The 72,089-nt window shown below is 35.8% G+C and overlaps 2 protein-coding genes and 1 non-coding gene across 4 annotated transcripts; 1 reads left to right on the forward strand and 2 right to left on the reverse strand.

Moving 5' to 3' along the window:
- The first annotated feature begins 17,496 nt into the window (after positions 1–17,496).
- On the forward strand, positions 17,497–45,176 carry LOC140136327 (uncharacterized). 2 transcript variants are annotated; one of them, XM_072158053.1, is made up of 6 exons: positions 17,497–18,560; positions 18,963–19,105; positions 29,193–29,281; positions 33,351–33,497; positions 35,895–36,051; positions 44,279–45,176. In XM_072158053.1, the coding sequence occupies exons 1-4, from the start codon at positions 18,233–18,235 to the stop codon at positions 33,418–33,420; spliced, it is 630 nt and encodes a 209-aa protein (XP_072014154.1). In that variant the 5' UTR covers positions 17,497–18,232; the 3' UTR covers positions 33,421–33,497; positions 35,895–36,051; positions 44,279–45,176. The 2 variants fall into 2 exon arrangements, with proteins under 2 accessions (XP_072014154.1, XP_072014155.1); XM_072158054.1 differs by lacking the exons at positions 29,193–29,281; positions 33,351–33,497; positions 35,895–36,051; positions 44,279–45,176 and adding an exon at positions 19,313–19,771 and having other exon boundaries at positions 17,505–18,560.
- On the reverse strand, positions 20,474–23,088 carry LOC140136326 (uncharacterized). Its single transcript, XM_072158052.1, is given in 3 exon segments — positions 20,474–22,119; positions 22,122–22,167; positions 22,841–23,088. Coding segments are annotated over 3 exon segments (1,557 nt in total). The 5' UTR covers positions 22,903–23,088; the 3' UTR covers positions 20,474–20,670.
- Positions 41,914–41,987, reverse strand: Trnat-cgu (transfer RNA threonine (anticodon CGU)). Its single transcript has one exon. It is a non-coding gene; the product is annotated as a tRNA-Thr (tRNA).
- Positions 45,177–72,089: the final 26,913 nt, after the last annotated feature.

Genomic DNA, 72,089 nt, shown 5'->3' on the forward strand with positions numbered 1-72,089 from the left:
TCCAAAACACATAAAAAAATGTATAGAGCCCAATACGTAACAAAAAAAATTAGACCCACTCGAATTGTTTTCTTTCCTCGATAAATATTAACCGGAGGTCAAGTCATTTCCATATATGCGAAAAAATCCGGATAAAAGAGCTTTTCCGACAGTGTAACCTCCAAAACACATAAAAAATGTATAGAGCCCAATACGTAACAAAAAATTAGACCCACTCGAATTGTTTTCTTTCCTCGATAAATATTAACCGGAGGTCAAGTCATTTCCATATATGCGAAAAAATCCGGATAAAAGAGCTTTACCGACAGTGTAACCTCCAAAACACATAAAAAATGTATAGAGCCCAATACGTAACAAAAAATTAGACCCACTCGAATTGTTTTCTTTCCTCGATAAATATTAACCGGAGGTCAAGTCATTTCCATATATGCGAAAAAATCCGGATAAAAGAGCTTTTCCGACAGTGTAACCTCCAAAACACATAAAAAATGTAAAGAGCCCAATACGTAACAAAAAAATAGACCCACTCGAATTTTTTTCCTTGTTCGATAAATATTAACTGGAGGTCAGGTCATGTCCATATATGCGAAAAAATCCGGATAAAAGAGCGTTACCGACCGTGTAACGCATAAAGAATGTATAGAGCCCAAAACGTAACAAAAAATTAGACCCACTCGAATTTTGTTCTTTCTTCGATAAATATTAAATGGAGGTCACGTCATGTCCATATATGCGAAAAAATCCGGATAAAAGAGCTTTTCCGACAATGTAACCTCCAAAACGCATAAAAAATGTAAAGAGCCCAATACGTAACAAAAAATTAGACACACTCGAATTTTTTTCTTTCTTCGATAAATATTAACTGGAGGTCAGCTCATGTCCATATATGCGAAAAATCCGGATAAAAGAGCTTTACCGACCGTGTAACGCATAAAGAATGTATACAGCCCAATACGTAACAAAAAATTAGACCCACTCGAATTTTGTTCTTTCTTCGATAAATATTAAATGGAGGTCAGGTCATGTCCATATATGCGAAAAAATCCGGATAAAAGAGCTTTACCGAACGTGTAACCTCCAAAACACATAAAAAATGTATAGAGCCCAATACGTAACAAAAAATTAGACCCACTCGAATTGTTTTCTTTCCTCGATAAATATTAACCGGAGGTCAAGTCATTTCCATATATGCGAAAAAATCCGGATAAAAGAGCTTTACCGACAGTGTAACCTCCAAAACACATAAAAAATGTATAGAGCCCAATACGTAACAAAAAATTAGACCCACTCGAATTGTTTTCTTTCCTCGATAAATATTAACCGGAGGTCAAGTCATTTCCATATATGCGAAAAAATCCGGATAAAAGAGCTTTTCCGACAGTGTAACCTCCAAAACACATAAAAAATGTAAAGAGCCCAATACGTAACAAAAAATTAGATCCACTCGAATTGTTTTCTTTCTTCGATAAATATTAGCCGGAAGTCAAGTCATTTCCATATATGCGAAAAAATCCGGATAAAAGAGCTTTTCCGACAGTGTAACCTCCAAAACACATAAAAAATGTAAAGAGCCCAATACGTAACAAAAAATTAGACCCACTCGATTTTTTTTCTTTGTTCGATAAATATTAACTGGAGGTCAGGTCATGTCCATATATGCGAAAAAATCCGGATAAAAGAGCTTTACCGACAGTGTAACGCATAAAGAATGTATACAGCCCAATACGTAACAAAAAATTAGACCCACTCGAATTTTGTTCTTTCTTCGATAAATATTAAATGGAGGTCAGGTCATGTCCATATATGCGAAAAAATCCGGATAAAAGAGCTTTTCCGACAGTGTAACCTCCAAAACACATAAAAAAATGTATAGAGCCCAATACGTAACAAAAAATTAGACCCACTCGAATTGTTTTCTTTCCTCGATAAATATTAACCGGAGGTCAAGTCATTTCCATATATGCGAAAAAATCCGGATAAAAGAGCTTTACCGACAGTGTAACCTCCAAAACACATAAAAAATGTATAGAGCCCAATACGTAACAAAAATTAGACCCACTCGAATTGTTTTCTTTCCTCGATAAATATTAACCGGAGGTCAAGTCATTTCCATATATGCGAAAAATCCGGATAAAAGAGCTTTACCGACAGTGTAACCTCCAAAACACATAAAAATGTATAGAGCCCAATACGTAACAAAAAATTAGACCCACTCAAATTGTTTTCTTTCCTCGATAAATATTAACCGGAGGTCAAGTCATTTCCGTATATGCGAAAAAATCCGGATAAAAGAGCTTTTCCGACAGTGTAACCTCCAAAACACATAAAAAATGTAAAGAGCCCAATACGTAACAAAAAAATAGACCCACTCGAATTTTTTTCCTTGTTCGATAAATATTAACTGGAGGTCAGGTCATGTCCATATATGCGAAAAAATCCGGATAAAAGAGCTTTACCGACCGTGTAACGCATAAAGAATGTATAGAGCCCAAAACGTAACAAAAATTAGACCCACTCGAATTTTGTTCTTTCTTCGATAAATATTAAATGGAGGTCAGGTCATGTCCATATATGCGAAAAAATCCGGATAAAAGAGCTTTTCCGACAATGTAACCTCCAAAACGCATAAAAATGTAAAGAGCCCAATACGTAACAAAAAATTAGACCCACTCGAATTTTTTTCTTTCTTCGATAAATATTAACTGGAGGTCAGCTCATGTCCATATATGCGAAAAAATCCGGATAAAAGAGCTTTACCGACCGTGTAACGCATAAAGAATGTATACAGCCCAATACGTGACAAAAAATTAGACCCACTCGAATTTTGTTCTTTCTTCGATAAATATTAAATGGAGGTCAGGTCATGTCCATATATGCGAAAAAATCCGGATAAAAGAGCTTTACCGACAGTGTAACCTCCAAAACACATAAAAAATGTATAGAGCCCAATACGTAACAAAAAATTAGACCCACTCGAATTGTTTTCTTTCCTCGATAAATATTAACCGGAGGTCAAGTCATTTCCATATATGCGAAAAAATCCGGATAAAAGAGCTTTTCCGACAGTGTAACCTCCAAAACACATAAAAAATGTAAAGAGCCCAATACGTAACAAAAAATTAGACCCACTCGATTTTTTTTCTTTGTTCGATAAATATTAACTGGAGGTCAGGTCATGTCCATATATGCGAAAAATCCGGATAAAAGAGCTTTACCGACCGTGTAACGCATAAAGAATGTATACAGCCCAATACGTAACAAAAAATTAGACCCACTCGAATTTTGTTCTTTCTTCGATAAATATTAAATGGAGGTCAGGTCATGTCCATATATGCGAAAAAATCCGGATAAAAGAGCTTTACCGACAGTGTAACCTCCAAAACACATAAAAAATGTATAGAGCCCAATACGTAACAAAAAATTAGACCCACTCGAATTGTTTTCTTTCCTCGATAAATATTAACCGGAGGTCAATTCATTTCCATATATGCGAAAAAATCCGGATAAAAGAGCTTTTCCGACAGTGTAACCTCCAAAACGCATAAAAAAATGTAAAGCGCCCAATACGTAACAACAAATTAGACCCACTCGAATTTTTTTTCTTTCTTCGATAAATATTAACTGGAGGTCAGCTCATGTCCATATATGCGAAAAAATCCGGATAAAAGAGCTTTACCGACAGTGTAACCTCCAAAACACATAAAAAATGTATAGAGCCCAATACGTAACAAAAAATTAGACCCACTCGAATTTTTGTCTTTCTTCGATAAATATTAACTGGAGGTCAGCTCATGTCCATATATGCGAAAAAATCCGGATAAAAGAGCTTTTCCGACAGTGTAACCTCCAAAACACATAAAAAATGTATAGAGTCCAATACGTAACAAAAAATTAGACCCACTCGAATTGTTTTCTTTCCTCGATAAATATTAACCGGAGGTCAAGTCATTTCCATATATGCGAAAAAATCCGGATAAAAGAGCTTTACCGACAGTGTAACCTCCAAAACACATAAAAAATGTATAGAGCCCAATACGTAACAAAAAATTAGACCCACTCAAATTGTTTTCTTTCTTCGATAAATATTAACCGGAGGTCAAGTCATTTCCGTATATGCGAAAAAATCCGGATAAAAGAGCTTTTCCGACAGTGTAACCTCCAAAACACATAAAAAATGTAAAGAGCCCAATACGTAACAAAAAAATAGACCCACTCGAATTTTTTTCCTTGTTCGATAAATATTAACTGGAGGTCAGGTCATGTCCATATATGCGAAAAAATCCGGATAAAAGAGCTTTACCGACCGTGTAACGCATAAAGAATGTATAGAGCCCAAAACGTAACAAAAAATTAGACCCACTCGAATTTTGTTCTTTCTTCGATAAATATTAAATGGAGGTCAGGTCATGTCCATATATGCGAAAAAATCCGGATAAAAGAGCTTTTCCGACAATGTAACCTCCAAAACGCATAAAAAATGTAAAGAGCCCAATACGTAACAAAAAATTAGACCCACTCGAATTTTTTTCTTTCTTCGATAAATATTAACTGGAGGTCAGCTCATGTCCATATATGCGAAAAATCCGGATAAAAGAGCTTTACCGACCGTGTAACGCATAAAGAATGTATACAGCCCAATACGTAACAAAAAAATTAGACCCACTCGAATTTTGTTCTTTCTTCGATAAATATTAAATGGAGGTCAGGTCATGTCCATATATGCGAAAAAAATCCGGATAAAAGAGCTTTACCGACAGTGTAACCTCCAAAACACATAAAAAATGTAAAGAGCCCAATACGTAACAAAAAATTAGACCCACTCGAATTGTTTTTCTTTCTTCGATAAAAATTAACGGGAGGTCAGCTCATGTCCATAAATGCGAAAAAATCCGGATAAAAGAGCTTTTCCGACAGTGTAACCTCCAAAACACATAAAAAATGTAAAGAGCCCAATACGTAACAAAAAATTAGACCCACTCGATTTTTTTTCTTTGTTCGATAAATATTAACTGGAGGTCAGGTCATGTCCATATATGCGAAAAATCCGGATAAAAGAGCTTTACCGACCGTGTAACGCATAAAGAATGTATACAGCCCAATACGTAACAAAAAATTAGACCCACTCGAATTTTGTTCTTTCTTCGATAAATATTAAATGGAGGTCAGGTCATGTCCATATATGCGAAAAAAATCCGGATAAAAGAGCTTTACCGACAGTGTAACCTCCAAAACACATAAAAAATGTATAGAGCCCAATACGTAACAAAAAATTAGACCCACTCGAATTGTTTTCTTTCCTCGATAAATATTAACCGGAGGTCAAGTCATTTCCATATATGCGAAAAAAATCCGGATAAAAGAGCTTTACCGACAGTGTAACCTCCAAAACGCATAAAAAATGTAAAGCGCCCAATACGTAACAAAAAATTAGACCCACTCGAATTTTTTTCTTTCTTCGATAAATATTAACTGGAGGTCAGCTCATGTCCATATATGCGAAAAAATCCGGATAAAAGAGCTTTACCGACAGTGTAACCTCCAAAACACATAAAAATGTATAGAGCCCAATACGTAACAAAAAATTAGACCCACTCGAATTTTTGTCTTTCTTCGATAAATATTAACTGGAGGTCAGCTCATGTCCATATATGCGAAAAAATCCGGATAAAAGAGCTTTACCGACAGTGTAACCTCCAAAACACATAAAAAATGTATAGAGTCCAATACGTAACAAAAAATTAGACCCACTCGAATTTTTTTCTTTCTTCGATAAATATTAACCGGAGGTCAAATCATGTCCATATATGCGTAAAAATCCGGATAAAAGAGGTTTTCCGACAGTGTAACCTCCAAAACGCATAAAAAATGCAAAGAGCCCAATACGTAACAAAAAATTAGACCCACTCGAATTTTTTTCTTTGTTCGATAAATATTAACTGGAGGTCAGGTCATGTCCATATATGCGAAAAATCCTAATAAAAGAGCTTTACCGACCGTGTAACGCATAAAGAATGTATAGAGCCCAATACGTAACAAAAAATTAGACCCACTCGATTTTTTTTCTTTGTTCGATAAATATTAACTGGAGGTCAGGTCATGTCCATATATGCGAAAAATTCGGATAAAAGAGCTTTACCGACCGTGTAACGCATAAAGAATGTATAGAGCCCAATACGTAACAAAAAATTAGACCCACTCGAATTTTTTTTCTTTCTTCGATAAATATTAAATGGAGGTCAGGTCATGTCCATATATGCGAAAAAATCCGGATAAAAGAGCTTTTCCGACAGTGTAACCTCCAAAACGCATAAAAAATGTAAAGAGCCCAATACGTAACAAAAAATTAGACCCACTCGAATTGTTTTCTTTCTTCGATAAATATTAACCGGAGGTAAGTCATTTCCATATATGCGAAAAAATCCGGATAAAAGAGCTTTTCCGACAGTGTAACCTCCAAAACGCATAAAAAATGTATAGAGCCCAATACGTAACAAAAAAAAATCCAGCCGAAAAACACTGACAAATATTTTGTTCTAAAAATACTCAAAATGACTCTAGAAAGAGTCACACATGACTCAAAATGAGTTACTGGGTCAATATAAAGTAATTCTATAACAAAACACGCACTAATAACCATAATTTGCTTTAAAAATAACCAGAGCCCAATACGTAACAAGAAAAATTCTATGTCTAAAGAAAAACACTGTCAATTTTTTTTCTAGAAGACTCAAAATGACTCAAAATGAGTTACTGAGTCAATATAAAGTAATTCTATAACAAAAACTTGCACCTAATAACCATAATCAGCTTTGTTCTAGAATTATTCAAAATGACTCAAAATGAGTTACCGGGTCAATATAAAGTAAGTTTATAGCAAACAAAAAATGCAACTAATCACCACAATAACCAGAGACCAATACGTAACAAAAAAAGTCTAGAGAAAAAACACTGTAAAAAATAATTTTCTAGAAAGACTCAAAATGACTCAAAAGGATTTACTGAGTCAATATAAAGTAATTCTATAACAAAAACATGCACCTAAAACCCATAATTTGCTTTAAAAATAACCAGAGCCCAATACGTAACAAAAAATTCTAAGTCTAGAGAAAAACACTGTCAAAATGTTTTTTCTAGAAAGACTCAAAATGACTCAAAAGGATTTACTGAGTCAATATAAAGTAATTCTATAACAAAAACATGCACCTAAAACCCATAATTTGCTTTAAAAATAACCAGAGCCCAATACGTAACAAAAAATTCTAAGTCTAGAGAAAAAACACTGTCAAAATTTTTTTTCTAGAAAGAATCAAAATGACTCAAAAGGATTTACTGAGTCAATATAAAGTAATTCTATAACAAAAACATGCATTTAATCATGATAATGTCCTTTCAAAATAACCAGAGGCCAATACGTAACAAATAAATTTCAAGTCTAGAGATAAAACACTGTCAAATATTTTGTTCTAGAAAGACTCAAAATGAGTTACTGGGTCAATATAAAGTACTTCTATAAAAACACATGCACATACTATCCATAATTTGCTTGAAAAACAACCGGAGCCCAATACGTAACAAAAAATGTATAGAGCCCAATACGTAACAAAAACCACTACAGAGGGAGGGAGTATGAATAAAGTAATTTTAATCAAATTTTAGTTTTGTTACGTATTGGGCGGGATGAATTATTTTTGCCACTTTTTGTTCTAGGTAGAAGAGGTTGAGCCCAATACGTATCAAATTGATACGTACTGGGATTTTGTTACGTATTGGGCTCTTACAAGCGTCCGTTGTGACACAAACAAAAATAATGAAACGTGTTGTCTTTTCCGTTGTGTTGTGATTCCCCATGCTACGTCTCTTTAAGCGAAGGGGACACCCATAAGCTGCTAAAAAAAGAGCATTTAGCTGAAATGATTTACTCAATTTTTGCTGTCACATGCTTATTAATCCATTCAATTTGCATTTAGGTTATCCTTACTTTTACTTTGATATTTAACGCAAATGCTAATCTCAAAACAACAACAAAAAATCGTATTCCTTTGTTTCTTATTGTTTTAAGATTCTAAGATTACTTGTAAATGTTAATGCTTATCGTAAAAGTCACTTTGCTTTGAGATGCATTTCTGAAGTAAATACTGACTGAGGATAATGCAGAAGTGCTCCAATTTGACCTCAATCATTTCTACTCCAAATACACAGGGAATACAAGTTGCTAGAAATTGTATATAGATCGATTATACCACTTCAAAAATCAATAGTGGTTTAACCATTATCATTGTAAAATATATGGAAAATTTACGCAAGCAGCAGATCAAGATGACGTCAAGCCGCGACATTGGCTATGTAAATTCCTTTGCAAAATACTATCTAAATCCATGTTAGTGACAGGTTATAACGTAATAACTTTGGATTTGAATACTGGACATGTGTCATCAAGGAGTGAGATATCGCGATATCGATGCATAAGAGTTCACTTACAAGAGCAAACAAATAATTTAGTTTTTTAGCCTTGAAATCATCATTCCTCGGATGCAGATTAAGCGACCACAATATTTCTCCATGCACAACGATCTTTGGCAAGTGCGGCAGTTTGAATCATCATACCCTATTGTACATTGAATGTAGGTTACATAAGAGGTGCGTGAACTTCGCGGTCTTCTTTTGCTATGTAAGAAGCATATCTTCTAGCAGGCTCCTCCTTTGGAAGACGAGGGGAGTCCCCAGGAATCTCAGTTGGTGATTCCTTACGCAGTGGATAAGAACGTTGTTCATGGCCTATATGCTGGCATTTGAGATAACTGAAATAGTTACAAGCAAACCTTTCTTTACGAGATAATCAAAATTATTTAATCTAACCGAAGTTCAGGTAAAAGTACAGGGACTCCAAAGGCAATGATCATAAATCATGATATGAACCGTCTTTCCTTCAAGATAACGAGAAACTGATAACAATAGGGCCCTAAGTGAGTATTAAAATTGTTTGTTTTAAACAATAAATTGTGCTACTATTGGCGATTTGAATGTTGATTTGAATGTGAACACTGATAATGTAAGAAAAATATATTGCTGGCAAATAAACTTGAAATGGAAAAATATTATATACGACCGATAGTATTTTAAAAAAAAAGGCAATTTAGTGAAAGTACCTGTTTATTAGCATTCAAAAGATTCACAGGATAGGCACAGGGCTTTGCTGAAAACGGTTAGTTTTTGAAGTTAAACTTAGAAATATTGCTATTTTTCCAAGTTTCTATCATGGATGGCAAATCTGGTAGGCGGTTTATAATGATTTGTTCTTTCGTTGTCACCAAGGCTTATGGCAAATCCCCACATCTTCCTTACAAAGAATTGAGCCCGCATGAGTTCAGTTACTCAGAATATGATTTGTAATTATTGAAGCCCCCTGTGATCTTACAAGCGCTCTTTTGTATTCTTTCCAACTCATATGTTTGCTTTTTAGACGTTCCTGTTAAAGCAGGGTTTGATATTATTCTATTCGACTCATTTAAGCAAAGCTAACATCAAATAATTCGAGAGAGGGGAAAGAGGGTCCTTTCTGACACAAACAAATGATGCAAAATAATGAAACTTGTAGCTTTAAGTTGTTGTGATTGCTGGTGCGTCATCTCCTTGAGCTCTCTGTCTTTGAATTAATGCTAGCTTCATCTCAAGTTTTCAACTACCAAATAGCTCCAAATGAACTACTATTAAACCTACCCAGCGTCTTCAGCAGAGTCTAACATATTAGTTTACTCATGGCAGCATTGAGTTGGCAAACTTATCATACCATAATGGCATCTTGTAGACTCCTCCCATGATTGAACGTGATTACTTAAATGTCACAACAGTCTGAGGAAGGAAGAACTCGGAGGATTTCAATTGGTACATGGGACTTGGTGTATCTAGAAAACTACAAGTATAAGCAAATGAAAGATTGAAAGAGTTTTTGTTAATCCATTCACCGAAGATATCAATATACAAAATTATACAAATATCAGCATTTACTTTACAATTTACAAATACATTCAAATGAGTACAAACATCCCTAGTTTGTTTTGGAGGATAAACAGTGACTAGGGAATGATGTGCCGTGTGCAATATATCAATCTTGCTTTGACGCCTGCAGTGTTGTTATATTTTACAGTAAGGTTTTCATTTACAGTAAATGAAATGTCATAGGTTTTCCTTTGAATCGAAAATATAAGCGAGTTGCTTATCAGAAACAAGCCGCTTTGTAAATTAATTGTCTCTGGAGTTTTACCAGACAGGACTGATATCGAGATGCTTTGAAAATAAAATGATGCGTTATGGGTATTCAGACACATCGTCGTGACAGAGGAGGGTGAGTCGCCTTGTTCATAAAAGACATCTTTATCTGTGATTCTATTACCCCCACGACCCATTATTCAAAATCGCGCACTGTGATTTGTTGAAACGCGTCACGTGACAGACCATTAATTAGCGATAAAGTGTCAAGGGCAACGAACTTTATGTTCTTCTATCATCACAGCGCACAGCAGAGCGCACAGCACACCTGCTTATGTAGGGGAGAATGGAATGTCAGGGGTGTGTTATTGTATGTGCATACCTGCTTATAGGGGAGAATGGAATGTTAGGTTGTGTTATTGGAATGTGCATACGCTTTGGCTACGCGTATGCGCTCCACCTTGAGGTAAACAACTTGAAAAAAAAAAAAAAAAAAATTGATATTTTCTCTTTAAATCACACTATTTTGTGGTAATAGAATAGAAATAAAGGGTGCAGCATTATCCTTTACACGCAAATAATGTGTCCTCGGCAGTAAAACGTTTAAATAATGGGTTCGGCTGCGCCTCACCCATTATTTACGTTTTACTGCCTCGGACACATTATTTTCGTGTAAAGGATCATGCATTACCCTTTATTTCTTAATTATACGTGCTGATCTGGAAATAGCTGATTATGAAAGACTGTCTGTGGATTGAAATCGATACTGTTCGAGGGTCTGGTCTTCGGGGAGTTGTTTACCGCCTACCCAATGTTGTCTTCTCATACTAAGATTATTATTACTAATTGGCGATTTGAATGTTGATTTGAATATGAACTCTGCATAATGTAAACTCTCATAATGTGAATACATATTGAACTATTTTGATTAGTACACTAGACATGCGAGAGGTAATACATGTATTACCAGGGGAACTCTCATGGAACATGTTTATGTCACATAATCATTTTCATCTAACCCATATTTACAAAATATATAAATCAAATTGACAAAGGCGCAAAGTGCTTCCTGAAACACTCTTCTTGTGTAAATATTTTGGCCTCTGGTTGATATGTCGAAACTAATGAATAAATTAACACACAATTTTAATATTTGAGTTGCGCTAATAATTACTAAAATGCTTTTTAGGCAATAGAAACACTATTTAGTATTCACAGCGTCTGTATGGGATATACTACATGCTGTCTTACCACCTTAAGGTGACCCTCGCGTCGCCTTATTTTGTTACGTATTTATAATACCGAGGGATTATAACAAAATGTATAGATTTTTGTTAAATAATTGTTCGTAAATCACCTTTTTTATGAATTATGCCAAAATATAAGATACTGAGAAATTTTGTTTTCGGATCAACACCTACGGGCATGTTCTTGTAATTATGTATAATCAGTCTTTGTTATTTCTTGCTAACTTTACTATTATATTATTATAAATGAATATTGTGTCTTACAACACAGAGGAAAACAAAACAAGAGCCGAAGTGCAGATAAGCTTTCATCGAAATTGGCTTTTAATCTTTAAAAGCACACAATATTGTAGTCAATGAAGTTGAAAACATATTACTCACATATCCATTGGGATATTCTATTGCCATGAACGAAAGTGCAGGTGCGCGAGTGATGAGTCTGCCAATACAGTGTGAAATACATACTCCAAAATAGTCTTCAGAAAGCGACATCATTCTCATGTGAGATGATCTTTTACACCCACATTATATAGCTCACCGCTCACGCATCTTCCAACTCTTTTTTAACTTAGTGTCAGGAAATATTTATTCATACAAACAGATCTAATACAGACAGAAAATAATTTCATCTATCTTTTGTAAAATATCCACCTAATTTAGAAATGTATGGTTAATATGTTGATAATATCATGATTGATACTTGAGATCTTTTAAAAATATGTAATAAAAATTGCACTTGCAACATATTTACTCATACCTTAATTCAGTTTTTGAGTACACAGAGACAAGGGACGGTTTTGCCATGAATACATCATGATAATGGAGACACAGGTAGAGTACACAGAGACAAGTGACGGTTTTGCCATGAATACATCATGATAATGGAGACATTGATAGAGTACACAGAGACAGATGACGGTTTTGCCATGAATACATCATGATAATGGAGACACGGATGGAGTACATAGAGACAGGTGATGGTTTTGCCATGAATACATCATGATAATGGAGACACAGATAGAGTACACAGAGACAAGTGACGGTTTTGCCATGAATACATCATGAAAATGGAGACACAGATAGAGTATACAGAGACAGATGACGGTTTTGCCATGAATACATCATGATAATGAAGACACAGATAGAGTACACAGAGACAGTTGACGGTTATGTCATGAATACATCATGATAATGAAGACACAGATAGAGTACACAGATACGGTTATACCATGAATACATCATGATAATGAAGACACAGATAGAGTACACAGATACAAGTGACGGTTTTTCCATGAATACATCATGATAATGGAGACACAGATAGAGTATACAGAGACAGTTGACGGTTATGCCATGAATATATCATGAAAATGGAGACACAGATAGAGTACACAGAGACAAGTGACGGTTTTGCCATGAATACATCATGATAATGGAGACACAGGTAGACTACACAGAGACAAGTGACGGTTATGCCATGAATACATCATGATAATGGAGACACAGATAGAGTATACAGAGACAGTTGACGGTTATGCCATGAATATATCTTGAAAATGGAGACACAGATAGAGTACACAGAGACAGATGACGGTTTTGCCATGAATACATCATGCTAATGGAGACATAGGTAGAGTACACAGAGACAAGTGACGGTTTTGCCATGAATACATCATGATAATGGAGACACAGGTAGACTACACAGAGACAAGTGACGGTTATGCCATGAATACATCATGATAATGGAGACACAGATAGAGTACACAGAGACAGATGACGGTTTTGCCATGAATACATCATGATAATGGAGACACAGGCAGAGTACACAGAGACAAGTGACGGTTTTGCCATGAATACATCATGATAATGGAGACACAGATAGAGTGAGTATACAGAGACAGGTGACGGTTTTGCCATGAATACATCATGATAATGGAGACACAGATAGAGTATACAGAGACAGGTGACGGTTATGCCATGAATACATCATGATAATGGAAATCACATTTACTTAATCACAGATGTCACAGATGTTTTTGTCGAGTCAGATTAGTTGCCTTAGTCAAATTAAGTATTTGTACCATAAACTTATTCTGTCGCCAAAAGGTGCTGGATTCACTATACTTCAAGAATATTTTTCCAATCCCTTCCCCCAATATCAAAAAGAAATCTAAGCCACTGAATATGTTTGACAACATCTGCGAGGAAATGAAGGACATCAGTATTTCAATTAAATCATATACTAATCATAATCCATTTTGAAATATATTATAGATCGTATCAAGTATTGTTATGGAGACGTAAGAGTACATCAAAACACATTATTAGATAGCATAACATTCGTCGGATCAGAATAATGCTCATCCCCATCATGCAACATTGTGTATGACGTCATAGGCCTGGTTTGGCCCGGGGGTTGGCGTGTTTGATCAAGGCTTGTTCTACAGTTTATCGGTGTTTTCCGTGTGTTGCCCTTTGCCAAGGTTAAACATCGGTAATAAGATGTAAACTGACTAAACTCCTGATTAATCCAACTTGGCATGTGCTACTCTAGAGGTTAATTGCCGGGTTAATGGTTTTGTATTTAATGTTTCCTCACACACCATGCACACGTACATCAAAGAATCAAAAATATTTCTTTTCAAACTGTACAAAATACTAGGCTGTTTGTTTAAGAGATCTGATACCAACGTTTGCACAGTAGTTTTTGTGAGACATGAGAGCACATCAGACACATCTAATTGCATTCTGAATACCAGGAATGTCCTGATAATATCAAATAATTTGGATTTTTGAAATTCGCGATATAATACAAATTTTATAGCAAATTATTAAAAATTTCTATTTCTGACATTAAACAGTCCTCAAAGTAAACTTTATCAATCTAATGATATGTACTTATAGTGCATGTAGCTCGGAGGAAAAGCCGTCCATAATTTGAAAAATTTGACTGTTTGTCCAAAAAACCCTAAATATTTTATTAAGTTAATCTTGTTTTCCACATCACTAGATATTACCCAGGAATCACAACCATAGAGTATACTGTCATACAGGTTGTGTGGAACAACTTGACTTTTGTTTCGATGATGGATATTTATGGACTTCTCCAAGTGCATCTCTGTCTGTTATCTCTCTAGTATCTCTTTATATACTTGCATTTACGCAAGATCCACCTTTGCTATTAACTTTAGATTCAAAATAAGACATCAACTTTAATGGGATGATCTTGAAAACGTTGTGATATTCGAATGACAACTAAATTTGAGACACCATGTAGTTGTCATTCGAATAGTGTAATGTCACTAATCTGAATTGAGAGAAATAACATTTCTCGGCCTTAAAAAGTCATTCCCTTCGTAAATACTCGTTTATTATTCTAACAATATAACTTGAACTCGAAAACACTCGAACTTCTTGGAGCCTCTCCACATCCCACACTGATATTGAACTGTTAATCCACCGGACTTCTTTTACCAGTGGGCAAGATTGCCGAGCGGTCTAAGGCGCTGAGCCGTCGGCCGGGATAATACGATCTGCGTGGGTTCGAGCCTTGGGCTTGCCTTTGGTGAGAATTCATTAACCTATCCCAAAATGTTCCTATAAGGTCGGAAATCCTGCAATTATGTTCAGTTACTGCGAGGTTAGTGTATCAGAGATATTTTCTCTGAAAGTGTGAAGCAGTCTCTGCTTCGAAGCAGTATAAAATAATTATAATTGTAGAATTCCTTCTCGCCCCCATAAACTACATAGCACATGCAGATATATGTAGTGTATGAACGGGTTCGTGGTTCGGAAAATCACGTAAAGCGGGTGGACCCATGTACAGGAAGAGTCAAATCCTGTGCACGTTAAGTGTCAGAGCTATTCGAAAAGAGAAGGGGGACCATCCCCGGTTCTGTATCTGTATAATCACCTCCTCTAAGTTCCAGAGGACTTCCAGTTTAGCTCAAATGAGCTGCTATAGGAAGTACTAGAAAGGAAAGGAAAGGAAAGGACCAGTTCCATGCGGATCATATTATTTAGTACTTGTGGGTCTAGACATTATTTATTTCTGAACTACGTTTTCCAATTATATTCCTTCACGAATGACAGAGATTCTAATAGCTATATAGAAGTTCTTGCTTTTGAATAAAAAGGTATTTAATATGAGGTGCTTTTATTCTTGTTTGTCAACCACATAAACACCAACCTAACCAAGACCCGAAGAAATAGTACGCATTCTACATTTCTCGCGGCCGTATATAGTAATTTTGATCATAGTTTTAATATTAGAACTGAAGATTCCCGGTTGGGTATCGGGAGTATAAAGGTTTTGTCGGCAGACTCAAAATATCTAAATTTTCAGACCCTATTATAGAAATTTTCTTCTGGAATTCAACATTATTATTCAAATGCGCAATTGAAGCATAATATTATGCCAATCATTGCAAGGGCTTCACTCGGATTTGTGTAACCTGCATGTTTTTGTCAATATCAGTTGAGGACGTATTTACTACCCATTACGAAATAACTCTAATATGTCGTTAGGAAGAGACCAATAATACTTAAGTTAATTCTGCTCCTTTAACGTTTTCACAAAATCCTTTGAAATCTATTATAGGTGATATATAGGGTTTATTAAGTAGGCAAAAATCTATTTTACCTTGACAATCTATGCATTGAACAACCACAACATGTGGTGACTTTTACGCGGGTAAAGCGCTATCGCCTGGTGCAAAATAATCATTAAATTGAGCGGTTGTCTGCTATAAGTAGACAGCGGCCAGCCTACCTCGACTACCCTCCAAGTGAGAACGTGCTTTCATTTCCGTTTCACATTTGAGTTACATTGAATAAGTTTTTAGGAAATGTCTACTCTAAAGCGTTTTTTGCCTTCTCTCTTGGTTATTCACGTTTTCTGGATAGCTGGGGATAAATGTAACGAGTCAAATGATCTTAGGCCACAAAATAAAGCTATGAATCTAATTAGAAAGATGCATTTAATAGAGCACTGCAAAGCTGAATTAGATGTGCCTTTCTAAGTTTTTAGCTTTTGGACAAGTCTAGAGTTTTCTCGATTTTTAGATATAGTTAAAGAATTTAGCAAATACGCTCATATCAGTCAAGTTTGTTTTATTTTGTTTGTTTGTTTTATTTCTTCTTTAAACTGGGACACTCAATCAGTTGAAAACACAATTAATCATCTGTTCTTCCTTGAGGCCCAAGTACAACTGAGAGCATTATATCGTCACTCTGCTACGATAATTGCCTAAGTCAGTTTTTGTAATTTTGAGACAAAGTACAAAATATGGTTTAAGCATGCATCAGTTACGTAATCACCCTAATTATTTCTGATTTATTCCCTTTAATTTTCTCATTATCATTTGATCATGTGCAAAGAGTGGTGACTAAATATGTTTAAATGCATGCTTGAACCATATTTTGTACTTCGTTCTCAAAATTACAAAAAATGACTTTGGTAATCATCGTAGCGGGCTGACGATATTCGATTGGTAGTTTACAAATTACATAATATATAAACACATTATACAGCTATAACGGGATACTAATGTATTTTAGTCCATTAGTGTAACATAGATCTGATTATGATATGCAATAATGCATATCGACATTATCGCTGAAAAACGTTCTACCTTATCATAAATTATGTTTTCTTAATAACATAATAATGGTTCCTTATTGTTGTTGGTGACATCAAAATCTGATCTGATCGAAAGTTCATGTATTTGAAAAGCATTATGCATAGGAAATTAAGCAATCAAAATAATAATATTATCATAGCAGAATGGTTTACTTTCAATGTTCAAAATATACAGAAAAACATGTCAGTGTCAATAACACTCCTACTTCTTTAATAACGAAATCTCATGCTTTATTATTGAAAATATTGGAAAAGAATGTAGATACATGAAGGAAACATATGCATGTAACAAGATAATAAAAAGTTTGCAGAATGGTGTCAATATTCCAAGATACGAAAAACCGGTTATAATAAATGTTGATAAAAATGATATTTTTTTTATAGATATCAAAATCTAATCTTAAAACAAATTCATCAGGTTTGGTATTGAACGAATTAAGAGAGTTTTTCTTTTGTCAAAACCAGTTTGAAGAAAACTTACTAGTTTTTCTTGCTGACAGTTTCGTCAGTGAGCCACTGACTTTATCAAAGCTTGGTGTTGTTGTGATGATCCAACAGCTGATGACTGGCGGGAAGTTATTTCACTTCCGGTAGCGATGTTAGTCTTGCTAGCAGTCTTCAGAAGAGGATCATACACGTGACTTAGGTTGTAGACATGACTAGTAAGTTTTCATCAAACTGGTTTTGACAAGAGAAAAACTCTCTTAATTCGTTCAATACCAAACCTGATGAATTTGTTTCAAGATCTGAGAAGTAAATATGGACAGAAAACTGTGACTTTAGTGCGAGATCTAGAAAGAGTAGAACAGAAAATCGCCCGTCATCGTAATCACTTACGGTACTCTCTAAAATGCAAAGATCTTGAACTCTCTCCCCCTAGTCTTATGATAAAATGCCCGATTAACACCAAAAAGGCTCGTGATATTATAGCTAAGGCTCGTAAAGAACTTCTTCGTGAAAGAATAAGAATCATAAACAATAAACTGTGTAATCTCAATAAGGTTTATCGCCGATAGCCCGAGAAGCCCAATTTCCGCAAGAGGGCGTTTACGCGCAAAGCACGATGGGAAGGAATTGGGACCAAACAACCAACGCGGAAGTTGTGTACAATTTGTTTGCATGTTACTAAGCATTGAAAATGGCTGCTCACGATGTTCGTCATTTTATGTCACTGAAAATAACCGAATTAAAGAAATTTTTAAGAGAAAGAGATGTTCCAGTTTGTAATGAAAACCATGCTGAACTTGCAGAAAGAGCCTTCTGGGCCGAAAAGCTTGGCTTGAAAGTGAAAGCTTCAGATGAAGAGGCGGAGCACGATATACAGCAGAGCAAGAAAAGAAATCTTGTGTTTGATGGGGGCATCATTCAGCTTCCACGTCCAGAAACGTTGACAAATGGTTGGGAAAGTGGACCAGCCAGCCTACCAGAAACCACTCGAGATCATCTGGACAGCTACATCAAAGCTGGTAAGTAAAATAATTAATTAATTCTAATTTTAAGTAAAATAAAAAAAAAAATTATAAGCTTACTTAAAATCTGATAGAAAAACAAACTGTAGTAGTTCTAGAACTCAACCTGTTCGGGTACATGACCCAGGTTGAATTATGTGATAAAAAAGGCACTGCTTAATTTTGAATCAGTCTGCTCCCCAGCGGGTAGCGGGGAACCTATGTCCACATTTTTCGGGACATGACCCAGGTTGAATTTGATAAAAAGGCACTGCTTAATTTGGAATCAGTCTGCTCCCCAGCGGGTAGCGGGGAACCTATGTCCAATTGTTGCTAATCTTTTGATCTTGTATGAGCATGGCTGTATTGATGTTATTTTAAAATTTTAAATTGATTAATCTTTATTTTTTCCAATTACAGGTAATCGGCGTATAGGGTTGGAGAAGACAGAGGGGAAAAGGACGTTTCGTCTTGGTAAAGGTCTCCTGTTGTCTGGCCATGTTAGGGCTCTGCAGTACCACGGTATAAGTGCCAACTTAAGCTACTGCTTTGTCAGGGGAAAGGTAGGTATCTGATTGGATGAATGTTTGTAAACTTAAGGGTAGACAAGGTATTGTTGGTCGAAGCAACCAAAAATAAATTTTCATTTATCTAGATCAATATATTATTGAAAAATAACACCTTGATGTTTTGCAAAACTTCATTCTGCAAATACTATACTTTGCAAACTTGCTTATTGTTGTTAATGAGTTATGTATGTTTTACAAAAGTGTTGTTGTTTCAGCCCTTTTTACAAGATAACTCAAGAACCACAGGACCTACAAAAGTATATCTGTGATATTTGAATTCTTCTACATGCTCGCTATGAAATGAGCAATGCAGTTTTTGCCAAAGCTCACTACCATTGGCAAGATGCTGTGAACTACCAAATCGCAACAGTTTAAAATAGTTAATAACCTTAAGACACGTTTCTAGACATTGTGTTTTCACATTAATAGCAGCAGTAGATATTCAGGTAAACCGTAAAAACACAATCATTTTTTATCAGTTATAAACACTTGGTTGCAATTAAGGGTGTTAGAAAAAGAAGAAGGTTGCCATTTGAACAAACTGTCACAAATGTGACTTGTGATGATCATGGTATTGCAATGTGGTTACATTACATGATTGTTTTATTGAATTAATGTTAAGTGATTTCATCACTGATAAAAATGAAAGACCGTTTTGACCATTTCAAACATCTTCGCACTGGACAAACCACTTGTTCCAACACCCTCAAATTAAAAAAAAGTTTTATAATTTATTAAATAGATGACTTAAACATGTTAAATAAAAGTACGATGCACATGATACAACTTGTAAGTTGTATCAACTTGTATGTAAAAACTGTACAATTGTAAGGTTTCAAAACATGAGAAATACCCGTAATATTTCGTGATTATCTCAGTTCATGAAAAAGTGATGTGAAATTTTCTACATCAATACTTTCCTGTAATTACACAATGTTTGTCAAAAACAAGGTACGCTTTTCTGTCAAAGGCTTTGAATTTTCAACATTTCAAGATATGAAACCAGATGATTTTAATAGATTGACCTTTGTATTTCTTGTATTGAAAACCACACAGATAGTAATATGCACTCAAATATTTATTTTATAATTGGAAACACAAGTTGAAATACAATTTATTGAACAGATGACTTAAACATGTTAAATAAAAGTACGATGCACATGATTTCACCAACTTGTAAGTTGTATCAACTTGTATGTAAAAACTACTATTGTAAGGTGTCAAAACATGAAATACCGGCAAATTTTTGTATAATATTAAATTCGAAAATGTGATATCTCAATTCATGAAAAAAGTGATGTGAAATTTTCTACATCAATACTTTCCTGTAATTACACAATGTTTGTCAAAAACAAGGTACGTTTTCTGTCAAAGGCTTTGAATTTTCAACATTTCAAGATATGAAACCAGATGATTTTAATAGATTGACCTTTGTATTTCTTGTATTGAAAACCACACAGATAGTAATATGCACTCAAATATTTATTATTAAAGATAATAATTGGAAACACAAGTGCTGGTTGTGATGACTATTTCATTTTATACTTAACCTTTATACATTACGATGTCAGAGGCACCAGAACGGGTTGTAGATTAGCTATTGCAGAGCATACTACAAGTGCCGACTCCATGAGGTCTACCATGGTAAGGGGAATCGGTCCTTGCAGTATGCTAAACTCCTTTAGCCGACCTATAGCCCGTTCCACGTGGATCCTTGCATTTGCTACAGTCTTAGTTTTATTGTCTTCTAGCTCTGTAAACTGAGATGTGCTTTTAGTAGTTCTCTGGAAGGGGGGGATAATGAGTCTAACTTGCTTATGCAGAAGAAGTTCTTGTATATTGAAGCCACGGTCGGCCATACACAAATCACCTGGTTCAAATAGGTCAACAAGCCCTGACATCTTCACAATTTTTTTGTCTGACGTATTTCCACCGACCGGCTTAGAAACAAATGAAATTGCTCCGCTTGGAGTTATACCGACAAGACACTTCACTGTAGGCCTTGATTTGTATTGGCTGTATACTTGGGTGTTAGAAGCTGCCAAAGATGGACGCTCAATCTGGATCTCTGTGCAATCTATGATGCATCGAACAGTGCCTTTGTATTTATGAAAGCATGCCGGGTAGTACTTAAGTGTTGCCTCTTTGCTTGGCCAGTTGATAAAAGCGTCAAGTTCTTTCTGCAAGAATGGCAGCCATGTTGATAAGACCTGCGACACTGTACTTTGACCGATTCCAAACCGGAATGCGAGGTCATCTTCACGGAGATTAAGGCGTAGCTTCATCAATGTCATTAAAAGCTCGTCTTCCAAAGTCTGTGCTCTTTTTGGTCCAGGTTTCTTGTGATTGTTAATTTGGTATGATTTGTCACCGAGGGAGGATTTTCCTTTGAAGTAATGTAAATTTTGAGCATGTGGGGCCACCTCGCTAAATAGCCACTTGAATATACCATACGATGGGATTCCTGTATATAGCTTGATTAGCTCATCAGAACCGGAAATGTCACTAATAGTCATTTTATTAGAGCTTGCTTCAAGGTCTTTCTCCAATTTCCTCACATTTTCTTTAGCTGTTTGAAGACGGTCGAGCAGTTCATCGCATCTCAGTTTTGAAGAGTCTAGTTCTTTTTCCAGGTGTGCCACATATGTTTGACTGACCTGTCGATAAGAGGATGACGGTGGAAGTGCGTACTCATGTTCATCGTGAAAATCTGATAAGTTCACTTGTATACCGATCGATGTTTGCGATGCTTCTACCTGTACTCCAGTAGCTTGAAATCTTCTGGGTCTTGGTCTTCTTGGTGTTGAGTGAATATTAGTCCGATCAATTGGAGTTCTTCTAGGGGTCGCTGGACTAACATCATACCCCTTCAAAAATAGAGATGGGTTTGGATCTGTCTTAAAAGGTTGAGCGTATTGAAAATGGTTGCTGCACACTTTTGTTGTTGACGTAACTTTGAAATCACTCCGGTGTAACAGTTCTGTCCATTTGACTTGGTTCTTTTGTTGGAGCAAGAATGGAATTTCAGGTCTTTCACATGATCTTTAACAATCCACCTATAAAGAGGAAGAAAAAAAAAGGTAGTGTTTAGAAATTAAGTAATTATTATTAGCAGTGTTTTTGACAAGTGCTATTGCAATAAGGCCAATAAAGTTACTTGCTTGCCCTCAACCGACCGACCTTAATTTTGGAAATCAGAAAAAAGGTGTGTTTGGAAATTGCTGAAAAAGTTTTTAAAATTCATTTGAGGGCAAGCAAACATTTTTTGTATTGGCCTAAACAGGAAACTCATTTTTAAAAGTACTTTAGGAAGCAGGAAATGGGGTCCAGTTGCCAAGCAACTTACACACACAAGTTAGGCCTAATGGCAATGCCCTACAGTACACTACTGTAGTACACTACAGCATTGTCATAAGGAATGAAGTATAAACTATAAAACATGACACACACTTGACCACTGATATCAAAAATTTATAAATTAAACAACCTAATACCTTGGCAAGTTAAATGTTTAGAAGAACGATGTTATGGAAATGTTATCTAAATATGGCTATGAAGTAGAGAAACTAAAAGAAAAATGCATGACTGATGTCATCAGTGATGTCCAGTGGCAGTATGAAAGCACGTAGGCACCAAACATCATTTTTTGTAAACATGAAACTGGCTTTCAATGGCCGATATTCCTATACAGATTTAAAGAAAAATGTTCAAGAAAATATCAAAACATACCTCTCAGGATATCGACGGTCATTATCACAACCCCAAACAGCACAATGATCACTACCACCCATCGGAAAAAGTGAGAAAATAAGCTTTTAATAAGGACGTTTTCGACTGCTCGCTGCACAGGTTCGCATAGGAAATGAACGTAAACAAACCCGTGAGAAAAGTTTTTCGCCGCGTGTGGCGCTATTGGTCCCAATTCCTTCCCATCATGCTTCGCGGCCGAATATCGCCGCTATCGGCGATAAACCTTATGAAAAGAAAGTTACGATCGAGAATGAGTTGAATAGTTCGTTGAACCCATCCGAGCAACGCCATCTATCGACTCATGTAAACAACATCAAAAGTGTTGAATTTGAGAAAACAAAATGTCGCCATGTAGAGAAATTAAACCGGCTACAACAAAAACAGAAGCCGAAAAAGGAACCAGAAATAGATCTGAGCGGTTCACAACTGAAGAGGTGGGTAATCAATCTATCTAAGTATAAGCTTACGAAGCCACAATGTAGTGCGTTAAGCAAAGGCCTCAATTATGCCGTTTCCCCGGCCAAGCTACCTGTCGAAGAATACATTGTTGCGACAGAGCAAGCGTGTGCCAAGCTTCCGAATTCGGAAGCCACAGTACTTCGCGCGGAGATTGCTGGCACTCTTAGATCTGCTAAACCGCCGAAATCTAACATAACTAGGGAAGAAAGAAAGGCATTAAATGAGTTGCAAAAAGAAAAGACCATTACCATCCTACCTGCGGACAAAGGAAAGGCTACCGTTGTAATGGATACTCAAGATTATGAGGATAGAGTGAAGGATATGTTGAGTGATGACAAAACTTATGAAGTGTTGAAAAGAGACCCCACTAGTAAATACAAGAAAGAACTTATGTCTATCCTCACTAACCTACGCGATGATTCAAAGATTACGCAAGCGCAGTATGACCACCTAAGACCCTCGGGGAAGTTATTCCTAGACTGTACGCTACGCCAAAGATCCACAAGCCGAATAATCCGTTAAGACCCATTGTCGATTATACGGGAAGCTTAGGTTACAATACATCTAGAGCATTGGCTGACATCATTAATCCAATTGTGGGCACTACCGTACATCATGTTAAAAACTCGTATGATCTTGCGGAAGAATTATGTGGGGTCATGATCTAAAACAATGAGCAATAATCTCACATGATGTAGTTTCCCTGTTTACCAACGTGCCAATCGACGAATGCCTTGCCATAATCGGTGATAGACTCGAAGAAGATCCGGATCTGAAAAAACGCACGCTGTTAGAGGTATAATACATTATGGTTTTAATGAAGTTTGTTCTAACAACCACTTACTTCACCTTCCGGGGCACCATTTACAAACAAAAATTTGGTGCAGCGATGGGGTCGCCGGTCAGTCCCCTCACAGCGAACATCTTCATGGAATGGTTAGAACAGCATGCCATCCTTACTGCCCCGCCTCTGGAAACGCTATGTAGACGACATTCTAGAAATAGTGCAAAAAGACACAGCCAAACACTGACAGAACACCTGAACCAAGTCGACACTACCGGTAGTACTAAATTTACGTATGAGGAAGAACAAGACCACCAAATCCCTTTTTTTTTTTTTTTCATAATCCGCAAACCCGACAATTCAATCAAGCTTATGGTCTATAGAAAAAAGACCCACACAGACCAATATCTGTCTTTCACGTCCCATCACCCTCTTGATCAGAAAATGGTGTTGTGCAGAGTTGTGCGCACGTTACTAGATAGAAAAAACAGAATAGTTACGGAAGTGGATGATAAAGTCAAAGAGGAAGAACACATAAGACAGGCTCTAACTAGGTGCGGTTATCCCAAATGGACAATTGATAAATCAAGAAACAAATGGAAGCCAAACAACAAGGAAAGACAAAGAAAAATAAGAGCACAACATCTGATTCTGAACAAAAAAGTAAAGGTTTGGTGGTGATACCTTACGTAGCGGGAGTGTCGGAAAGAATTAGTAGAAATCTTAAGAAACACGACATCGCGACCGCCATGAGACCCCATACTACGATCCGGAAAATGGTGGTCCATCCAAAAGATAAACAAGATCCCGTCAAAACCCCAAACTGTGTTTATGAAGTTCCTTGTGGAAGTTGTGAGCTAACATACGTCGGCAAAACCAAAAGAACTTTCGGCACGCGACTGGACGAACACAGGAGGGAAGCGGAAAAGCGAGTCAACAAAAATACACAAGATCAAAGAGAAAAGAATCCGAGAGCCATTTCAAGAACTCAGCCATTAGTGATCACGTAGCCAGGGCTAATCATATTATCAATTGGGGGAGTCTAAAATCTTAGAGAGAGAGAGAGAGAGAGAGAGAGAGAGAGAGAGAGAGACGACAAGTGAATTCGCGATCTCGCTAGCCATATCTGTCATTTTGCTATCTTGTTTTGTCATTTTGCGATCCCTACTAGCGAGATCGCAAAATACATTTACAAAGTAGTTGTATTTCGCGATCTGTGACTATAATCGGCAACCAATAGAACACCGCGAACCGCCACATCAGCGAAATCAGCCTCGTACTACGTGAAATGTTTTACCGATGTCAACTTGATTCACGGAGTGAATTTTGTATTTTGTGTGATGTTTCACCCAGAAATGTCATTTTTTTGTTACCGAATAAAACAAAATATGGCAAAATATTATGTCGCTGGTTCACTGGCAGCGTTAGTAGTCCACAGAAAGCGAGTTGGACCAAGACATGGGCGCCGGTCGACGAAGGGGTGTGTGAGTGTGTGGCTCGGCTGTGGAATTCGGCAGTCATACCCAGCAAATTGTGGTCGCATCATTTCGATCAAATTGATTTGCTATCTAAATCACGTCGTTGTTCTGCGAATTGTCATTGACAAGGAGACCAGTATCTAGTATGCTTTATACGACCCAAGGTATGATATTGAATCAGATGTGTTTTCATATGCTTGCCAAAACAAATTTTATAAAATTAAAAGGCCCATATTATAAAATAAATAGCTGTACATGTACATGTATGTAATGATGTATGTCATGGTATGACATACTTTTAATACTGCCATTATAATTACTGCCATGTGTACTGACTAATAATCATGATTGAATAAATTAAAAACCATGTGTATAGAACTGTACTGTGGTAGACCTAAATACGCATACATAACATAGGTTAGGGTTTTGACCCGGGGTTTTGACGTTGAAGTTTCAAAATGTTTTCAACCTAGATAGTAGAGGTTAGTTGAAATCAGGTTGAAATTTCAACGATGATACAACATACGTAGGCCTATTAAGTCCATCAGGTTGAAGTCCTTTTACAAATACAACATGATTTCAACCTGATTTCGACATCGAAATTGATTTCGATGTCGAAATTTCAATGTGATTTTATTGTGATTTTAACGTCAGGTACGTGCCCCCTGGGTATGGTTAATGGTATGATAATGTATGATGTATATATATTCCATGTATTTCAAGATGATTTTTCTTGGAGTTGGATGCTCGAGAAGTGGAGTTGGATGCTCGAGAAGTCTAGCCACAGATTTGCTCATCGATGAGCATTCAAAATCTAGTCGGATTCGCTGAAGCATGACACTGTAAAGCAATGGAAGTTCAGAAGTAAACACAGTCGATCACGACGGGTGATCGCATCAAAAATTTTGCTAAAATTGCATTTGAACAAAAATTTTGGACTGTTCAAAATAGACAATCTTCATTCAAAAGATACAGTTGACTCATCATGTAACTTTCGTTCAAATTTCAAGACAGAATAAAATAACATCCATTGCAAAAAATGTCACCACTGAGTACCGACCGAAAAACGATAGTATACTTTAGCATCGAATGCGTAACTGTGCAAATTTGATGCAAGAGTTCTCGAGTAATCTTGGACTTGACTCACTTGAGGAACTCTATAAGCGTGGTACATTTGAATTAATTATACTAAAGTATTAAATGCGTAATTGTGGATATCACTTGTGGGGAGTGAAATTGCACAAAATAAGGCACACATACCATGATACGATGTCATGATTTTTTAAATCTAATGCACAACATATGCATGATGACCGGGGGGTCAAATGCAAAGCTGCACTCGATTGCTATATAATTAGAGCATAATGAGTTCAAAACTCTAGTCTAGCTTGAATGTGCACACACGATACATTACACATTCAATGATTGAGTGCATTTAGCGCCAATCCGCTTGACATGTGGTGCATTTTGATGAAATGTGGGGGGGGCACTCATCCCCTGTCCCCGGGATTGACGCCCATGCTAGAGTATATGCTTATTGTTTTCGGTTGATTACCTGGTAGCGTTGACTGTTTTGCAACTGATGTTATTTTTATTGTGAAATGTTGAAATTTGATTGAAAGTTATTTTGATGAGTCAACTGTATCTTTTGAGTAAAGATTGCCTAGGGCCTACATTTTTAGTCTAGGAGCTAAATCTCATGCGAGCCTTGATAAAGGATTGTCACCCATGTCTTGATACCATGAGGTTTTAGGATAGACTCTCTGGATCACTGAGTAAGTTGCTGTGACAATTCCCTATGTTTTAAAAACAAATGATTTTAAATCAATGGAATTATAATAAGTGTCCATGATATTTAGCAAGATGATTATAGTGTTGTGCACCTTTAGCATTTAAGGGCCTAATTGACACAATTAATAGCAAGCCGATTTAGTGTTGTGCACCGTTATCACCAATTGCCTACATGCTGCCGATAGGAAGAAAAAACAATCATCCAGGTACATGCATCAGCCTAGCCTGCATGTAGAACATATCAGAACAGAAATGTCACTTTGCTTTCTGAGTTGGGAGTCAAGACCTGATGGTAAAGGTATACTGAAATAAGATTTTCATCCAGCTACATGTATGAAGAAAAATTAATAATCTAAGAAGAAGTCAAAGCAATAAATTGCTCTGCGCTGGGCCCGTATCATCCGTATGGCCCATGTCGTGGTGCAAAACATAACAGTCTGCCAGTGCACTGCATAAGCAGTCTACATGTACAATGTATTCATGATGATGACTATAATTCATGCATTATATGCAGCTACACAACTTCGATGTCCATCATTTCTATTCGCCATGTTCATTCAAGTGATCGGTTATTGAATGGTAGAGATTTGCATATCATGATGCATGAATGTGCACCAATACTTTAGCTTGCTCGGCTTTGTGTAAAGTTTGGCAATACCCTAGCCGTATAGTAGGCCTATAAGTTTGTATTAACCGCTTTTAAGGCCATGTGCTTTAAAAGACACTGCAGTCAAAATATGGGAACTGTTTCTTTGAATTAACCATTTGAATACAAAGGCAAGTTCCTATTCACTACTTGCACGGTTCCGCCATTATGCATTATTATGTTTTGATGGATCCAAGTTGTGATAATATTGGATCCAAAACATAATAATGATAATATTTATTGGTCTCACTATGAGTTGTAAAATATTGGACTCGACTACGTCGCGGCCAATATTTTAAAACTCAGAGCTCACCCAATAAATATGGGCTCAACCGATCCAATTTTATATCACAATGTATGCGGATAGAGCCTCACACTGGCAGCATGCATGAATATGAGAAGCGAACCAGTCATATTTCATTGTGTGTAAAGTTATGTGATTATTCCTTTCATGTGATGTCAGATATTGTCAGTTTGAGGCTCTCCTTGTACATAAAATGTCGGAACCATGCAAGTAGTGAATATAAAATGTGTGTTAGATTACAGAACCTACAGGTGTGAAATCAAGAACACTTCTCGTTCATATCATTTTTTAAAAGTTGAAATGGAATTGCATACATGCTCTGGTGTGCAAAATCGCCAGGACTCCAAATTAGCACCTGTCCGTTGGCAAAACCAAGTTTAAAATATTTCAAAAGCACAAATTATACATACTTTTGTTCTGCCATATTCTTTGAACTTAATATTATTGACTTTATCATCAAAACCTTTTTGACATTGGGTCTTGATGATTGTCGGCAGTGAAAATTCGACTCGACACTCAGCAGCCCTGGAGAATTGTGGAAAAAATGGGTAAAAACACACAAGAGATTGTGAAACTGATTACCCCCTTTTTTCAATCCACCACCTTGCACACATATTGACCCAGATTTATGCTCCATAGCCACTCTGTTGAGATGTACAGTATGTAACATGTATATCATAACCTTCTCAGCAGAAAGATAAGAACAGCCAACAAATGCATGCATACCGTACCCTTACCTCCCGGCTTTACCTGCTTGTGTATAATTGCAGTCTATAATTGACATGATTGCAAATTCAGCAGTCACTGATATTACAATGACAATATGGTCATGAATCATGATACACTCTATTTATATTTGGTTTTGATAGATGTATTTCAGTTTGGAAACAGAAGTTGGACCGACATCCCTCCTGAAGAACAATGGCCATCGTCCAATATGTATGGTTGAAACTGTCAGGTCAGTAAATAATTGTTGTTTTTGACAAGATGAAATGTATAGCTTACAAGTTTCTGCAAACCACAAAAATTTCTATTTGATTGTCCAGCTTGCTGATATACCTGCGGGGAGTCGCTCAGTTTAAGGCATGTTCAGAAAATTTTGAAATTTAATAAATTCATCTGAAATTGCTTTCATTAAAAAGAGAATCATTTAACTTAAAAAATGAGTGGGCCTACTATTGGCAATGCTATGAGGAAAAGTATGCCCACCTGAATGTCCCAAATTTTGTGTCCCAGCATTATCAATATGGCTTCCTATGTCTTAACATGTGTGTATGTATTTTACTATTGTATGGCTAAATAGACAGCTATGAGCCTATTTACAGTAAAATGTGAGTCTACAATAATGCGTCAATGCGAAATATTGGGCTTAAATGCGCACACTTTGCAAATGTGTGATTCAGTGCAAATCTGCATGTATGTCCAACACAGTCAAAGTCGCATATAGATGTGATGTAAACAAAACAAAGATTGCATGGCAGTTGAAGTGCTACTCTGATTTTTTATTTCTCCACCATGAGGCATACTGTTTTTGCAATGTCTTAGCTTCCATCCCTCCAGATGCTGTATCTTGTGAATGGATGGGTGGATATTGACGTCCAATTTTCAGGATAGGTGCATGGGTCATAATTTCATACATGTCAAAGCGTCAAATAAAAAGTCAAAAGAGCTATACCAATGTATTGATCAGAAGTGCACAAGAACAAATCACTAAGAACCCACTACTAAATGGGTTTGGCATGCTCAAACAGCACACATGTCATTTTCTTCTCATTAGGCAGTAAGCATCATGCTGCTTCACTGAAAGAAAAACAAACAAACAACAACAAAAAAAACAACAACAAACAAACATGTGTATGTCCAGCCCTTTTAGTTTCCATTTTACAAAATTTTGTGGATAACATTTAATTAACATTTTTAATTTTAATTTTACTGATGAGTAGTGTGTTTGGACATTTTATAATGAAATAAAAAAAATAGGTTTCCGACAATTCAATCTAAGATGAACTACAATCATAAGCGTGTTTATTTTTCTAATTTTGAGCATGTGTCACGCTTTTGCTCCCAATTCATGATGCATGACCTTTACTATTATATTAAAAAATAGTTGTCAAAATACCTCTTTGAACAAAGATGGTGTTGTCAAAATAACCTCTTTTCACAGCATGATTTTGTAACATTGCACAGTACATGTAGGCCCCTTTTACAATAGGAAATAACATTTTCTATGAATACCAAAATAGGCAAGGCCAGTTTGCCAAACCTATACACACTTGAAATTTAGTCTTGCCTATATGTTATTTATGTCTTTTGATCTAGGTAGGCCATCAGTTTTGTTCTGAACAATGATTAAAACCAAAAACTAAAGGGTAAAACTATTAAAAATTACTTTTTCTCTCTAGTACATTCAATTTACAATTTTGAACATATACCAATTTAAAAACATGCCTCAAAATGTCTGTCAAACAATAAAACACGCAAGATGGTATTGTAATTCCTACTAAACTAGGTTGATATAACAATGCAAGATTAGCCACACCTGACACCCAGCTTTGTAACAACATCACTTTGTGTGGAGAAGGCATTTTGATGGTATAATCAATGGTGAAGTGGTGTTCGTCAAACTTATGTATGTTATATTGCTTATGTTACTTTTGACAGACACATTTAAAAAAATAAAGAAATGAGTTGATGTTCAGTATTTCAAATTTTAATTTTTTTGAAATTTGTATGTTATACATGACAGACACTTGCATATTTTACAGCTTATACATTATTTTACCCTCCCAAATTATACTGATCCTCACATTGTTTTCTCAATCAGTTGCAGTAGGTAATTAGTGCACCTAAATATTTACCCTCAGCGTGATCGGTCAAGAAGAAATTTTTGCTTTGGCTAATTTTTTTTGATGAAAGATAATTGGACACTATCACTTTGGGTGATATTGTAAATTTTTGCTTGTTGCCATGGTAACAGGCAAAAGTTTTATTTTTCATTGTCCTTCTGAGTGAGAGTGCTCTTGAAAGTACTTTCTAATATACTTTTAAGTCTATTTTGCAACCGATGACACCTAAAGGTAACTAGATAGTTAAAAGTTTTAAGGGGGTACTACACCCCTGCCCAATTTTGTGCCTATTTTTGCATTTTTCTCACGAATTATAGCGCATTGGTGACAAGTAAGATATGTATATTATAGGGGCAAGGACTAGAACTACTGCACTGGAAATTTTATTTCAGCACAGACAACAGTTGTGGAGTTACAGTCAAAATGAGGAAAACCAATATTTGATCAATAAATCAATAACTACTTGCCTTGAGTTGCTGAATTTTCAGTGCAGTAGTTGTAGTCCTTGCCCCTGTAATATACATATCTTATTTGTCACCAATACACTATAATTTGTGAGAAAAATGCAAAAATAGGCATAAAATTGGCCAGGGGTGTAGTACCCCCTTAACTTAATTGCAGAAAAAGGCAACATTTTGCATGTCAAAACTAACATTTATGTAAGAGTCCAGGCTAGACCAAAAATATTTTTAAATGCATTCAAAACATCTTAAAAGGGCATTTCGTGATCCACAGCAACATCCCCCCACTTTTCTCAAAAAAAAGTTTAGATTTTTATATCATTGGAAACCTCTGGGTAGGCCTACATAATGTTTATGTACAAAATATTTCTTGCAGATTAATTCGTTTAGCAAAGATATTTTGAAATTTGAATTTCGTTCTGGTATACCAGTATACAAATATTACATGCCTTTATGAGTGTGATAGTACAAAATATATAATGAGGTCAAATTTGGGCTTTTCTATTTCACAAGGCGTAGCCGAAGCCGAGTGAAATAGATCAGTCAAAATTTGACCAATTGATATATTTTTACTATTCACGCCATGTGATAGTATACAAATATTAACTGTCTATGAGTGTGATGGTGAAATATAATCACGAGGTGAAAGATGGATTGTTCCATTCCACGAGCCGGGCGGCGAGTTGAATGGAACAATACATCTTTCACCGAGTGATTATATTTCGACCATTACACAAATTTACAAATTTAAGACAGTTAATATTTGTTTTATATCACTCATGCATAAATTCTATTACTAAAATACTATTTAAGGTAGAAAATACATTTTTTCATCAACATAACACCATGTTTTGCCGTGATATACTTCACATTTTGGGGTCCACCCATAACTAAATCGGCGAGTCCAAGAGTCAGCGCGGGTTAGCGAGGCGCACTCTGACGGCAGAGCACATGATGGTAAAGACTATCACACGGAGAGGGTGATAGTAAAAATGATAAATAAATCAACCAATGAACTGTTTAGAATTTATGTATGAGTGATATAATATACAAATATTACCTGCCTATGAGTGTGATAGTACAAAATATATCATGAGGTCAAATTTTGACTTTTCTATTTCACCAGGCGTAGCCAAGTGAAATAGAGCAGTCAAAGTAAAAACTATCACATGGCTAAAGTCACTGTAATCATGATATAATAAAAGCTATCACACGGCAAAAGTCACTGTAATCATGATATAAAACGAAATTACAACACATTGTCTATGGAGCAGTGTAATACACATAATCATGCATAATTCACAAGTTTACGCAAAATCGGAATCAACTGAAATTTTGGGAATAAGCTTTTTTTCGTGGATATCTACTGACAAATGTCATAATAAGAGCATGCTAGGATCACAAAATACTCCTTTAAACAATACAAAAAATGTTGTAAAAATATTATTGTAAAACATTTTTAGGAAACATGTTTGAAAAACATTTTGTCAACACTTGATAACATTGTCTTAGATTGTTTTGCCAAAAAGAATTCAAAAATATTTTCTAAATGTTATTAAATTTACATACCCTCTATAACTTGACATTTAAACGTTTTCTGTTTAAGCGTTTCGTGTTAAATACTGTATCATATGCATTGTTAAGTATATTTCTTTTCTTTCCAAGAATAAATGGCATACATATACATGTAATTGTTGTGTTGTTTTTTTGTTATTTACAGGGGAAATGTTGAAGAGATACTAGGAAGTGTCAGAAGGGCTTACGGAGACAAACAACCGGCATCCTTTTGACCACTTATCAAGCAATCTGAAATTGGCTCAACTTGGGGAAATGGGTGTATATTAAAAACCCTGAATTCAGCAGTCAAGTAAGTTGAAATCAGAACTATGATGCATTACATACATAGCGGTTAATCTGTAAATTCATACGATTTATAACAACTTTGAGAGACTTGTACACCAGTCCACCTTATCCAAGACAGAGCCGAGTCCCTTTGTATCTATCTGAGCCAAGTCCGGGTCTGGGGTGCCAAGTCAAGCTCTCATTTATTACTGCTTTTGTTATGTCAAAATAAAAGCAACTTGAAAGCATTTAGAACTAGAAAAGTCATATTCTCGCCCAATGCCCACCTAATTTAGGTCCAAACAGTCGGTCTCTCTCCCAATGACCCCATTATTTAAATTTGCTCTTTACCATGTTTACTGTGAAAGTGCCATACCTACACTTATAGGCCCATATCTATTTCATATTAAAGTGCTCCCCCTGAGGAAAATAACCCTCAGTAATGTTGTGTTTTATGTAGCCAGACTCTTCTTCTCTCTTCTTTTACAATTCACATCACCAACAATTTAAGGGGTCCAAACCAAAGGGATAAGGTGTCCCCCGGACATGCAGACTTACAAGAATGCGATCCCTTGTCCCCGGTCATCAGATGTCCCTGTTTGGTTGGTTTTAGACCAGAACATGTCCCCATTCGCTGGTATCTAAAAGCCAACATACACCCCTACACAGTAGTACTACAAGTGTCATACAGCGGTCATGTGGGTTGTCTGTGGGGGTGTGTATGCAAAACACACTACATGGAACTCAACTCACATGTATGCAGGGACCTGGAAAGTGTCAATAGGTTTGTGCATCATACATGCAAGGGCAATGTACTCAGAGGGGAATAAATTATAGAAAAATAACATCATTATCTATAATTATAATAAAAACAAATCACCCTTCAGAAACATCACAAGATAATGTGTTGAAATTTTTTCCCAGTTTACCATTTTATTCTGCAAATAGGCCTACATGTATTCACTTTCAGATATTTTGAGTCAATTTTTATTTTATAAATTATGAATAATTAATTATCAAGACCTGTTTTATTTCATTTATGATGGTGACAGAGAAACCTAAATAATTTGGTGGATAGATATTTGAGAGATTTGACAGCCCTCAATCAAGTACATGAAGGAACATGGGCACATAAGTGAAATCAATCAATTTTCAATCAAAATTAGATTGAATTTGACATTTTGGACAATTATTTCACAATTTGTATGGATTTATCTGTAGTGAACTGGGACCGGACTCGGCTTTAAGTCAGAATCCTTTTTCTGTCCGAGTCCGAGCCGAGTCGGACAAAAAGTGGCCCAGAGTCCGGACTCGACAAACGATACGTCATAAAACAAAAGAAAACTCAAGAGTTACTTTAAGGGATATGGTTTTTTGTGGGACATGAGAGCACATCAGACATATGGAATTGCAAGTTGCATACGAAGACTGTCCTACTGATCATTATTCAGTTATGGAGCAGTGCTAACCGCAAGTTGACCACAGTGTAGTGTTGGGTAGTGCTTAAATTATCCTCTGGTCAGATGACATGTGATTATAGGCTGCTCAATACCTTTGGCATGATCGTCTGGGCTTATAATGAAGTATAGTCACATCAGGGTTTTAGATTACCGGTACATGTACAGAAGGGGTGTTGTTCATAGGGACAGCCATCTGATCGCTCTCAATATAAATTACCATGTTGACCAGAGCACTCCTAAACTTACACACATACACACCCGCACACATGTAAATCAGAATCACTTGTACTATACATTTTGCTTAAATTCCTGCTTTCTTCTCAATTCTTCTGTCAGTGTGCTTCACTATTTTCATAAATACGTATTTTTAAACCAAGCATCTGATCAGACCACATTTGTGCTGCCATAACAGCTTGTAGACAGGAAGTCTGGAAGTGACCTGGTCTTCCTGTACATTCTGAATGCAAAGGCGGTACATGACACCAGATTTAGCCACAAAATTGTCTACTTTGTTCAACTTTGTGATATTATTGTAAACGTTTCCATTGTTTTTTATAACATATCAGAAATTCGAAATCCCCCAATGTGTAATAAATTTGCTATTTAAGTTTGACTGAACTTTGATGATATTTATCTGAAAAGTTCCTATCCTGTACAGTGGTCAATAGCATGAGGATTTGGTCACACTTGGTGGTCTTGGTATGTCACGTCCATGGGTCACGTGCATAATTTATAAATATGTATTTATAAATATAATCGAAGTTATCTGTCTGTAGGCCATTATATTTGTTCATAGTCAGCAATGCTGCTATCTACTGTAGATAGCTCATATGTGACACAATATATAAATTATAAATTTATATTGTATACATTTATGTTCATTTATACACTATGCAACATTCTATTTTATCATTGACAAGATATTTAAATTAGTTATGCCTATATTAAATTTACTTTCACAGGTACAGTAATCCAACCAATCTGAGTTCTACTCAGATGATTGTGTCTGATGATGATACAGTTTTCATCTTCAGTTGGTGAGGGCTGAGGGGCAGGTCATGAATGACAAAGAATGTATTGCACATTTAGTAGCCCAGATGATCGGGCTGTGTTGACTAGGTAAGAATTCTGTTCTGTATTCAATAATGCTTTTTGTGGGGTGGGGGTTGGAGGGTGTACTCCTTGTGGAACGCATTACTACCGGACTTAAATCTCTCTGATATGAACACCGATTTTTTCTTCAATTGCTGCTCACCAGGGATTACTTTGTGCATAAATCATGCATATTTACACCTTAACATACTTTTCGTTCTTCAAGTGCAAAATTCTGACAGGGTCTATCTTATTTAGAATTTTCCAGAGAATGCAAAAATCAATTTCTTATTTGCCAAAGCACTGGCCATGGGGGTGATACACTTTTTAACAAAACCTCCATATTAAAAGGAAAATCCTCAAAATTAGTATATATTTTGATTATACAGTATTTGGCAAGCTATTGATGTCTTGTTGGTGTCAAATTAAAGCAATGCAACTGTTTATGACAATTAATCTTTTTCATATACCATATTTTGTCAAATAGTGGCCCCCTCAAATAAAGGCCCCCACACCACTTTTTTCAACCAAGATGTTTCAAAAATGCCGATATTTCCATGCTATCTTGTGTAGTATTTGATTAAATACAGTATAAAGTAATTTTGATATAGGTTTTTCTCAGTTAATTTAACACATTTTTCGTTATATTTAATATCCCGTTAAGTTTGAATTAAATCCATAAAATTTTGAAGTGTCTATTTGTAAACATAAATTTCGTCTTTGGTCAAATAAATTCATATTTTGATCAAACGTATTCATACAATGTTCATTTAATTTCGTCAAAATGTATTTAAATTTCGTCCATTGTAGGGGTTATCAACTTAATGTGTAAATATATTTCGTCTTTGATCAAATCTTTTCATATTCTGGTCATTTAATTTCGTCTTTAACATAAAGCATGTAGAAGTAGGCCTGCATATTTTCTTTTTCTTTCTGTCTTTCTCTCTTTCATTCTTTCTGTTTATCTTTCCATTTTTATATATTTCATATTTCTTTATTTTGTTTTCTTTCTTCGTTATTTCTTTTTCTTTTTGTTCTTTTTTTTTAGTTTTTTGTTTCTTTCTAATTTTTATATCATTATATATTTCAAATGTGGTTGTATGGCCCTCTTTGTCTCGCTCCCATATTATATATTGTGACAACTGTTATTTGGTCAGAATAATTTTAGACACGTCTGTTCGGATTTATATCAGCAAGGTGAGAACTAGTGTTATTTCAATGCATTGGAATAGGAATTGAATTTGATTTAGGCCATTTTTCAGTGCAATTCAGTGAAGTGAATCGAAATGGGTTTTTTTTATTTGAATTCAATTAAATTCATTTAATTCAATGTTTTTATTCTTTCATTTCAATTCAATGCATTGAATCGAAATGTATTTTTTGTTCATTTCAAATCAATTCATTGAATCGAAAATGCATACAACATGTATTTGATGCTACCATTTCACCTGTATTGTCAGCCTATCAGTTACAATGAACATTCTCCCTGAACTGCTTTTAGCCAAATGCCCGGTAAAATATATCAGTGTTGGTAATAAGAATTGAATTTGAATATGCATTGAATTCAAATGCTGTGAATTGGAATTGAATTCAAATACTGTGAATTGGAATTGAAATTGGTTAGCAGTTAATTTCAATGCATTGAATTGGAATTGACTAAAAAAGTGATTTAAAGTAGAGAAGACTGAATTGAAATTGCATCAAAATGATTTTATATATAAGAAGGTGAATCTGAATCTGAATTGAATTGAAATTCATTTTCTGAATCATAATAACACTAGGGAGAACTCAATACCAGTGGTTGAAATCTAAGATGTAATTAATGAAGGCCTACAATGCATTATGGAGGACGAATTGCTTTGATCAAAGCATGAAAATTAATGAACAAAGACGAATTATATTTGTGCAAGTACTGTCCATGCAGCAGGTGAGACGATTTCAATGCGCTCTAGGACGAAATCAAATGAACACTGTATGAATCTTTTTGATCAAAATATGAATTTATTTGACCAAAGACGAAATTTAAGTTTACAAATAGACACTTCTAAATTTTAAGGACCAATTCAAACTTAACGGGATATTAAATATAACAAAAAATGTGTTAAATTAACTGAGAAAACCTATATTAAAAGAAGACAAAAATCATGTTTTTTTTACCATTTTTAATTGTTGGTTTTTCAAATGTTTTGAAATCTTTAATGTGACTTAAACCACAATTTTGCATGGTTAGCCTAAGAGACCATATTCTTCAGATTCCAAATATGTCTTGCCAATAATTTAATTTAATTTAATTCAATTTTAAAATAAAAATCCTAATTGGTATTTTGACCATTTTATCAGTATTTGGTGAGCTATTGATGTCTTTTGGTGTCAAATAAAGCTACGCATCTTTTCATATAAATTCATTTTAATGTTGAAAATGACAAAATTTGGGCCAAATATTTATGTTTTTACCATTTTATTTGTCAATTTTGGTTTTATCTACTGAATTGAGGAGAGCTAAGGGCTATATGATGAGGTCATTACTATCTACTAAAGATGTCATTATTATCTACTGAAAATAGCTGATGGCTATGTGAAGACATTGCTATCTACTGAAGATAGGTGATGGCTATGTAAAGGCAGTGTTATCAAATGAAGATAGCTGATTGCTCTGTGAAGCCATTGCTATCTACTGAGGATAGCTGATGGCTATGATATGTCATTAATGTCTACTGAAGATAGCTGATGGCTATGTGAAGTCAGTGCTATCAAATGAAGATAGCTGATTGCTCTGCAACATCATTACTATCTACTGAAGATAGCTGTTGGCTATGTAAAGTCAGTGGTATCTACTGAAGATAGCTGATTGCTATGTAAAGTCAGTGCCATCTACTGTTGATAGCCAGTGCTATCTACTGAAGATAGCTGATTGCTCTGTGAAGTCACTGCTATCTGCAGAGGTTAGCTGATGGCTATGTGAAGGTGTTTCTCTTTACTGAAGATAGCTGATAGCTCTGTGAAGTTATTGCTATCTGGTGAAGATAGCTGATTACTGTATTACTGAAACAATCTGCTAAAGATAGCTGGAAGGCTATGTGATGTCATTGCTATCTGCTGATGTTAGTTAATGGCCATGTGAAGTTATTGCTAACTATTCAAGATAGCTGATGGCTCTCTGAAGTCATTGTTATCTGCTGATGTTAGGTGAAAATTTATATGTGAGGTCATTATTATCTACTGAAGATATAGCTGATGTCTAATATGGAGTCCTTGCCAACTACTAAAGAAAGCTGATGGCTATATGAAGTCATTGCTATCTATTTAAGATATGCTCTGTGAAGTCATTGCTATCTTCAGAGGTTAGCTGATGGCTATGTGAAGTCATTTCTATCTACTGAAGATAGCTGATGGCTATGGTAAATCACTATTTACTGAAGATAGCAGATGGTTATGTGATGCCAGTGCTACCTACTGATATTAGCGGATGACTATGTGAAGTCTTTGCTATCTGATGAAGATAGGTGATATCTATGTGAAGTCATTGCTATCTACTGAAGATAGCTAATGGCTATGTAAAGTTAATGCTATATACTGGGGTTAGCTGATGGCTCTGTGAAGTTATTGCTATCTCTACTAAAGGGAAACAGGACATTTCGCCTCCATTCCATTTCGTAAATAAAGAGTACCAAATAGAGAGTTTTAGACGCAAGCTGGTAAGAAAAATGGTCCAAGGTTTAATTGGGCTTTTACGTGCTCTCACAACTCATTCCGTAAAGACAAACACACTGTCAAAACCCAATGGCATATCGTTCAACCCTAAACTATGCCAAAACACCCTAAATCATACCGCCCAGGCCTATATCATACCTCCAAACCCGAAGGACTTTGCAAGAGGGCACAACATCATTCAACAATGATAGATTTGAAAAAAAAGGACATTTTATTATTCAGAATAGAGATCACAGTGACTCATTTCGGAATAAAGAACCTTTTTTATTTTTTGGTATGGAGAACATTTTTTTCATATTCGGAATAGAGAGCACAGTGATTTGATTTGGAATAAAGAACCTTTTTTCGATTTCGGAATAGAGAATACAATTTTTTCATATTCGGAATAAAGAACTTTTTCCATATTCGGAATAGAGAACCTTTTCTGTTTTCAGAATAGAAAACCTTCACAATAGAGAACTTTTTTATTTTCGGAATAGTGAACCTTCGGAATAGCGAACATTCAGAATAGCAAACCTTTGGAATAGCAAACTTCGCCCAAATACCATTAGTCACTTCAGATATATTATTATTAGAACACATTTATAGAGCACATAAACGTAAAAAAACATCTCAATATGCTGACAAGCAAATTAACAAAAGCAACAATTATGAACATCAAATGCAACCCTGGCCCTGGGTACCCAAGGATGGCCGGGATTTGGGGTTTAAAGTTCAAGTCCAGGGTAAACACCTGGCCAGTCCCGGACCCTCCCGGCAAAATCATGAAACCCTCCCTGGCCCACCAAGGGCAAATATCCAATACAAACTGATGCAAACCCGGGTATTCCACGGCCCAAGTTCCCGGCCCCGACGGAGCATGAGATATAGGCCTAGATCTTTTTGTCAATATAGTGGGGATCTTATGCGGGTTCAAATATGGAATGTAGTTTCGTTGCCAAAAGCATAACCTAGGGCAGATCTCGTAGCTATTATACTGGAGATCACCCGGTTAAACAATATGATGATTTGGGGCCTGAGCAGTGATAAAGACCTCAGTATCGCTGGATTTCATGTTTTTGCTGACTTGGAACTTCTGCCATGTTCAAAGGCCTTTGTCTGACACAGCATTTATTTCATAGGCCTAATGGTTTTAACCCTATTCTATTACCCACATCAATTCCATGCCATATGGCACGAAATGGCTTCATGCATGTAAAAATAATATTTACACAAAATTAATAAGGTCTTATCTTTTGAATAGTTTTGATAATTTATCCCTTCTCTATCAAGAAAAAACCTTTTTTAAGTAATATAACTACCATTTACACATCATAATATATTTTAAAATGTCAGAAACTTGCATATTTTAACCATTTTTAGGCCAAATATTGCCCTAAAAATAGCCCCAAAAAGGTCCTTTAATTATAATATAGTCCAAATCAACTCGGCTTTCTTTCAATTATATGTAGTAACACAGCAGTGTATTTTTTTAAAAACAGCATGAAAATGCCACATTGATGTACTCATATACTTCAAAAATGCAAATCAAAATATTTTTTTCATTATATTTGGCTAAGAGCTCATTAATTATTCATGAGCTAATTTGCTGATAATATTTATCAGGAAAAGAGTAGATGCTTTTGAGATGTGGTGTTACAGTCCTGAGGCTTCTACAAGTGACATGGAAAGACAGGAGATAAAATTCCTGGACCCTCGACAAGATTGGTACAAGTCTAACCATCAGAAGCAACTGTAATTGGAGAGAAAGCTGAAGTACTTTGGCCATATTGTCAGGAAACACGGAGGTGTAGAAAAGCAGATTTTGCAAGGGGCTCCCACAGTATTAGACATCAACAAGCTTCAGAGAATCCAAAACATGAGCGCTCGCCTAATCTCTCTTACCAAAAAGCGGGATCACATAACTCCCCCATTCTACGCGATCAACTTCACTGGCTCCCAATTGAGGAAAGAATCTGCGCAGCTTACCAATCTTGCTCAATGTAGTGCCGCAGCACAGGATTTTGACATGCTGTCCATCCTAAGATGTTGATCAAAATCAGCACCAAGATTCCTGATTTGTGGTGTAGGATTGACAACAGGGAAAAACAGTGGCATGATCGACGGGCATTATATAAGTAAACATTATTTTTCATCAGGTTTGCCGTTGCAAATAATAAAGGAGACAAGTAGAAAAAGTGATCCCGCCTGGGAATCGAACCCAGGACCTCAGGTTTACGAGACCTACGCCTTAACCACTTGGCCACGGGAGCTTCATGATTAGGCTGGTTGAAATTTGCACGGAAAAACAGTGGCATGATAGACGGGAATGATATAAGTAAAGATGAAATATCATCAGGTTCGCCGTCGCAAATAATAAAGGAGACAAGTAGAAAAAGTGATCCCGCCTGGGAATTGAACCCAGGACCTCAGGTTTACGAGACCTACGCCTTAACCACATGGCCACGGGAGCTTCATGATTAGGCTGGTTGAAATTCAAACACATAAGTGGTCACTTAAACTTATCTCCTCCCCGCAAATAGCCCATAGTAGCTAGGGCCGTTTAAATAACCGCTTATGGGTTCGAATTTCAACCAGCCTAATCATGAAGCTCCCGTGGCCAAGTGGTAAGGCGTAGGTCTCGTATACCTGAGGTCCTGGGTTCGATTCCCAGGCGGGATCACTTTTTCTACGTGTCTCCTTTATTATTTGCGAAGGCGAACCTGATGAAAAATAATGTTTACTGATTGACAGCAGCTTTACCCACACTGACAGAAGGTAATTGGCGAGGCGTCGCAAAACAAGAAGTAAAATGAATGATTTCTGTTTTGCTGTCATTCAAAACAAGAAAATTAGAGGACATCCATGTTTTAATGTCCTTAACACAATTCTCACTTTCTCTATAGCACTGTCCTAATTTTGACATTGAAACTGATATAAGGTTGAGAATCATCTGCAAACTTCATACAGGAGAGTCCATGTTCAATAATGCTCTCTTGGTGGGCACTATAGAGAGTAAAACAAATGGACCACACACTCTCACCTGTGGCATACCATAATCAGTCTCTACAGGATGAGACAACACACCATCAACAAGGACACTTAGACTCCTCCAACATCATAGCATGATTTCAGGCGATTAATGAATACCTTATGGTCTATGGTGCGAGGGCTGCAGTTAAGTCTAAGAGGACCAGACTGGTCTCACCACCTTGCTTGTCAAGATCCATGAGGATGTCATTATACACACGAGTTAAAGCAGTCTCAATACTATGATACTGCCTGTACGCCGACTGAGAAGGACCAAATAGATTGCTAGAGTTTAAATGCTCAACATACTGCTTCATAGTGCAGCGCTCTTATGACCTCACTTAGAAACGCCAAGTTGGAAATAAGCCTGTAATTTTCATTGTTTCTGGGTTACTAGACTTCTTCAGGATGACGTAACAAGGGCAGATTTCAGAGCATTGGGGAACACAACCGTTTCAAGGGACACATATTGGTAATTGCAGTGATATGTGGCAAAAGCAAGTCTAGATTGTCTGCTAACAACCAAGCAGGAAGGGGGGTCAATGGGATATAAGGAAAAATATTTAAAAAATATGTGAAATGACAAAAAAATGTTTCTTCACTCCAACAAATCTGTTAAGATTAGAACAGACAAGAAATGTAGTCAAATTTAATGTTTTCTTAAATCTCGAACCGGACGCGAGACCAGGAGAGCCATGACCAAGACCATCAGGTCTGATACTCTCGAGGCCTACAATACTGTTGTATGTTGTTGATCAAGATTGAACACAATCAAACAATGCTTTCTCTTCCCCAATTCATGAGCACTTCCTTGTGCATTTAAATCGTAACCTTTGGGTTGTCAGATTATTATAGTCCATTCAACAAGTCAACAAGTCAATTGTGGTTTTAGGATTCCTAGTCATTCGCAATACTTTGAGACTGAGATCTGGTTTATTCAGGGCTGAATTAACCTTTTGGGTGGTTCTGGGCCACTAATCGGCAAAAAAAAAAACCCATAAAGAATGAGAAAAAAATCTAGCACCTGTGTAGCCTTTTTTTCGATTTAAAAAAAAAGCAGTAGGGATATAGGGTTGTTCACTACTCTCTTAAATAATTGGCCGTTTGAAATATTTCAATCTTTTAACAATTGATGGTAGGAATCAATTTAAATAGATTGAAATGGTTTTTTTTTTTTGTTTGACTCTAACTCTTTTTGTTGACTGATTTCACTATCCAATCATGTGTTACTCCTCATGTATGCCAAATGGTATGTGTTGCATAATTATGTTCAATCGAAAAAGATTTGCTCCTAACTTGAATAAGCTACTGAAATTACAGTTGTAAACAATTTGAAACCTAATTAGGGGCGACAGAAGATTAAAAGTTCAATCGTTTTGATTGAATATTCAATTGAGCAATTACATGTACCCATATCTTTGTATGACCTATTCAGGACTGTCGGCCCTATTTTTGTTTGTTTTGTTTTGTTTAGTTAAATGTTTGCACTCACTATTAACCTTTCATAATTTTATTTTAATTTTTCCCCTTACAGGTGAAAAGGACACATTGACACATGGACTTGTTGAGAGAGTTCAACCCACAAACATATCATGCAAGATTGAAGGACTTGAGTTATCCAAACTGGAAAAAAAAATGTTTAAGAAGATCAACAAAGTTGTTTATGAAACTTCATGGTATGATAATGCAGGAAACCAATACTCCTATCACAGATTATGGACAAATTTATGTGTAAGAAGGTTTTGAAGCATGTTTGAACTTTCCTCTTCTAAATGGTAGAAATTGTGAATCTTGCTCTCTTTGCAAAGGGTACTGAAGACCTCCAACACTTTCATTGCACTTGTAGCACTCTGAAAACTATTTGTTCTGAGGTGTACTGTATTTGAAGCTGGAGCATGATCTGATGATTGAAAACAATTTTAAATCTGGATATCAAAATATGTTAGTATACCTATAAATTGGGAAGAAGGTATTGATAATAGTTTTTACAAACTTTTCTTAAAAATCAATTAAATTTTGATGGATTGTTCCATTTCTTCGCCTGTCTCATAAAGGGGAGCAATCCATCTTTTGTCCATGAACCATCACATTCATAAATTTGTTTAATGAAGTTTGTTTGGCTTATATGAGACGTAAATTATTCGGCTTTTGTTACTGCACGTGTCAATAAAGTTCCAACACACGCTCACGAAAATTCACATAAGCGTGCGCCGGTTACGCATTACGCAACGAAAAACTAGCATAAGCATTGTGCCCAACTGCGTGCATGCCATTCTATATCAATACACGGTGTTTAGAGTCTTATTTTTTTCGCCTTATATAAACCCACAAACTTTAGTATTATGTATCATGATGATATTCACCTTTTGAAGCTTTATGATTAGGTCTTGTGGGTTTTAATACATTTTGAAAATTGAGTAGTGACAGTTAAATGAAGGATATGAAAAAATTCGCCCTACACTTAAGGTCCTCACTTTTCATTTTTAATACTGTAAAAGCTATGATGAATGTAATGGTTTAGTTTATTCACTTTCTCCCTACGCCAAATTATCGAAATATTTTCATCAATTTTATAATTTGCTAGTAAATAAACACAGGGATGTAAAGTTTCAAGATTAATTATATCATATTTACAGGATTTTTTATGTTCCATTCCCTATACAATTCTGTAGGAACAATAAGGACCACTACACATTTTCGATAAGGCCAAAAACAAACAGTTTATGTCCGCTTCCTTTGACCAAAAACCATAAATGCTGTACATTTTTTAAATTTTTTTTTCTCAAAAAAGGAGAGAATGTGCTAAAAGGTGAATTTTAAAACCTATGTGTACAGGAAGCTGATGCAAATCTCTTCATACACGTAATCTATCTGTGACATGATAAAGAGGAATGAGTCTAATGTCGCCAATATTGATTTTGAGTTGATAAAAACAGGTGATGCATTTGTGTGTTTTTGAAGTAAGAGAATCACTTATCTATGGTTATAATAATACTTTAAATAACATTAATGTGAATAAAATAATAATGAACAGAAATTGAATATTGATGACATCATTCCTCTTGATTATGTTAACATTTGTAGTCTTTAAACATGATTTTACTGCACTATGTATGGACATCAACAGTTATAATAGATTCCATATCACATTGGAGTGATGGGGAAATGTTAAATTAGACCTCGACTATTGTCCCAAATAAGGGACGGCTGGTCATTAAGATTATTATTGATTTCTGATTCGTGTCTGAAAGAAACTTGCCATCAAAGAAAAAAGTGCTAGATAAAATGTATGTTGTTTGTACAATTAACTATAAATAATTTTGGAGTTGCTATAAATTCAAACATGTCGAAATATAGACCTACATCATGTTTTTTCACCATATTATTTGAATGTTAAACAAAATGATTGATACCTATCAGATTTCTTTAAAAATGGATGAGTCTGACACATCAAAATTCAACATAAGATCCTAATAATCTGTAGATTAATTGTATAACAAGTCATAAACTACACATTCTGGACATTTCAAGAGTATCTGAGTATCCATTGTATTTGGAAGAGGCAGGCTTTCCAATAAATATCAAAATTGTTAAAAAAAATGCTACATTGCAAGATATAGGTTAAGAATGTATTGTAGGTCCTGTACGAACAACATACTAGAATATCGAGAAGGCCTTCACTACTCTTTGAACACAGATATAATGCAATTCGGTATAATGCCAAGTTTGGATCTTTTTTTTTTTTAAATCCACTACATTGTATTTAAAAGGGCATTTCGTGATCCACAACCTCATCCCCCACTTTTGTCAAAAAAGATGAGATTTGTATATTACTGGAAACCCCTGGCTACATAATGTTTATGTACAAAATATATCTTGCAGATAAATTCGTTTAGCAAAGATATTGTGAAATGTGAATTTCGTTCTGTATACCAGAACGAAATTACAACTTACATTAATCTATGGAGCAGTTAAATACACATCATACATAACTCGCAAACGAGAGGATGCTAGGATCACGAAATCCTCCTTTAAAACATAATGTGTCATGTGTAATGTGACTCATTTTAAACGTTCATTGCATGATGATGCACACTGTAAAAAGCCTTCTCTATTCTGAGAATCTTAGTACAAACTTCTACCGCATAGAAAAATGTCTTTGAAAATATGGTTCCATGATTATACTATAAGGAGCGACTATTACCTTTTCATACTGTGATAATGGATAGTACTGCGTACTCGTAAAAATACTATAACTAATTTCTAAATTAGCTTACATGCATGCTTGCATCATATAAAGCTACCATACTTTTTAGTGTGTATACTGATTACAATTTTTACATTGTTAACCCCCTCCATTACACAAGTACCAACTACCCAAAAGTAAGCATGGTAAGGTTTGCTCCAAATAGGTATGGAACATAATAATAATTAGTGTGTTTCTTTGAATTTATAGCATTCTAGCTGTGATTACTTTCTAGAAAAGTAAACAAGTTCAATTTCAAGTAATTTCACTCTAAAAGTGAAAAGTGATTAATCAATTCCAAAGTGAATTGCAATTTTTAAATCTGGGAACAGGTTAATTAGGTTAGGAATGTTAATTACAACTGTGGATTTTGTTCATGTTAACAACTTCATTTATTAAATGAGTTAAATGAACAAAACCCACTGTTGATTTGAAATGTGCTCTTTATTATAATTTTTAGAGCAAATTTAAAAAGGGATTTCACTCTTAAGACAAGTTGGAGGGACTATGACCTAGTGGTGTTTACACTCAATAGACAAATAAAGCTGTGACACAAGGGGAATAGGTTCTATAAAGAGAGATCCCAAAGCATGATATAAGGGGTGTCATTTCCGTCCCATGGCTTTGCTCAGGAATGAGAAAACACCTAAAAGTTATGTTTTGATACATGATACAAGAAAAGCAAGATAATGTGTAAATGATTATTGGCTTCCTTGACACTAGTTCTTAAAGGGGCATTTCGTGATCCACAGCCTCATCCCCCCACTTTTCCCAAAAAAAGTTGAGATTTTTACACCACTGGATACCTCTGGCTACATAATGTTTATGTACCAAATATTTCTTGCAGATTAATTCGTTTAGAAAAATATCGCCAAATTTGAATTTCGTTCTGGTGCACCAGAACGAAATTACAACACATTGTCTATGGAGCAGTGTAATACACATAATCATGCATAACTCGCAAACGCAAAATCGGAAAATCGGAATCAACTGAAATTTTGGAAATAAGCTTTTTTCGTGGATGTCTACTGAAAAATGTCATAAAAAGAGGATGCTAGGATCACGAAATACTCCTTTAAAAGATCAATGTGTTAATATTAAAAAGAACACTACAATTACTTAGTTAAATGGCTAAAACCATGGTTCCAGCCAACCCACTCGCCTTAAAAAGGGAGTGCTTTAAGGGGAGTGAAATTTCATTCTTTTGGATGGATCACAGTTGACATTCTACTAACGAGTGAATTGTCAGAGTCAGCTATGCATGCTGGGGTGGTTGCAATCAGTATTTTTCAACATCAGATCGATTGATGAGCTAGCTATACCGTGCTAAGTTGAGAGTGCTGTAAGCGCGTTTATGTGGTTTATGTTGAGTTCATCTGTGCTTGTATATATATATATATATATATATATCCTGCGCGTTAAAGCACATGATTTGAAAATACAAAATCATGCAGGGTTACTCCACTTGAGATGAGACCCATAATGGTTAAATATGGGACCATCATTTGCTCTCATTTATCTTTTTTTTTTATCAAGCTTTCTAATTTTTTTTGCATGTATTGTTGCAGATATGTATATTAAACTTTGCTAATTTCATATTGCAATATCTTGTTGGTTTATTGAAGTGTTTTATATAGCAGATTACAGAATGGTTCCAGCCAATTATTTGCCATTATTTAAAAAAAAAGGATAAGTATGAAAATGGGACATGTGATAGATTTAAGAGATGGCGTAGGAATTATATGCCCCAGGAAGGGTAACATTTATAATGACATGCCTCTCCATTTAATATTTGTATCATTCCGAACCTTCTAGATCGGGGGTTCTCAACTACTTAATTAGTGCTAAAGTGCCACTAAGCGGAGGGGATTGGCTAACCTATAACGGAAGCCTCTGGATTTAACCTTTTGTTATGACTTATAGGCCCGGTCCCTGCACTCCGGGCATCCGCGGGTATTCATGCTCGTCGAAAATTTCGCGAAATAAGGGGTGCTTTCAGATAAAGAAACGCGATTCGCGAAACACACAAAAAAGGGGTGTTTTTTCAAACCACGTGTTCGCGAAATTGAAAAAAAAGGGTATTTTCATTGAGCAGCCTGCGCGTTATTCCCCAAAAGGGTATATTAGAAATATCGTTCGCGTTTTAGCGAAAATAGGGGTATTGTCGAAGGGCAAATAATTCGCGAAATCGCTCAAGAAAGGGGTGTTTTTCCCCTAAAAACTTCGCGAAATGAGATGCAAAAGGGGATATTTTTAAAGTTCACCGACAAGCATGAATACCCGCGGATGTACGGAGTGCGGGGACAGGGCTTATAGGATGGCTCACCTTGGACATGATTCTTGATTAATCAAGGCATAAAAACTCTGTGCACGTGCGCTGTAATACAAATGGTGTGCCGCCAGTTGAAGATCCTGGCCTGTTCTAGATCACGGATGTGAGCATATAACCCCCTATGAAAGGTGTCCCGTAAAATGGTGTACATAAGCAATTTCTGCCCCACTTAAATTTTACCTAAAAGTTAAAGCTACCAACAACACAAACAATTACAAACATGACATCTATAAAAACAATGAAAAACACATAAAACCACACGTACACGTGCACACTCAGAACTTCAGAAGACATACATGGTCATGACATAACAAAAAACTATAAAACAAGGGAAACGCCCAGATTAATCTCCACTCGGATCAAAAGTAAACTTTTAAAATGTCTGCCTAATTTCTGATTTTTTCAGCAATGTTATAGGCCTACTCAGTCTTAAATTTCATTCTGATTAATTAGAGTAAAAAGGAAATTTGGTTTGGTTTCTTGAAATGTGCACATGTAATTAATGCAACAATTCAAGCACAAGATAAGTTTCAGTCGCATCTATCCCAAACATCTGTTCCAATTTATAAAGATTGAGTTATTCGCCAGTTATTATGTCAAGTTCAAACAATTGTCAGGAGCCCTGTTACAAATATACATTCTACCAATCGTGTGAAGAAATTTATTATTAGTACGTGTAATAGGACCTTGTACAACTAACGCTTTTATTATGGATTCATCGAAACTTCATAAGCAATGATTTCAGTCCCCGGGTTTCAGTCAGTCCCAAATAAATATCTTGCAACTATATAATATTAAGCTTGAGAATCAGCCTTAAGCAAACTAAGAACAATTGACTAGATATTCTTAATATTGGAGTTATAAAACCCCGGAGAGAGGAGGGGCACATATATTTTTGGTGGGTATGCTCCCCCTGAATTTTGAAGTGATGGGTCTTAGAGAGCTGACGGCGTACCGGTGAAGGGGACTTTTGGAGTGCGATCATGTAAACGTCAAAATTAAGGGCAGGCTTTCTGGTTGCCAATTGCCTGAAAAAATAACACAGAATGTGAGGAATGAGCAATTTAGGGGTATTTGACAGCTGAAAATATCAAAATGAATGGTGTTTCACTTCTCCAGAGTCTGTTTTGGTCAAAATTCAGCGGTCTTTGGGTAGCCGCGTGGTCCGAAAAATGTTGAGTGCGGCCCCCGGTATAAAAACGGAAGATGCCATTCGTGAGGCACTTGTGTTTATGTTTAAAAGGGATGTCATTCAACTCAAAAATGAATGTTTTCACAAAATTAAATCCCTTATCAAGATCAGAAAGATAGAAGGGTCATTCATCGGTAAGGTGCTTAATTGCAGTCCCGCCACTTTGAGGAGTGATAACTAAAATACGAAACATGATTTCGAATGTTATTTTTTGCAGTTGTTTAGTATTGACCATGTTGACGTTCCCTTTATATATTAAAACATCAAAATATTAAAAGAAGTTCTTATTTTCGAGAAAATTGCTTATATAGGTGTCACAACCCCCAAAACCCCATGTCCCGATCATCATCAAAACGTTTGATGCTGATATCTTTTAGTGGATAACTTCAGCATCGTAAAAACACCGGGAATGACAAGTTATTGATTGTATATTGTAGGAAAAGGTATTGTTCCACATCTTTCATAGCCAGGAGTAAAAACTGGAGTAAAAATAAGTTCACCCTTTATGTCTAAAATTTTCTGTCCCGATGTCTGCGTCATCTACCGTCACGAAAATTTAGAAGCGCCTGGAGAAAAAGACTAATTTTGTAAGGTCATATATTTGACCCAGAGAGCACTTAGTCAATATGCAGTAAATTCATTTAGACATTTTCCCTCATGTTGGCGCAATAAATTCATCAAAACTATAACCATTTCTTCATTCATACGGGTGGGTACCTTTATTAATCATCATCTCCGAACGCTTCTGATCACTAAAATGTTCGCATTATTTATTTAACTTTTGTCAAAATTACAACAGTTGTACGTTTATTTCTATTCACCTCCTTTATTGACCATGTGTAGGCCCATGTTATAGTTTTACCACTAGGGTCGTAAGTTTGTTCATTTCATAATATACCATGGCATATCCGTCAAAATTTGGGGACGGATATGACGTTCTGAGATGATTTTACTATGAGAGAATCATTTCCGTCACGTGACGGTGGCCTATGGAGCAATGTGGCCTGTATATGCCTACATATAACACTGTATAACTCTCACCGTATCGGAATAAACTAACATTTTGACAAACATTTTTTATCTACCAGTCAAACATGCTATGAAAATAGGAGATAATAGGATGTTATAACTCCTTTAAAATTTGAATGATCTATTAACAAGTCTTCCACGCTCTCTATTTCGATACCATTTCAAGTAATCAATTCATTCTCAAGTAGGCCCTATAATAATAGGCCTATTCATCCGTCCAAGAGTGCTTGACAAGTGCGGGCCGGCCGCCCTTTATATCCTCAAAACCAATGTTGCACAATTATAGTTTACATAATTATACCATCATTTTCCATCATGCATGATCTGCAAATTTGTGGAATAGGCATGTCTGCCCTAATAATATATTCCATTTACTCAATTATGATTGATTTTCCGTGAACAATCATTTGTTAAAAGATAAACAAATACATTAGGCCTGATGACACCCCCCCCCCGCTCCCTTCATGAATATCTACATTCGTAAAACATCAATGCATGTAGGCTAAACAAACTTCAACGTTGTTTTAATACATTCAATCATGGAGGTATCAATATTATTATTAATTTAAGATAATAATAATATAAATGAATTAACCCTCGTATGATACAAATACACAGGCATGTCTTTTTTAAATACGGTTCTTGTTTATGCATGATGATAACTGATGGTGAATAGGACTAAATAAAGAAACAATAACATAGATATCTCTTAAAACATGTGAATACGCGTTAATTATTAGAATTAGAATGATTATGAACAGGGTTATTTGAAAACGGGGAAACAAACAAGCAGGGCAAAATATTTAAGATCGTAATTTGTTATGGCAAATGATGGTGGACGAGCCTAATGACTGATTTGGTAGCCATGGTAGCGGAAAGCTATTTTTGTCATTTAACTATCTAGAACTGTTTTCTAAAAGCGCCCTCTCAATTTTGTCTGGCTAGCAAGGTTTGACAGCAATTTGGAAAATAATACATAAAAACAATTTTTAAAAGCCAGAAACCTATATTATGGAATTTTGTAACCATACATTCAATATTTGCTGGTTTGCACACCGATATGAAGATATAAAACTATGTAACACGCTTCTGAAGATGAGTACTTGCGAGCCATAGACCGCGAAATGACATTAAAAAATTTAAAAAAAAATTCTCAGGCGTTTCCTTTTGAAAATAATGATATATAACTAATTATAATTCTTCTTGATTTTGCAAACCACACACGCTAATAATGATTTTGGGGTAAAATATGTTCAATTATGGATGTTACGGGGATTTGACTGCAAGTACGGATCGCGAAATGACACGATTTCACCCTATATTCGGGTTCCAAAATTCGATGTAAAAAAGCCTCATAAAATTTAAATTTATCAATTAATTCTGCTGAAACTTTCTTGAAATTGCCCCCAACGGTCATTTAAAGGTACCAAACTAAAAAAAACGGCATAAAATTAGCTGTAAAGAAAAATGCAACATTATTTTTGAACGTGCACAAATTGGGTCAAAATGTCGGGTCGACCTATATAGTCCCCAAGAGCGTCTATTTTGGAAGCTCGTAAAACGAAAAATATAGTCGGAAATTGGTGAAAGAATATTTGGGGGTACCGAAATAAGTGTCCGATAGACGTGTGAATGTTTTTTTTCTGTTAAATATAACCAAAACATGTTTTTCATATTTTTTGAAAATGGGATCGCGAAATGACAAATGAACATATAAACAGGCTCATTGCTTTTCACATAGCGTGTGGATCGCGAAATGGCAAGTTTTGCGGCTCTGCTAACCCACTCACCTGAGATCGCGAAATGACAATCAGGATAGAGAGAGAGAGAGAGAGAGAGAGAGAGAGAGTGATAGGAAAGCAAGGTGGATAAAAGAATCAATCCAGATCAGAAAGAGAGGGCGAGGAGTAATGAACAGAGACGAGGGGTCTACAACCTAAGTCACGTGTATGATCCTCTTCTGAAGACTGCTAGCAAGACTAATATCGCTACCGGAAGTGAAATAACTTCCCGCCAGTCATCAGCTGTTGGATCATCACAACAACACCAAGCTTTGATAAAGTCAGTGGCTCACTAACGAAACTGTCAGCAAGAAAAACTAGTAAGTTTTCTTCAAACTGGTTTTGACAAAAGAAAAACTCTCTTAATCAAAATCTAATGTTGCATTATCGAATACATTTGAAAGTAATGTAAAAAAGGTAGAGAATCTCAGCCAACCATGCAAGAGGGAAAACCCCTTAGTTGTTTCAATGACACAACACAAGTTTATTCTTGTACAGGGAAAGTCAATGATCTATATTAATCCATGTATGATATCACAGGGACAAACTCTGAAGGGAATTCAACAGTGCATTACTACAATGTGAACTATTGGGGAAGAATTTAATGTTAGAACATGATGTAATGTGTTCAATTAAAAAGAACAGTAGGAATTACACTTTTGTATTTGATTTAAAAGTGGAAGAAAAATACACTCGTGGCTTTCTGTAGAAATAAACTAAGCTGTGAATAAAAAATGATAAAAGCTATTATTGGGCAACTGGAAGAAAGAGTTCGAGGAATTCGCCAAAAGTGCGCAGTTATCCCAAAGGGATTACAGTTGGTCTTCGTCGTTGTTTGGTTTGAAAGATTCTATAGTCTGTCAAGTGGAACAGGGCAGATGTCCTGAAGAAATGAGTGAATATGAATGTAACAGTGTTTTGAGTGTCATCATTGCCAAAGGAAATATTGTCAGCAAGTCTGCAGTTAATGGACTTTTTTATGTAGACACATTGTCTAAACATCTTGTAATTTTCATAAGATTTCATTTTTGTTGACTTATACACACAGTGTATTTTGTTGACCCCCGTGTTGATCATCCTTAAGTGAACTTGGGTATATGGTGTTTTGGCCTTGGTCATTCTAGATCGTAGTAAACCCCCATTCAAAAACACACTGTCATGGACTATAGACAGACTAACTACAAACAATAAAAGTCCTAGTATCACCCGATGATGAGGGCCGATCGTTGCGAGAAGTGAGACAGGCGAAACTGCTCGGCACACATCGCGTATTTTTACACGCAACGCTCTATCGCGTATAGACCTTTTTCTGATGAATGCCCACAGTGTGAAAACACCAAATACTGCGTATTTTCTCCTCTGTTTTGTCATGTTTCACATTAGCTTCCATAAAATAATTTTTTAAATGGAACTGTATACTGGTTACCTTTGTTTCAGCTTGTTTTGATACCACAAAGTACAAAAGATACGGAAAAACCGCCATGCTATTTGAAAATTAATCTTTGTTTTGTTTCACATTTTTGTTTACTTTTGACCGTGCGCGCCCGGCGCGCTATTTGCGTTTGGGTGCTGATGACTCGAATGCTGGACCCCAATAGCCTCCCAATATCGATTGATTGGTGACGTCTGAGAAAAAGGTCTATACGGGAAGGCACGCAACGCTGGCATGATTGTTAGACACGCCCGATCGGCCCTCGTGAATATGTCTGTATTAGTCTATGAACACAACTCAAAACATGAGTCAGGAGTTTGTATACCCAACTCATTCAGAAATCATTCTATGATGTACATAATACACACATGCAGAGGTCAAAGAACTCTGTCGTGACAAATGAGTATGTGTGAGATCCTAGTGTTATAAGAAGCAACTGACCCAGTTAAAATGTTGCTTTCATTTGATTCGATCCAGTTTTCTCAAATATCTGCTCTAATTACTTTACTACATTAGGTTGAAGATCACAATCAAGATATTTTTAGTTTGTATGCAGTTGATCTGGTTAGTATTTGTAACACCATGTTTACTATCAGTGAACCCATCAACGGTTTCCTCTCTGAAGAATTCGAACCTTGTGAATTGCCTGATCCCCCCTATATTTATGTTGTATTCCTATTGGGGGCATTATTCGTGAGCATGATATTTCTTTACATCCACACAGAAAACTGACTTTACAGTTCAGTCGCTAGTTATAAAAGTGGTTGATCTCTGACTAATCAGATGGATTGTTACATCTTGTGCCAGTTTGTACGATGCAGCTCATTGGCTAAGAAGCACCTGACCGTCGCTGACGATGGCGCTATGAAATATGACTCAGTGCGGTGTGATTTTACGCTTCAGAACTTTAGGTACAGGTCTAAAGGGAATAGCAGCGTGTGCTTACCAATTTTTATACTATTGCTGTAATGTCTCGTGCCACATTTTGTGGATCCAAATTGCGCTTGTCAAAATAGATTTAACACTGTTCAATGACAGAATGAAATCAGGTTAGGCATGGAATATGTGATACGATTTACATTATGTATAGAGTGAGAATTTACATTTATGTCAATCGAAGTCCGCCAACGTCACGTTTGTATTTGTTAAAAAAATGATACAACTCATTACAATGTGTAAATATATAATATATAGAATCAGCAAGATCCACATCAAGATGATAATCATGTTGACTATTCCTGCAACATGTCGAAGTATGTCTACCTGATTGACGAATCCTGGCAGTTATGCGCTCGCCAATGGAAGTATTGCACTAGTAAGTTCAACCATAGGCCTTGGTCCGTATGAAAAGAATTTTTTTTATGTAAATCGTGCAATTTTGTATGTGCTGACAAATTTTGTAGTATTGTATGAATTACATTAAATTAATTGATCTATAAAAGAAGTTTTTATTTTTCACATCTGTATTGTTTTGTTTTTTCAAAACGCATAAACAAAGACTCTTTCACCCACACCAGGAAGCAAAGACAACTGAATGGTTACTTTGAGGCACTTGATGCTTTCATTCAAACTGAATAATAGCTCAATTTTAAAATTAAAAATACCAAACACCTTTAATCACTCACAACGCTAGTCACTCGCTAGCTATTGTTATAATACGGCTCACTCAAAGTCGGTGTTGAAATGAGCAAAATTGCGATATACACCTTTCACGTTAAAATTAATTTTTTGGGCCAAATGAAAAGCAATAATTTTCATTTTTCAGTAAACATCAGAAAAAAAAACATATTATATAATTTTTTTCTGTGTAAAATCGATTTTGACAGGCCTGAACTTGCCCCGTGAGCTTTTTTGTGGCACCCTTTTTAGCTTTTCAAAGTAATATACTCCGCTGATGAAAGATACCAATAATCGAAGGGACAAACCTCATAAACGTGCTTAGTTTTGAGTCCCATTGCATCATGCGTACAAACTAAGTACACCTGATTTATTCTCTTGCTTATTGCATATGACACAATATTTCCTTGGTGTACTATTGCGCATTTACTTCTGTTACCTCTAAATCCAAGATGGCGTCCAAAATGATCTCCACTTTCACATACTACAATATATTGATCATAACTTTGAATTTCAATATGTGATCATGACGCGATTGATCTCATTGAAAAAACAATTAATGTGTCTACATTTAGATACCAAGGTTAACGGGGTACAAGAAACTTGACAGTGAGAATTTTGAGCCACAAAGGTGTTTTTTAGTACTTTAAAAAAAAATTAAAAACACAATTTTTATTACATATTTCCAAAAATGTTTCACCAAATCGAATTACAGCCAGATAATAAGTATGTGAAACCTACAAGTACAATTATATATCGTGTACTTAGTTTGTACGCATGGTTCAATGGAACTCAAAAACTACAAGCACGTTTTTGAGGTTTGGCGCTTCAATTACAAGGCTTAAAGGTGATATATACTTGTGTGTCGTCAGCATAGATCATGCACTGAAGTTTATGAGCATTGGCAATTTCCTCTATAGGTGAAATGTACATTGTAAATGCAAGAGGGCCAAACACCGATCCTTGTGGTGCGCCACGTGTTACGGGTCTAGGGTTAGATTGAGTGCCATCAATCAGAACAGAGTGTCGACGCTCATGAAAGTACTAAAGGTGTTGATACAATTATTTAAACCCGCATCGCTGCTCGTGGTGCAAAGATTTAATAACACTCCATATCCAAAAGATGTTTTATTCATCACTAGATACAAGTTCGTAATTCAAGTTTCAGGTCGTGCGGATAATGTTTCTTTTTATTTTTGTTCTGTCCTATTTGCCTCTAGTCAGCGCCAGTAAGTATAATTTTCTAGGAATAGATCGCTTATTGTAATCTATACCTTATACAAGTAGAAACAGACCGGTCAATCCTATTGTAAGCCAGTAGTTTTTGTAAACGGTATCTATTGCACATGATGCGTGGTTTATTGCTTTTCCCCGCATCTATGTTTACGGAGGTATCAGGCGGTACAGTTCCTAATGTAATAATACTTTCATCTTTCATATTGAGACGCCCTATAAAAAATGAGATTAGTGTTTGAAGAGTGGTCAATCGTGAGATAGTTAAATGTTGGGAAATTGGAGCGGTGTAAGACAAATATTTCTACTATTAAAGAATTCGTGAGATTCAGAAACCAATGTGAAGGAACGATGAGTAAAAATATATAGATCCAATGTTTACTTCGATTGAACTGATTTGGCAAAATAGGGTAGGCATATTGTTTGCCTAGAACGGCAAATGGGCTGAGATTTTTTCTTCAAAGTTTCAGATTTCTTAAAGAATAAGGTAGAAGTACAATCTTTGTGAAATTAGAGACTCGAGAGCGGGCATCAAACAATATGAATAGGAGTAGATTGAATGCCGTATTATGCACAAGAACAGGTAAACACACGCTTGGTTATCAAATACTGCGATTAAAAAGGACTTGAATGAAATGAAAGAATGAAAGATAGATAGAAGGCTGGTATTAAAGTCAGATTTAGTTATCTTGGTTATTCAATACTTTTTATAAAATTACTGTGGCGCGTAGTAACCAGCTTGGTCGTCCCAAGAAGTGAGTAACAAATGGGAGAACATTTTCCCTGTTCATGCTGTTGGAGGAGGAGAGTAGACACTGTGGTTTATGAACGTGCTACAAATGTCACCACACTCGACTGCCTAGTGCGAGGATTTTGTCATGAATCTAGCTAGAGCTAATAAATAACCATGATATGACAATAATTGTAGACTGAGGGTTTCCAGGGGTTTTAGTGTTTCCAAGTATATTAAACTAAAACTTTCGTCAGTAATATGACAAAACTATCAAGATTTCTACATGTTGACTTTTACTATATCGTAGTGGACCGCCTTAATGATATTATAGTAATTATTGCCACTTATCTATTATCGTTCATGAACAATGATGAACTTAATCTAGTAAGTAGCCCACAATCGGGCAATAGAATGGGCAAGTATGCCGTACACTCTCAAAGTCCTATTATCAGAATATCCGAAATATCCCGTTAATTTACTTACCATGCTGACAGGTTTTCCAGATTAATGTGATACAATCAAGCAATTGAGGCACTTGTCGCTAATAAAAATATTTTAATATTTTAAGTGGTGTTAAGGGCTCGGATTTTTGTGAGATCTGAGAGCACATCAGACACACCAAGTGGTATTCATAATACGAGAACTATCCTTCTGATATTAAATAATTTTCTTTTGATATCATCAGGATATTCTCGTATTCAGAATGCAATTTGGTGTGTCTGGTGATATACTAAAAAAAAAAAAAAAAATACTGTGCAAAGGTGGATGACCAAACCCTGTATTCAGAGGTAAATTTTGATGTTGTTACAATGAATTCAAAGTAATTATATCATTAAAAGACCAAAATAAGTGAACGACATTGATGTCGAGCCAATCTGCATTTTGTTATTTACAAGAGCCGACCATCAGACATTCTAAAAGGAACATGTCCAGATATCAGCGTTAATTTCACGATAAGCTTAAAACGCCAAAATGCAGTCACAAAATATATAATATTAGTAAATCACCAAAACGAATGGTAACGTATGCATGCGGAAAAGAGCTGTATTAACAATATCAAAGTATGTGCCCACAGATTTGTCTTTGGTATGTCGCTTTCTTGAAATATCATCAAAAATACCACATTTGAGAAAAACGTCCCAAAATTTAAAATAAACATCACTGTAAAAAAGGACCGTAAATTATCGGACACCCGTATTTCGAAATTCCCGTAATTTTACGGGAACCAGCCGTAAGCAAAACACATTTTTGTGATCAGAACCACCTACCTACCTCCACCTCCACCTCCACCCCCACCCCCACCCCCACACTACAAACCCATGTGTGTCACTAACTCCCTCTTTATCCTGCTTAAACACACTGAAAGTAAAATTTAAATTCCGTTATTTTACTGGTCCCCGTAAAAGTACGGGTAAACTCCTGGCAGCACATTTTCCGGTTATCCCGTAATTACAACAAATTACAGGATAACCGGAAAATTTGCATTCTCAAGATTAGCTCTACCTTCTGAGACGTTCAAGCGGACTGGTGATTGGTGGCTCGAAGCATTTGTAACAACGGATTGTCTTAAGAATTTGATGGCTTGAGTTGTCCAAGTAAACACCACTTGGTCACGGAGAGACACCAAAAGATTACTAAACATTATTTCAGATTTATGTTTTCGTAGTTTGTGAGCACATGAAAACCCAAAAATAAATTTTCTCAAACTTTGGTTCAATTTTTGTTCATCAAATTACGTTTTATTTTGTAAACTATTAATTGATTTTAATCAACAAATGCTACAAAACAAAACCGGGAAATATAATAATGCTGAGTTAAATTACATGATTGTATTAATAACTTCATAACTTCATAATTCAATTCTTACTCTACTGAAAAGTACTTTAGTAACTAAAATAGGACGCGGTCGAGTGGCCGTAGAGTTAAAATAATAACATTGGATTTGTTGGGAACCTCTATCAGTAAGCCCCAAAGGTAAAAAACAAGGACAATTGAACACTTGAGCCAAGTTTAATCAACGTGTTGCTGCTTATTCAAGCTAAAGTCAACATTCATTGGACACGATTACTAAGGGACGTGTGCTACGCCTTTTCTAAAGTTTACGTTGGCACAAATTAACAACGACGAATTGAAAGACTTTGTAAAAACATCTTAATGCGATGAACAAATCTTCTGGATACGACAGTGAGACTGAGATGTCATAGTGTGGAGGATAAATCAATCGTGGTACAAGAAAACAGATTTGTTTGTTCCTGTGCTGTTTGTTTGTTTGTTTGTTTATAAAGGCTACTTTTACGGGATATTATGATCAAAACAGCTTAGATGCGCAAGGTGACACAGAATTCACAGAATAGGCCCAAAAGGTTCAAAGTGAGATTTCATTTACGCCGCGTAAACGTTCACTATGAAATTGCACCAGTCTGTTTCCTTTAAAATTATACATAATTTTGTGTTAAATGGTTAAAAAGAGTTTAAACCCATTGAGTATTTTGTCAATAGATTACCTGAATAAACTGATCGATTATTGTATCCTTATCAATTAGGCAAATGAGCCCAAAAAATGTCCTTCCACTGCAGTACTCGTTATCTGGATGTACAGTTGTTTCAGTATTACAATGTGCAAAAGACCCACAACTGAGAAAGACTCTATCCGCTTTCTTCTAATCTGGTTTACATAAACGGATTTAGAGCTGGGTGCATTCTTGTTATGTGCAAAAGACCTAAACTGGATTAAAGACTTATTTCGGTCTTGTAAAGTACAAAAGACCTACTGCAAAGACAAATTCTATCCATGGTTTCTCGAACCGGCAATGTAAAGTGATAATGATTAGGCGTTCTCATTCAGGAACAGAAATGCAAAAGAGTCTTACATGGGAGGACTTTCACTGCCTTTCTACTTTAACGCGCAATATTGATAAATAAGTAAAATAAACACTAAATTTTAACTATGGGTAGTTCGTAAATTAGTCTTGCCAATTACCTTCTTTTGAAACTGTAAAAATTAAAAGTCGTATGCTGATAATTATCGAAGTAGATAATGCATTTTATTATACTACTTAGGTTGAATCTATACTCACCTATCGTCGACCGATTGGTTTCTAGCCAATGATTTAGCATTGTGAAAATGTGTAGTACACATCATTGGTCAAATACCAATAGCTCATCGCTCAGCGATGGAGTATAAATTTAGTTTTATGCATAGAAATAATAACATGACTTGTTGTCTTAGTGACACGTCACACTTTCTCATGTACCCAGTCTTTCTGATGAGAGATCTGTCTGTCATGTCGTTGTATTTTCTGATATTTGCCTTACAAATTGGAAATGTACTGAAAAAAGAAAGAAAATTATAGAGCAATGAGAAAGGCGAGTATTTGCCTAGATTCATTGTAGTGCTTTCCTGTAAACTTGGATTTCAGGATATTTGATATTATGACGTAAAACAATACTTGTCAGCACATGTCTGGCCTTTAAACGGTGAAAATGTTTGTTCGTTTTATATGTAAGTCATGTCTTTTCATCGAAGTCATGATTTTATATCGCTTTCTCTGACCTAATGATTTATAACAAAAATATGAACTTTTTTTACACTGGTAAATCATGTATATTTTGAACCCGTAGTTATCCACTTTATTTGTTATTATTTGTGACGAGATATATATATTGAGGCACAACTTTCTTTCATTGTGTTATATTTTAAATAAGTATAAGAAAAGAACAGGTCACCTGTTGTCACCCGCAATAACCTGTAATAAGCAATACAATTGCTTGCCAACGAAAATATGAAGATACTGTTGAATTGTTTGGGGAAAAATCATGTAATATTGGCTTCAAAGAAGCATTTTGATCTGCATAGGTTTAAACGTTGAGTCCTTATAATAATCGCTTGGGCCTCTATGAAAGCGTGAAATACCTTGAGGTTATATTCAAGTTGATAATCAGGAGGGAGGTCCTAGCCATGGTGTAGGGAAAAACACAGATTACCGCGCCAACCGTATTGATCTGAATAAAGTAAATTTATAGTAATTCTTGCAGTTGAAATATGATGAAAATTCAGAAAAGCTCCGGATAAAGGTCACGTGCAATTGACTAGTTGAAAACAGAGGAATATCAACCATCCAATCAATTCTATTGATTTGTATTCAGTATAATGGAGGAAATCTGTGAAATGATATCTTAGTGTTTTTGTATTGTTGTAAGTGCAACTTTCAAATCTGGACCTCACTACATTAAACTAACCGGTGTTTTATAGTTTTCTGGGCTATCGCATCAAATGAGGCGTCAAAATGCGCAGAAATAAATTCTGCTTCCAACGAATTGTACAGATTTGTAATACAATAGCTCGTGTTTGAATAATGGCCATTATTTGGGGTGGGGTGGGAGGGGGGGGTAATTACATTTTGAGATGTTTAGATCTGCAATACGTGTAACACAATCGACAATGCGCCCACAGGATTACAAAAGTCATAAATGTTTCAAATTTATCATTGAAGTATTCGAAATCACTAACCTATATACGCATATAAATCGTCACTCTTTTGGCAAACTGTCGTATGACGAAAAATGCAGTTTGGAGAAAATCGCATTTAAAGTTTTTCCAATTTTTGAAGACCCACTGGAGAGCCCGAAAATTTCTTGGGGGGTACATAATCATACTAATTAGTGCCATATCTCATTAATTAATTACATTTAGGTCTCAAAACTTAAGTTTGTGAATATATAGAATTTCATTCATAGATTTTGAAAGTTTATATAACTCATTTTGCCCCAAAATCGTCATACGACAGCGACGAAATGATATCCAATAATTCCTTCAAAGTTCCTCCAGCCTCTCTATTTTCCCAACCATGTCTGTTAATCACGAAGCAGCGAGTTTCGGATAGGCACACAAATTGCTTATCTTCAATTCAAAGGAAAACCTATGACATTTCATTTAGGTAGCAACTTTACTCTAAATACCACGTCATCCAACAACACTGCAGGCGTCAAAGCAAGATTAATAAGAGAGGTGGCGATGATCCATACTTCTTGCGCTTATGTGGTTGAGTCCTCACCACGTAGACTGATGATCAACAAGTGCTATCAACTAAATCTACATAAGTAGTAGGATGACATAGTGGGGGATAAAATGCCAGAAAACTACACTACAAATATGGTGTTTTCTGTCAAATAAGTATTATTTTGAGCCGCGGCTTTAGTTCCAGGAAACATTCAAGCCTGGATGATTGTTTACACGTTCCTGTTCACTTTCATTTCATACAGCAGAGTTTAATATTATCATACTCGATTCAAACAAAGCAAACGTAACGGGGAGGGTTCTCCCTGATTGAAGGTATACGGGGATGTGCCCGTAAACCCGTTTTTGGAGTATTTTCTCTTCTCCAAAAATGAGCATTTTTGCCCAAATTTGACCTCACAGTTGAATTCATCAAGTCTTTGCCGTTCTAAATATTGTATGCTTTTATATACTTTAGACCAACAATTAAGCAGTTATGAAGCCCAAAAATTCCAGGGTTAAGACCATCCTTAAAAACACCCAATTAGGGCAAATTTGGGTGCTTTTGGGTGTTTTTTGTTTAAAAAAATGGTATTCTGATGGGTTCCAAAAACAGCAAAAAGTAGTTATAGGGAAAGTCATCAACCAAAATCTGCTGCGTACAACATTTTTTGGAGAATCCCCGGGGTATTAAACAATTCGAGCGAGAAGGAAAGGGGAGAGGCTAAACGAAAGTTGTGACCGAGCAAATGATAAAAAACAATGCAGCCATTTTGCAGACCCCTCTTCTAATTGCACTATAATGAGAATACCAGAAATGTGTCAAATCATGAAATACAGTGGCCTTTTTCGACGGGAATAAGCAAACTATGAAGCAATTGTATCAGTTTCGCCGTCGAACAATGATTAAAGGAGGAAGAGGATCACTTTTCCTCTTCCTGCTTTAATTATTGCTCGACGGCGAAACTGATACAATTGCATCATAGAATGTGTCAAATGTTTTGTTAACGAGTAGCTTTTACGATGCCGAGATTGCCGTTGCAGGATCTCTTTGAGCGCTCTCTTTTTGAAACAGTATGGAACTACAGGCCTGGCAACAGTTTAAACTGTTGTCATGCCTGTCATGGTAGTTCCACCATAAGCTATCATACCATATAAAACTCGCGCCTGGTCTTCTGCAGAGTCAACGTATTAGTTTACCCTTCGTGCGCCCATCTATACCGTAATGGGACTGTGCAACTACGTTAACACTCAAGATTATAATTCCTCCTCCCATGATTGAACGTGATTACAACAAATGTCACAACAGTCTGAGGAAGGAAGACAGCGGAGGATTTCAATTGGTACGTAGGTCATGACGTGTCCAGAAAAAATACAAGTGTGGACATCATAACTATATCAACAAGAATGAGCAAACGAGAAAGCTGTTATTAATCCATTCACTGCGAATATCAAATCTAATCAACAGGTTAATGTTAACACACAATTTCAGAATTTATATTTACACTACCATATTTAAATTCAGCATAAAAAAGTAAAAAATTTGATTGATTGATTGATTGATTGGTCGGTTGATCGATTGACCGAATGATTGATTCTCCCCTGATCATAACTTTCCAAGACATAACACTGAACATCAGTTATATCTTAAAATTTGTTTGTTCGATGCTTCCCTTTCTTACAGACAAAAAACATATGAAACGACACATAACGTATTATTTAGACAAGAAACATATAAAACGACACATAACGTATTATTTAGACAAGAAACATATAAAACGACATAGCGTATTATTTAGACAAGAAACATATAAAACGACACATAACGTATTATTTAGACAAGAAACATATAAAACGACATAGCGTATTATTTAGACAAGAAACATATAAAACGACACATAACGTATTATTTAGACAAGAAACATATAAAACGACATAGCGTATTATTTATATTGGAATATGGAAGGTGACAAATATGCATCGGATGGTATAGGGTAATACGTATATCACTATCAGCGGCTTTTTTGTATTCTGTCGATAATGGATGAAATAAAGTGAAAATAGATCAAAAGGTTTGTTACACTGTGATGGAATTGTTGATTAGCAGCGCTAAACTGAATAAGAAATTAAGCAAAAATACGGTCAAATCGAGCTGTGAAAAGGAAGGGTTACAATATTTTATAGCACTCTTTATTTAATTCCGCAAATCGTTTGGTATTAAATAGAAAAAATTGGTCTGTTTTGGTCTATTAAGCCCGCGTGATTGGTCGATAACTTGGCAAAAGTGATTGTTAGACATGTTTCAAGCCGGCCATGCAAACACAATTCATAAATGAATGACCCGTGTGGACATGTCTCTAATTTGAAAACTGAGAGATACAATCCGCAAATAAGTTCATCAAGATTGTCAATAGATATCATTTGTAAAATTTCTTGTAAACAAAACCAATTGATTATTGGGTAAAATGATATTAAACATAGACTGACGTTTCGTGATACAATGTAGCACTTTCTCAAATTGACTGACCAATTCTCCCACTCCTCCTTTCCTGTTGGAGCTTGACGTTGGTGTCGTTGTTTTGGGTTTAAAGAGCTGGTCATAGATGTGCGACAGGAAGCGATTTTCTTCATCTCTGTTTATTGTGTTGGCCGAATCCAAAACCGATTCTTGCATGTATGTGTCTTCTATCTTTCTGTTTTGCTCGGGAAGCAGACGAGGAGGACTTTGAGAATTGGTCAGTCAATTTGAGGAAGTGCTATACGGTGTAGCACGAAATGTCATTGTACATCATTTTACCCAATAATCAATTGGATTTGTTTACAAGAAATTTTATAAATGACAGATACAATGTTATAATAAGTAAAGTGTGTTGGTAGAAATATATATTGTAAGTAGGTTAACGTATCACTTTCATCATTTCCTTTTGTTGGCCATTGTTTTCTAACACAAATAATGAAATCAATGCCAACGCCGACTCGCCGAGTGACAATGGATTGAAATATGTATGAATTGCCTCGTCTTAAATTACACTTTGATAAATAATGCAGTGAATTTCTTCAGCGCATCATGCAGTTAAGCCTCTAAGCGCTACACAAACAAAATTAACCCAAAAAAAAAAAAGTTCCACAAAAAAAGTGTTTATAACGGCGTTAATTGATTAAGAAATGAAGCAAAAACGATATCCAATCGACCTGTGAAAAGAAAACGCTGCAAATATCATTCTTATTTGGCATCCTTTAATTCAAACGCTCAACTCGTTTGGTATCATATGAAAACGAATTAAATAATGTACATTTTGTCTGTTTTAACCAATTAAGTAGAGATATTTGGTCTATAACCTGGTAATTGTTAGACACATTTAGGCTGTTTGATCTTTACAAATAGAGTATCCAGTCTCTGCAGTAATATTCCTCCTGAATTCCTTCAAACCTTTAAATGATACTCAAAACGATAATCAAAGAAATTAAGCTCCTCTTGAAACCATTTTAATTTCACTATAATGAGTCAAATGTTCTGTTAACGTACAAATGTATTTAGCATTATCCGTAAACAAGTTAATCAGGATTGTCAATAGATATCATTTGTAAAATTTCATGTAAACAAATCCAATTGATTATTTGGTAAAATGATGTTAAACATACCTAACAATGACGTTTCGTGCTACATCGTAGCACTTTCTCAAATCGACTGACCAATTCTCCCAGTCCTCCTCGTCTGCTTCCTGTTGGAGCTTGACGTTGGTGGCGCTGTTTAGGTGGCGCTGTTTTAGGTGTTTTACCGAAGCAGAAAGCAGGAAGGCCTCGGTCACCGGAGAGGTCCACAAATCCGCTATTACTGACCATGTAGCGGAGGACAATCATGTGATCAATTGGGATGACGCTAGCATTAAGGACAGAGAGCAAAACAGAAATAGAAGACACATAAAAGAAGCGATTTGGATACGGAAAAGGGGGCCAAACACACTCAACCGGGATGAAGGAAATCACTTCCTGCCGCACATCTATGACCAATTCCTAAAACCACCTAAAATAGCGCCACCAACGTCAAGCTCCAACAAGAAGCAGACGAGAAGGACTGGGAGAATTGGTCAGTCGATTTGAGAAAGTGCTACGATGTAGCACGAAACGTCATTGTTAGGTATGTTTAACATCATTTTAGCAAATAATCAATTGGATTTGTTTACATGAAATTTTACAAATGGTATTTAGCATTAGATAATTCAGATAATCATGCGAAGTCACTTCACCCGGCGATAAAGCTTGACTTCAATTCTGCGTGTTGGAAGTTTTAGGATTTTGTTTTAATCGTCCAGCCATGCATTTTACTAGGAAATTGTCATGAATGATATAAACACGTTGTCTTTAATAAGATTAGTCATTATATTTGTATCACTGAAAGCTACTGCAAAGCAAATTAAAAGGATGGTTCATATTCCTCTATTGTCCTTTTTATCAAGCATCTCGGTAGCAATCCATGAATTAAGCCATTATACGTGCAATTAAAACAGCGCGATAGTAACTATGCAATTGCACGTAACCCTTGCGGCTTATCCGAACTTTTCCGACATTTTGTCGTATTTCAACTGTAAGAATTGCTATTAAATCTACTTTATTCAGGTCAAAAGCGCAGCCTGGTACGGTTGCCGTGTTCATTTGTACTTTCCCCCCATTCCGTGGATATAGGACCTCTCTCCTGATTGCCAACTTGAATAGAACCTCGGGAGACTTCACGCATTCATAGAGGCCCATGCGATTGTAAAACGGATTCAACGCCAAATCTATTGTACGGTAGTTTTACGTGCTCAAAACATGTTTGTTTGAATCCAATAATACTTTCTTTTTTTTTTTTTTTCCAAATTATTCAACAGTATCAACGCATTTTAGTTGGCAAGCAACTGTCTTGATTATTACAGGTTATCGTACGGTAAAGTATCAACAGGTGAGCCTGTATTCTTCTTATACTTAATTTGTAGCTAAGTTCTATAAAACATATCCATGTACAAATTACTTACATTTTATGGAGACTCGACGTTTCGAAACCTACTTGTCTGGTTTCCTAATCATGAGTGATGACTTGATCCAGCAACACTGGTGTTGTTTCTAGAAGATGTAGTGTTTCTAGAATTGTTCTGGATTAATTAATGGTCATAACTGTGACTGAGGTGGAATATAGACCTTAGCTACAAATTGAACATTGAACTATCCAAATGAACCTCTTCCAGAATCTTCTTATACTTATTTGGAATGAATCAAGAAACCAAATAAAATGGTCTTCGTATAAATAGCAAGCAATTTTCTTCTTTGATCCATAAACACGAGAAGAAACTTTAAATTGTCAATAACACGTTGAAAGAACAAACAAACCGGATAAATATACGGCTTCAAAACATGCATTATTTGACTGAATTATAGTAACTTGGGAGTGCAAAAAAGTAGTAATAATAAAAAGGGAATAAAAGAAATGTACGTGGCTGGGAAGGACGCTTTTATAAGATGTACTTAGTTTTATATTAGGTCAAAGAGAGAGAAATAAAAACGTGACTTCGTTGAAAGTACATGACATAGATAAAAGGCAAAAGAACATTTTCAATGTTTAAAAGCCAGACATGTGTTGAAAAAGATTGTTTTACATCATAACGTATGTATGCCTGAAGTAATACCATTCAAATTTCCTGACATTCAAGTTTACAGGAAATCACTAATAAATATAGACAAATACTCGTCTCTCTCATTGCTGTCATCAGATTTTCCTTTTTGCTGAACCAAAATGTAGTTAGTGCAGTGGTTCTCACTCGCTTCTCACCATTGCGGCTCGAGTTCAGTTCAACGAGTTGCCACATTTGAGTTTGGCTGCCGATCCATGCTCGTTCTCGCAGGTTTTCTCCGGGTGCACAGGTTTTCCTCCTGCATCTAAAATCGGACCCCTTCCCCCCGGTGGAGGGGGGGGGGGGGGCACTCGACTTTGGAAGTGACGGGGATGTGCGGACAGCAGTTCGAACCTAGGGATCTTTCGGTGAGAGCATAGACACCGAATAAGGGGGTATTTCAGTGAGAAGGTCCAAAAAGGGGTCTTTCCGTGAGACTGAGAAAATTCTGACCAAAAAGGGGTCACTCAGTGAGACTGGGAAAAATGTTGGGTCAAGATATGAAAGTTGATACAAAATTTTCAAACATTTTCAAAAAAATAATGAAAAAATGGGGTAATTCAAAGAGATTATCAGAAAATTTCCCAATTTGTTTTGAAAAATGGGGATCGTTTGGTGACAGAAAAACAAGGGGGTCATTGGGTGAGAGGGAGTTCAGTAAAACAAAAAAGGGGGTCATTTGGTGAGAGGGAGTTGAAAATGGGGGTCAATGTGGCTGCACATCCCCGTCACCCCTCTGAGCACTATTTGGTTTTGTATGGGTGACATTGTTCTCATACTTCGGAACATTATGTTGCATTAAGCATTCGTGAAATGTATACCCGGGTCTATACATGGTCATAATAGAGATTTGCGATTTCCAAACGCCGTGATCGTACGCCCGTCGATCTATTCAAAACCACTCTCCTGTATCGAAGCGAGGTCGCATTTTGCACCTTCGAAAAGAACGTGGAGACATCGTTTAAAATGCACAAATTTGTCCATTTCACATTATTGTAAAATATTATAAGATTTACATAGTATTATATTAGGTGAAAGATAGAGAGAGAAATAAAAACGTGACTTTGTTGAAAGCGCATGACGTAGATAAAGGCACAAGAACATTTTCAATGTTTAAAAGCCAGACATGTGTTGAAAAAGATTGTTTTACGTCATAGCGTATATATGCCTTAAGACCATTCAAATTTCCTAACATCCAAGTTTTCATGAAATCACTGATAAATCTAGACAAATACTCGTCTCTCTCATCGCTGTCATCAGATTTTCCTTTTTGCTGAAGCAAGGCTAATGAACATACGAAGGAAAGTCTAACTATTATTATGATCCTTTTTGTTTGTAAGAAATCATTGCAATAATAATAACAATAATAATAATAACAATAATAATAATAATAATAATAATAATAATAATAATAATAATAATAATAATAATAATAATAATAATAAGAAGAATAAAAAAATAATAATAACAATAAGGGATGATGTGCAAATTTGACTTTTTACGGCGTTACAACGGTTCATGAACGCGACTAATTTTCACCACGAAAAAGTATCATTTTGAAAATAAAGTCATGATATATGTATGTAGTGGTCCATAATCTACAGACATATTAGGTTGTTTGTAATTATAATATTTGGGAAGCGCTGTAAACAATCAATTTTAAGAGGCATTAACGTTATTATATAGATAATCATAAAAAAACATGTTTACGCCTCCAGAATATACCAGATTTTGGTTACAAACATTTGGTCACAAGAGAGCTGAATGCTGTATCCAAAATCGTTGGTTGACTATTAATGTACAGCCAATACATGTATTAACGTGCACGGTCCACGTGTCACGAATGTAACATCACAATATCTCTATTAATAAAAACAGGTTTACCTTGTGCGATATCCACACGACTGGTAGGCCCAATGTATAATAGGGTCAACAGTTTATGTTAAAACATGGTTAAAATGAGTAATTCTCTAGCGCTAACATTTCGCATACTGTTATAGATCAAAATGTACCTTCATACTTTACCAATGAAGTTTATAAGACTTTGGTTGCCTTGCCGCATATTTATAACATGTAATTGCAGAAAGCCCAATAGTAATAGGATTATACAATATGGTTAACCGTTTTACCTTACAAGACCTCTCACCACACTTACAGCTTAGGTGACCAAGGAAGATGCATCGCCTTTAGGTGTTCTTTACATGCATGGATATTATCACTGAATGGGTTAGAAATAAGGTAAGGGGTCATAGCTATGATGGTTATCTGACACTGGGTTTTATTTTTTACTCAACGAACAAATTAATTTCATACCAAATGCTATCATTTAAATTACATTTCATTAGCCATTCAATGAAAATGTATTATTCAAAATGACCAGAAAATGTCGGAAAAGTTATACAAAATCATCATTATATGTATTTAAACCCGGAACATCAGAATGGCAATGCACTTTCAATAAGCCACACCACAGCTGCCATTGAGATATAGTAGCATTTAGGGTTAGGGGTTTGTGTTAAGAGAAGAGCAATGATCTCATTAGTGCCTATTGTTAATTTCTTATCATCTTATCCATTAGGGGGTACTACACCCCTCGATAAATTTGTGTCTATTTTTTGCATTTTTCTCAAAAACTAATAACACAGTGGAAACAAAAGTTATGTATATTTATAGGGGCAAGGAATCCAATTACTACACTGGAATTTCAGTGACCCAAGACAAGCGGTTTGTTATTTATGATCAGAAATAAGGTACCACTAGGATGTACTTCATTTCCTATCATATATACTGAACCGCTTGTTCTTGTGGCACTGAAATTTCAGTGTAGTAATTGGATTCCTTGCCCCAATAGTATACATAACTTTTGTTACCAGTGTGTAATTATTTTTGAGAAAATGCAAAATATTCACAAATTACCACATGGGTGTAGTACCCCTTAATGATCATTTAGAGTACCTGTCCTTGGTCGTATTACTTAAAAAACAAAACAAAACTAGTGAGTGAAATGTTCCGCACTGATATCACGATATCTCAGCGTGGAGAAGTTGGCTCGAGATTAGAGATTAGAGATTTTTAGATTTAGATTTAGATTTAGATTTATTATTATCTT

Source organism: Amphiura filiformis, chromosome 16, assembly GCF_039555335.1.
Source record: "Amphiura filiformis chromosome 16, Afil_fr2py, whole genome shotgun sequence".
NCBI classification, from domain to species: domain Eukaryota; kingdom Metazoa; phylum Echinodermata; class Ophiuroidea; order Amphilepidida; family Amphiuridae; genus Amphiura; species Amphiura filiformis.

Excerpts from the sequence above, each read along its gene's own strand:
- LOC140136327 (XM_072158053.1), top strand. The coding sequence starts at position 18,233 with ATGGCTGCTCACGATGTTCGTCATTTTATGTCACTGAAAATAACCGAA. Across the intron at positions 19,106-29,192 it reads ACTGCTTTGTCAGGGGAAAG|ATGTATTTCAGTTTGGAAAC; the intron begins GTAGGTATCTGA and ends TGGTTTTGATAG. Across the intron at positions 29,282-33,350 it reads TGTATGGTTGAAACTGTCAG|GGGAAATGTTGAAGAGATAC; the intron begins GTCAGTAAATAA and ends TGTTATTTACAG.